This window comes from Lathyrus oleraceus, chromosome 4 (assembly GCF_024323335.1).
Source record: "Lathyrus oleraceus cultivar Zhongwan6 chromosome 4, CAAS_Psat_ZW6_1.0, whole genome shotgun sequence".
In the NCBI taxonomy this organism is placed as follows: domain Eukaryota; kingdom Viridiplantae; phylum Streptophyta; class Magnoliopsida; order Fabales; family Fabaceae; genus Lathyrus; species Lathyrus oleraceus.
The window spans coordinates 155,890,136-155,962,224 of record NC_066582.1 but is presented as its reverse complement, the minus strand read 5'-3'; positions in this window follow the sequence as shown (position 1 = coordinate 155,962,224).

The following is a 72,089-nucleotide window of genomic DNA, read 5'->3' as shown; positions in this document are numbered from 1 at the left end:
AAACAACTAGCAAGTAAAGTAGATGCCTTGGCTACCCATAACAAAATGCTGGAAACACAAATATCACAAGTAGCTCAACAACAAGCGCCTACTGCTGCCCCAACTGGTGCATTTCCTGGACAGCCCCAACCTAACCCAAAAAGCCACGCTCATGCAATCATACTAAGAAGTGGAATGGAAGTGGAAGGACCAGTAGATCCAAGAAATGAAAACCAAAACTCTAAGAAGTCAATTGAGGAAGAAAGTACACCTAAGGAAAAGGAAGAGAGTAATAAGGAAACCGTAGAAAAGAAAGAACCTTATGTACCTCCACCACCTTATAAACCACCTATTCCTTACCCTTAAAGGCTTATTAAAACCAAAGATGCGGGCCAATTTAAAAAATTTGTTGACCTACGGAAACAGTTAAACGTCACAATTCCATTTACAGAAGCTATTACGCAGATGCCCTCATATGCTAAGTTCTTAAAAGAAATTCTTTCTAATAAAAGGAAACTTGAAGATAGCGAAACTGTTACACTCACTGATGAATGTAGCGCTATAATCCAGAATATACCTCATAAACTTAAAGATCCAGGTAGTTTCTCTATACCCCGTCACATAGGAAAATTTGTCATAGATAAAGCCTTATGCGATTTAGGAACCGGTATTAGTGTTATGCCCTTATCCATATGCAAGAAACTTGAAATGGGAGAATTAAGACCAACTAAAATGTCCGTACAACTAGCAGATCGTTCTGTTAGATATCCTGTAGGAATTCCTGAAAACGTTCCCGTGCGCATAGGTCAATTCTACATCCCAACCGATTTTATAATTATGGACATTAGAAGTTACACCCATTATATTGGGAAGACCATTCTTAGCAACTGCCGCTGCGATCATATACGTAAAACGAGGGCGACTCACTTTCGAAGTAGGAGAAGAGAAAATTGAGTTCATTCTTTCCCAATTTTTGAAAGCACCTGCAATAGATGACACATGTTACTTCATGGATATCATTGATGAATGCATAAAAGAAACAGAGTTAGAAAAGGACAAATCGTCCGACTATCTTGTAGAAGACAAACTCAACCAATGTTTAGCAATAACACCGGATCCTATGAAATGCCTTAAGAAACCAACCGTAGACCTGAAAACACTTCCTAAAAATCTGAGATATGAATTCCTAGACTTAGAACTTGAACGACCAGTGATAGTTAATGCAGACCTAGGAAAACTCGAAACCGAAAAACTCCTGCATATCTTAAGAAAATATCCAACCGCACTAGGATACAACATCACCGACCTTAAAGGAATAAGTCCTTCTATTTGTATGCACCGCATCATGCTAGAAGAAGACTGTAAAACTTCTAGGGAACATCAGAGGAGACTGAACCCGATCCTGAGTGAGGTAGTGAAGAAGGAAGTAACCAAGTTATTAGAGGCAGGTATCATATATCCTATATCTGATAGCAAATGGGTTAGTCCTGTACACGTATTACCGAAGAAAGGAGGTATAACAGTTATTGAAAATGAAAAAGGGGAAACTATAACCAAACGAATCGAATCGGGATGGAGAATGTGCATTGACTATAGGAAACTAAACAAAGCAACCCGAAAAGATCATTTCCCTTTACCATTCATTGACCAGATGTTAGAACGATTAGCAAAACATTCTCATTTCTGCTATCTAGACGGTTACTCAGGTTTCTTTCAAATACCAATTCATCCTGATGACCAAGAAAAGACAACATTCACGTGTCCTTTTGGCACTTTCGCATATAGACGAATGTCGTTTGGCTTGTGCAATGCTCCCGCAACCTTCCAAAGGTGCATGATGGAAATATTCGCCGATTTTCTCGAAAATATCATGGAAGTATTTATGAATGACTTTTTCGTATGCGGGCAAAGCTTTGAAGAATGTCTTGAAAACCTAGAAAAAGTTCTGGAACGATGTGTAAAAGTAAACCTAGTACTTAATTGGGAAAAATGTCACTTTATGGTACAAGAAGGAATTGTTTTAGGACATATCATCTCAAATAGAGGAATTGAAGTAGACAAAGCCAAAATAGAGGTAATCGAAAACCTTCAACCTCCGAAAACTGTAAGAGAAGTACGAAGCTTCTTAGGACATGCCGGTTTTTACCGACGATTCATTAAAGACTTCTCTAAAATAACTAAACCTTTGACCGGACTATTGATGAAAGATGCTGAATTCATCTTCGACAACAAATGTTTAGAAGCATTCCAAACGCTTAAACAAGCATTGATCTCCGCGCCCATAATGCAGACACCAGATTGGAATGAACCATTCGAAATAATGTGTGATGCCAGTGATCACGCCGTGGGCGCTGTTTTAGGACAACGAAAGGATAAAAAGCTTCACGTCATATATTACGCAAGTAGAACTCTAGATGAAGCACAAATGAATTATGCCACAACCGAGAAAGAACTATTAGCAGTAGTGTTTGCACTAGATAAATTTCGTTCTTACTTGGTCGGAGCCAAAATAATCATTTACACCGACCACGCTGCTATCAAGTACCTCTTAACAAAAAAGGATGCTAAACCTAGACTCCTAAGGTGGATCCTGTTGCTACAAGAGTTCGATTTGGAAATCAAAGATAAAAAAGGAACTGAAAACGTAGTAGCAGATCACCTCTCTAGACTTGAAAACCTGGAACCGGAAACAACATCGATCAACGATGATTTCTCGTACGATAAACTTATAGCTACTTTGGAAGAAAATAAAGCTGATAAACAGGTAGAAACCACCTTAGCTATATGTGTTACACCATGGTACGCTGATCTCGTCAAAAGAGGCCCCGACGGTATTTTCCGTCGGTGTATACTTGAAGAAGAGGTAGAAAATATAATCCAACACTGTCACTCCGCTCCTTATGGTGGACATGCAAGTACATCCAAGACCTGTTCCAAAATCCTACAAGCCAGTTTTTATTGGCCAAATATATGGAAGGATGTGCATGCGGCTATCAAGAAATGTGATAGATGTCAACGCACAGGAAACATATCTAGACGTGACGAGATGCCACAAAAGGGCATTTTGGAAGTAGATATTTTCGACGTGTGGGGAATAGACTTCATGGGACCTTTTTCGTCTTCTTTCGGTAACAAGTACATACTCGTAGCGGTTGACTACGTATCAAAATGGATTGAAGCTATAGCTTCTCCAACGAACGACACACGAGTAGTAACTAGACTCTTTAAGAATATAATATTTCCAAGATTTGGTGTCCCGAGAATAGTAGTCAGTGATGGTGGATCGCATTTCATATCCAAGGTACTCGAAAAACTACTGTTTAAGTATGGCGTAAGGCATAGAGTAACGACACCTTACCACCCTAAAACCAGTGGGCAAGTGGAAGTGTCTAACAGAGAAATCAAACAAATATTGGAAAAAACAGTCACCACCTCAAGGAAAGGCTGGTCATTGAAATTACCAGAAGCTTTATGGGCGTATCGAAATGCTTACAAAACTCCCATAGGGACAACCCCATTTAAGCTTATTTATGGAAAATCTTGCCACCTCCCGGTAGAATTGGAACATAAGGCCTACTGGGCTATTAAAAATCTAAATTTAAACTATAAAGCCGCCGGTGAAAAGCGAATCCTTGATATAAATGAATTAGAGGAACTCAGACGAGACGCTTACGAGAATGCCAGAATCTACAAAGAAAGAACAAAACAATGGCATGACAAGCGCATATCAAGGAAAATCTTCGAACAAGGCGATACAGTCCTGTTATTCAACTCTAGGCTAAAGTTATTCCCGGGAAAACTACGATCTAGATGGTCAGGTCCTTTTCAAATTACTAATGTTTTCCCCAGTGGAGCGGTGGAAATTAAAGGAAAATCCATTGAACCGTTTATCGTAAACGGGCAGTGTCTAAAACATTATCATCATACAGAAAACATTGAAGATTCACAAGTCTTGCACTTAGACGTAGTGCCCCCAAATTTTATAGATTATATTTGATAGTTTATTGTCGAGCTTGCGACATTAAACAAAGCGCTTAGTGGGAGACAACCCACAAATATTTATATTTTCATTTCTTACTTAATTATTCTTTTAAATTTTATTTAGTATTCATTCTTAATCTATTTTAATTTTTCTTCTTCTATTCTTTCGGCGTTTGGCCAAATCCTGACTAAAACTCTTGTTTTTCCTTTCTCTAGCTAACACTAACCTGATGGGACAAATTGATCGTATGGGTATCAAATTCAGAGGGAAAGCTCAGAAACAAAAGTTTGAGGAACTAGCAGAGAGAGAGATGCTACCTAGTTTGTACGCTGATGACTGGGCAATGACTGCCCTTGGACTAAGAGAGAGTGTCTTGTATTTGCTGAGTCAAATAGGGTGGGAAACCACTCCTACCCGTAGAAAATTCGTCACTTATCGGAGACTGACTATAGAATTCCTTAGTTCTCTGGTCTATCTACCCAGCCATGGAAAAGGAATAAGCAGAGGTTTCATTCAGTTCAGAATGTTCAACATGGAGTATCAATTTAATATTCAAGACTTTACCAACCTTTTAGGTTTCCCTACCTCCCTTGATACATTCACAGTGAGCCAAGAAGAACTTTTTGAATACAGAGAACTTGAACACTTTTGGGGAAGCTTGACTGGAAATGACGATCCCGAGGAACATGAGTTTCTTTCTAGAAACATACATAACCCGACCTTTCGTTATTTCCATAAGATCCTGACCCACACCTTATTTGGGAAGAAGTCAAACAGTACCTTAGTTTCACGTTATGAACTCTTCATCATATTTTGTGCTTCCCAGAACCGTCCAGTAAACGGTGCCACTTTTATGTTGGCAAATTTTGACCGTCTTATCCAAGATGAACGAGCACCAATTCAAATAGGCGGCTTGATAACCATGATTGGTAATGCTATCGGATTACGTCAACCTATGCTTGACTTAAGCCCTTTCTGTGGCATTGCGACTATGAGTATACCCTTCCTCTTCAACACTATGTTTATAGCAAACCTAGGGTCTGAAGAGTTTGAGCTTATAATTACCAACCAAGTTCTTTGCCTATTCACCTTGCCTAGTCCAAGGACTAGTGTTCATAACCGCAATAACTGGCTCTACAATCTGAACGCAACATCCTCTCCTGCTAGATCTACTGAATCCATCCAGGACTATAAGATTTGTGACGACCAGATCTCTTATGCTGAATCTGACCCTCAGACACCATATGGCTATTATGATATTGATCCTCCTCCTCAACCTGTCCCGACCGAAGAATCGGCAATACCCGATCTTAGACATCATGTGCCCGGAGCTAATTATAACACCACCATTCAGGCTTTGATGTCAGAACAGGACGCCCTCAGAGAAGAGTTAGCTAACATGGGACAAGAATTTCTGGGATACATGAACAGTATGACAAATCAGTTCCACGAGTTGCTAAACCATGTTAACTCCTTTGCTCCTCCGGCCAGAGATCATGCAGATGGATAGAAGTTGTTTTTCTTAGTTACTTAGTTTTAGTTTAGGTTATTCATTAATTTTGTTTCAAATTATTTTAGTATTTATTTTTCTTTCGCATGTTTGCTTTTGTCTTCCAATGTTACATTATGATTATTTTATGAAGCTATTGATTTATTTTACTTTATTATGACTTATGCAAATATCTATCAATAATGCTCTCTACTGTTGCCACCTACATGACTTTTTAAAGATATATATATATTATAAAAGTAGAATAGCATGCAAGGCAATTTAAGAGTGTCACAATAGCAAAATAAAATAAACATATGCATAACAAATAATAACAATAATATATAATGATAAAAACAAAGTACGTTACAAGAATGACTGTGTGACGAGCGTCACACAATCCATTACGGTCGTCACACCAAGTGCCTGTGACGCCCGTAACATCCATGTCACGAGCGTGACACCGTCTGACTATGTGAACGTTACTAACCGTTGGGACACGACCGTTACACCATCCCACCTTTTTACCTTCCCCATTTATTCACATTTACCCACATTTATTTACTTTTCAACCACTCCCTTTCCAACTCCCAAATTTTTTCCTATAAATACCCACCATACCTTTCTTCATACACCACAAACCATTCTATAAAATCAATTTCATTTCCCTTCTCTCCTTATTACCTCTTTCAAACTACTTATCGGTATGGCGGGAAACCAAGATTTCGGAAATATCATCTTCCGATCCGAAGACGAAAATTATCAAAGGGAGCAGTTTGAGCGTTTCCAACAGCGAGGCGTCCAATCCACCAGGTATCCCGATTTACATTGTTTACAAGAATTAGGATTACTTCAAGGTATAGAATGGATGCTCCGCCTTGCTGATTTAACCTTTCTTTGCACTCATAATCAACCTACCTACCCCGCTCTCACCTTAGAATTTTTAAGTTCTTATTCGTACAACACTCCTACCGGTGAAGACGAGTACTTAACCGGTACCGCAACCTTCCGCATGTTCAACACCGAGTACTCCCTATCCCAAAACCAATTGAGCACCATGCTACGATTCCCTGTAGAAGGTCAAGTCCACCCTAGAATACCTCCGAACTCCCAGTGGCATATAAACGCCTTCGACCTCTTTAGAAAAATTTCCGGTATGGAAACCAACAACTGGGATGTATTACTTGCTTCACATATACATAACCCAACCATCCGGTACTTCATCCGCATCCTGCAAAACACTATTTTTGGTCGACCGAACAACAGCAAAGTCAACGCCAAGGAATTATTTTTCCTCCACTGCGTCGTTGCAGCAGATACACAGGTAAACACTGCCTCCTTCCTATTTCATCATATCCGCACCCTATGTGCTAGAGGCCGTCAACCTTTTGTAATTGGTGGATTAATCACCACCATAGCACTTGGCTTAAATCTTGGGGATCGACTTCAGAATTTACAATCTCTCCCACCCCTATTGATGGATATAAGCTATTGTCGGTCCAGCCGCCTAATCAAAAATAGGGTAGGCGGAGGGTATTACCTTATGGTGAACAACCAGGAAGTCCCAAGCGTTGCTCTACCCAACATTGCCCTAACAGATGTCACCAATCCCAACCGCCACATCTATGATCTGAATGCTCCCGAAGCTACCGAGCCTACACAAGCAAACCCGTCTTCAGACGAGTTTGCCGAAATGGAGCAGGGTCATTAGGTTCCTGCACAACAATCAGTCCCGCTGAACCCTTCCGATAATGCAGCTGGTCCATCCTCACGACGACGTCGACGAAGAAGGCCAGCAACCAACGACGACATCATGGATGCTATCGATGGTATGCAAGCGCAGAATCTCGAAGTGATGCAGATGATGCGCCAGATGCAACAACAACAGGAGGCGAGGAATGCATTAACCGATCAGCGGTTTGCTGAGTTGCTCAGCAGGTTTGATGATTTAGAAGTACGTCAAAGATCACTAGGTCCAAGAACACGCGGCGGAAGGCAACATTGACTTTAGTTTCTTCTTCTTTTTGTATTTCTTTTGTTCTCTTTGAAACATTGGGGACAATGTTTCATTTAAGTGTGGGGGGGAAAACCTTGTTCTTTAAATCTTCCCTTTTCAAGTATGTTATCTTTCCCTTTTCATTGTTATTTCTTTTTCTTATGAATCTATTGAAAAAAAAAGTAATTATAATATATATTTATTCTAAATTAAGTCCCTAGTGTGAGAAAATTTCTATTATCTATTCCCTCAAATTTTCATGAGCCATAACAAAAATTCAACACACTCAATAAATATAAAGGTTGCTTATTTTATCAAACTTGAGAAAAAATTAAGACAAAAATTATTACCGCCCCAACGCTCTAAACAAACCTCAACATGTTTAGATCAGAAAGGTACCTGTTATACAAGTCCCTAGACTTTTAACTTTATAGTAACCCCGAGTAGTTTATACAAGAAGTCAGCACCATCTTAATAGCAAACTACGTGGAGGGCCGATGAATATAAGTGAATGATTCCCAAAATAAAAAATATATATCAGGAAATGCACTTACTAAGTTAGGTGATCCTTACTAGATCATTTAATCTAAAGGCTGTATATCATATGAAAGCATAATACGAAAGATCCATTATGAGTTGGTTCAGTAGGTATCTGGTGCTGAACTTGGTAGGGCGAACTACGGTCCGATCCCCCGCAATTTGCAATGGACTAAATAACGAAGTTATCCGATTTATGTACCAGAGCTTCAAGCTAAAAAGGGGATCAGAATCAATAACCGGTCACTCCACTATGTGCGCAAAACGATAAAGGGCTTAATGTGATTTCGCTAGAATGAAAATGGGTGAAATAAGAGTAAAAGAACTAGGCTGGTTATAATAGCATGACTCAAACTGGTTTGCATGAGGTAAGGTTATCAGATGTTGTAACGGTAGTTCTTGATGTCAAGATTAGACTCAGGTTATTTCAAAACAAGGTTTACCTGCAACCTAGTACGAATTGATGTGTGTTTTGAAATTTCATCTGGCCAAATTTTTAAAACGATTTCTATACTTTATCTTGCTTGAGGACAAGCAAAGATCTAAGTATGGGGGAGTTTGATAACATGAAATAATATCACATTTTTGGACTCGATTTAATTAAATTATATTATTACTCACTCCAATTTATTTCATTTTATTCGATATTACTTGGTATTTTTCCTTTTATTTGTCTCAGGTAGCTTATTTGAAGCACAAGTGAAAAAGGAAGAAAAGGATGTGCAAAAAGAAATGAAGAGAAGCAAATTTCACCAAACCAAAGCCCAGCCCAAAAGTACCAGCGCTGAGCCTGTGACGAGCGCCACACATGGTGTGACGAGCGTCACACCCTGCTGCCTTGTGTTACGAGCGTAACACATGGTGTGACGGACGTCACACCATTCTCCTATATTTTTGGCTTCAGAAGCGCAACAGAGGCACGTTGAAGCCTATTGTTACGCTTGACCCTTGGAAACGTGAAGACCACTTTTACGGAAGGAGTTTTGGAAACCGTTACAAATTGGGATAATATAAATAGAGCGAAGGAGCAAACCCTGCAGCCAGCCCCTCTTCTTCGTGCTTTTTCTCTTCCAGCCATGCAAGCATACTTTACAGCATATTTTTTTACAGTTTTTACTTTTCTTTGCAATTTCTATTTTCTTTTCCAGTCAATCTGTCAGCACTTAATTAATTTTTCACACAATAGTTTCTACACCGGAAACTATTGTGTATCTTTTACCGGATCTAACCTTACGTTAGACCCTAGGTTTTTTTTCCTTCACTTTTATTTTCCTGTCCGATTGAAGAATTCAAGAACAAATCCAACCGGTCTGTGGTGGAGTGTTCAAGACTGCTATTAATTACTCAGGTTCTTTAATTATTGTTTGATTTTATATATGCCCTACTTTATTGTTTATTTACATTATTTGCCTGAGATGTTTCTATTTAAGCATGATGATTGTTTAGATCTGTTTAGCATGTCTGGCTAATTTATTTAGGTATCGGTATGTAAAGTAAGCGGAATGAAGGAATCAAAACTAAGTTGGTTTAATTACGTTTAAAAATAAAATCACTCTTTTTATGGTCTCAATTTACAGGTTTAATACCAAGGTTTTTGTACGAGAGTAAAGACTAAAGAAGTTAAAATCAATAGAACGAAAGTTTGAGTTTTTAACTGGACAATGTAAATTGGACATTAATTCTAGATCAGGGCGAAAGCAATTTTTAGAGTTAATTAAATTCTAATCTTTTTCAAAAAGTATTTTTAAAACTTAAATGTGAGGACGAGAGTTAAGCATTTGAATTTAATTATATAATCTAAGTCAACAGAGCGAGAGTTTGAGTCGAGGGTGTTTAAACGATTACTATTTCCTTAAAAAGAGTTTCTATAGATTCTATTGTTTTCAAAAGGTGATTTTGGACTTAACTAATAAGTGACAACTACGTTAATACAAAGTCATAGTCTATTCAACAGAGCAAGAGTTTGAGAAAAGGATTTTAATCAATAGTGTCTACTGAAAAGATTTATTTTAAAACCAAGAAACCAACGAAGATTTGATTCCCTAATCACGACGAACTACATACCGATATCCGCTTAATTGATATTTAACTTAGATCTTATTTTAGTTTTAACTTTTCCCCCAAACAATCAAAGTATCATCCGCCTTAGCTTTACGAAGTAACCTTAGAAAACGGTATATCGATTCATAAGTCCCTGTGGGATCGATATCTTTTTAAATTACGCGATAGAACTGTGCACTTGCAGTTAGTACCCCAATTCGACTCATAAAGTCGCGATCAACGACGTGCCAAAACAGGGTTGTAGTTAATCCCACCACATGTACCAAGAAGAGGCACATTGGAGAATTCACCACAAGATTCAATAATCTGCACACCATCATATACACAGTTATACCAAAATATATCATCATTAGAGAGAGACATAAGTTCGTGGACCACCATAGACATTCTTTGTTCTCCTTGAAGGCGAGCGTCTGTGGCAAGTGCGAAATAAACCACTTGTACAATAGAGGCAAACATCACACAATGGTACCACCACCCTTTGCATTCCTCATATGCAAAGAAAAGTAAGTGTCACCCAACAGAGTAGTAACGGGATTAAGAGTAGAGAAAATCCTAATAGCGTTCACATCCACAAAATTGTCGATGTTGGGGAATAACACTAGCCCATAGATGAGAAGTACAAATATGGCCTCAAAGGCGTCCTCACTCATGGCCTTCCCAAACATAGTAGCTTGATCAATGAGGAAATCAGATGGGAGACCTTGAATTCCACCTTTGGTAGTCATATGAGCACCAATAATAGATTCATCTATACGCAACAGATCAGCAATCTCTTGCGAAGAAGGAACTCTCTCCAAGCTACTAAACGGCACCTGGTCTAGGATAGGTATGCCCACAAGATAGGCATACTCCTCAAGCGTAGGCAAAAGCTGAAAATCTGGAAAAATGAAGCAACGGTACAAGGGATCATAGAACTGCACTGACACACTCATTAGACCTTTATCCACTTGAGTAGCCAGAATAGACAGAAGCTTCCCAAGACGAGCCTTGAATTCCAAGGGATCTAATACATAGGATGTCAAACTCCTTAACTCTTTCAAGTCGGGTTGTCTGAAACTGTACTTCTTCGTATTCCTTCTTTGCTTATCCATGTCTGAAAATTTGCAAATATACCTCTTAAGTTCCTTGAAAGTTTTCTCATTGTTGATGATATGGATGTGTATGAATGCATGAATACATGGATGCAACAATCACACTCAAGGATCAAGCAAATCACACCATACAAAGGTCATGGGATGGATCAAGTCATCCTTAATATCAATCATCCATTTTGGTGGATTATGGTTTACACCTTATCAACACCCAAGTTCCATTGATATTAAGGATATACGAGAACGTATGAACCGCGAATCAAGGGTTTGTTGCAAATCATGAGCATGGAGTCTTGGTTAAGAACCACCCAAAGGGAGTGTACTATGGTTAAACCTGACAATCATGTTCTACAAGAGGTTCCCATAGTCATCATCCCATCTTTCGGATATTATCGGATAAACGACTACTCGTATTCCAAAAATATACTCAAGAGAGACTCTTATGAGTGTAGTATCGCGTAACAATCGTATCAAATCTTACACTTGAACGACCTTCGCACTACATCCTCAAATAGGCCAAGATGGGCTAGGTAATCAAAGGTCCTTGGCTTCTAAGGCCTATATTGGGAAGAGTAATGCCTAACCACGACTACTCGTGTGACATTATTGATCCCAACATAATCTCCACCCAGTGAATGGACTTGTTAGTCAACTTGCTAAGGAATAACTCCACACAAGTCAACAAGACTATGCCATTCTCCTATCATAAGTGCACTCGAGTTCGGGTATAGAACTCATCTCACAAGAGACCACCAAGCACACAAGTAATTGATATATCAAGCAATTGATACACTACAAACAATAAAGTTATCTCCAAATTTGCACAAAAATATGTCATAAATAATATAGGCATATAATACAACAAAGGTAAAAAGTAGGCAAAACCCACTAGGCGAATGATCCCCAGCAGAGTCGCCACTTTTCTGTAGTGGGGTATTCGTTACCTTTAGATTTATTGACTAAATCAAAAGTAAATCATACAATTCGAGTCGCCACCTCACTTCTATTTATCTGAAGGAAAGGTTAGAAAGCGAACAAAAATCGAGAAGTTTTATCAAGTCAAAAACTAATAAAAAATGTCAGAGATCTGGGTAAAAAAAAGGGTTGGTTATGCAATGGGAAGGTTTTAAGCACCCAAAACATCCTTAGTACTCTAAGGGAGCCCTTTTTACAAATGTTGTATGGTAGGTTGGTATTTGTGAAAAATATTTGTGCAAACATGATTAGGAAGATGAGAAAAGAATATACAAATTATTTACAATTTTGTGTTTGAATGGATAAACCCATTGCCTACGTACCATCTTAAAAAGAGTAGGATCAAAACCTCGTATTTCGGGGTAAAAATCTCAAAAAGGAGTTGGTGAATTGCTTGGTCAAAAGCCTTAAGGTCTTTTGTTATCAAAGGGAGAAAACTCAACCTAAAACCACATATCCACCATGTGAGGAGAGCTTCAACATACTAGTGAGGGATCCACCCTATAATAAGTATGGAAGACTTATAGTCCATCACTAAGGATACAGGTGAGAATTATATCAACCTCTAGGATAACTCAAACCTAATAGGTAATGTTTATGAAAAGCTTTAACACAAATGGTCATTGGAACCACAAAAAAAATTGAGTGAGTTGTATTTACAAATGAAAAGTATTCACAAAATAAGGTCTAAGTTGACTTAAGATTCAATTCAAAATAAGTGTTATGAAAACAGTTTGAAAAAATCAAAGGCATAATGCCTAGGTTTCTAGTTTTGAAAACAATGTTAATGTTTGCACAAAAGTTTGGCTTGGGTTAGATTGGAGAGAAGAAGAGAAGGGCTAGATTCTAAACATGCAAAGATGAGGGAAGAGAAATAAAACCACTTGGAGTTCCCTTCTTGAGATCATAAAGATGATCCAAGTTGCTCCTTTCCTTTGGATTTAGCAAGCAATAAGCAATTAACTCAAACAATCAAACAAATATTCAATCAAGCTCCTAGGAATCTTCCAATTGGCTTTTGTTTCTCTTGTCTTGGATGCTCATGAAAATGGTTCTTCTAATTGGCTCAAGTTTAGGATCCCTAACACATAAGAACACACAAATCAAAAAGTTCCACAATGCAAAATAAAAGAATGGACAAGAGTGAGTTTAGAATTAGGGTCCTTTCAATTCATCTTCAAGATTAAGCATTCTAAAGGCATGAGGCCTAAATGCTCTTCAACATATATAGCATCCTAAAGGCATGAGGCCTAGTTACTCTTGAAACTCCATTTAGCCTAGGTAAAGTCCTAAATCTAAGTCCTTTCTCCATTTGCATTGGGTTCACACAAACAAAAATAAAACAAACACAAGGCAATAGTATATACACAATAATGTGCTCAAATGAACAAAAGGCAAATTGCATAAATATAAACATGAGCTCAAGTGAGCAAAGGGCAAAGACAAATGAATTAATGAGCAAGAAATTAAATTGCATTAAAGTAAATTGCAAGAATTAAATGCTTGAATTAAAAGTTAGTAATTAGTAGTTAGTGTTAGTGTGCCATAAGGCAATTTAGCGCTATGTTAAGAAATTTTAAGTGGACTAATGTAGTAGTCACACCTATTTGAGGCTGGTCAATAAAACTATAGGCAACAAAAACAAGTTAGAGACCATGACTAGTAAGCCAAGCTCCTACAACTTGCCATGCCAAAAGAAAAGAAGAATGACCTTGTATGGATTTAGGTTTTTTGCTTGACCAAGAAGCAACCTATCTCTAATGCAAAGCAATTCACTTGATCTTTGATCAAGATGAATTTAATTTGGATCAAAGAAGGTTAAGCCCCTCATATGTCAAGGCTAACCACTAATCATTAACTCATTGATCAAAAAGAAAAAGAAGAAGAAGAAGATGGAAATGGAATGTACATAATTGAAATTCAAATAACATAACCAAAACACATTGACCAAATATGAATAGAATCAACATCAATCAATGGTAAACAGAAGTAAGATGAAGTTTAGAAGTCATCAAACAATAAAAATATTTTTGGTATTTTTTGGAATTAAAATAATACTTGAATTAAAATAAACAAATAAAGGTCAAACTTCAAATCCAATTCAAATCAACTTGGAAAAGTCCAATTGGATCATCATAAGTTCAACATGGTCAAACAAGGTTTGACAAAAAATTTCATCATTTTTGAAAACAGAAACTAATTTTAAACAATTAAAAATGAAGAAAAATAACATAATTGAACTAAAATCTCAAATAAATCTCAAATCAATTAAGAAATTGATGAGAATATTTTTCATAGATTCATCATCATTCAAAGATGTTAAGAAAATATTTTTGCCATTTTTGAATATCGAAAAGCATTTTAAATGAATTAAAAACAATCAGAAAGTAAATAATTCACAAAAAAATATTAAATGGAATCACAAAAGAAATTAAAAGTCATTTTTAGAAACTAGAATTTAAAAGGAAATTTTAGCAATTGGTCCCATATATTTATGATTAAAAATAAAGAAGTTATGAATTTTTAAAATAAAATGGAAATAAAGAAATTAAAATGGAAATTCAGAAATTAGAAAAATCATGGAGCGTTTGATCAAGGCTCATTAAATGATGTGTCTGATCAGAAGGTTGTATAGCGCGCGCTCATGGTAGGCTTCAGTCAACAGCATCACATGTGGTATTAAAATAAGTCATAACAATGCATGGCCAAGATTAGATCCCCAGAGCCAGATCTAAGGGCCAAGAACTCATCCACGTGGGGACGGTGGTGGAAATGACCGTCTTCTCCGGTGAGACTCACTGTTCCGGCCAGAGTTGCAGATTTCTCAACCTCCACCATAATGCACGATCCATACATCAATAGAAAGCTAGGGTGATGTACATCATCCCTGTGCCCTTAGTTTCTACTCTAGACTCTCATAGAAGGAGAAATATGAGATAGAAAAATGAGGTGTTCAATCTGAGTTTGCTCAATTCACAAAATTAAATGCACCAATCAATTGCCTCTCACATGAGGACTTCAGAGGTACCAACCAACGCAAAAAATGATCAATATCCAAGGAGATTCGAAGGAAAACAGTTGGAGGGAAAACCTTTGAAGAGCAACTTTTAGTGGCACGATCTGATCCAAATCTTCAGTGCAACTTGTTCTTAAGGTAGCAAGGAAGCAAGGCTAAGGAATTGAAGTTCAAAGATCAACCAATGAAGTTGAAATTTGAACTTGAAAAATTGAGAGAGAAATCAAAATTCCTTTAATGGAGGGTTAGGATTTCACTTGTGCAGAATTTCAGGCGCCTTTTGGTTCCAGTTTTAAGTGTGCAAGGCATTCTACTTATAGGCAAGGATGATGCAATGCATGAAAAAACTCGTGTGCATGTGAAGTCGGGTCCTCCATGCATGGGCCTGTACAGGCGCATGGGAGGCCCAAAATCAATAGCAATTGAATGCTAAACATCAGCCAAATGAAATTGGACGTGCAAATTGTAATGTGTAAGCTTGTGCATGGAGTTTTATCATGTTATGCATAATTAAAACCAAAACTTCTCCTCTTCGAAAATACCATTTGCAAAATTGAAACATAGGCATGTGGGTAATGGTTGGAAAGGTCTTGACATGAGGAAAAAATGTTATGTTGAACAAAAATCCATTTGGAGTTGGGAAAATATTGAAAACCGGCCATGAAGTTCAATGTACAAAACATGTATATGGAAATTTTGCCAAAATGGACCAACTTCAAGCCCTTCTGTTTCAATGATGCAAGCCTAAAATGACAAAACCTTCAACATGAAAGTTGTATATCCTTTCAAGACAATGAATTGGGACTTAAATTTTGTATCATTTGAATTTTTTATGAGAAAGTTATGGGCACTTGAAGTTGGACTTTTTCACATTTCAATGACTTTGGTCCAAAGTGACCTATAATGTTTTGTATTATCACATGTGTCTATTTTAGGATTATGAAATTTTGTCCAACATAACAATTGAATTATACATCTTAAAATTTCCAATTCATTTTGACCCACCTCAAAATCATGAAAAATGAAGGAGTTAGGTCCTTGGGAAGTTGACCCAAAATTAGGGTTTCAGTCAAAATGACCTATAATGTTTTGAAATGAATGATGACCTTACAAGTTTCAAATGAAAACTTGATGAACATGAAATTTGTTCATATGGTTCTTAAGACCATGTTTTCTCTTGGGGTAATCTTCATTTGACAAACACATCAAAAGTTAGGTCTCAGTGGATTTCAAAATAGTCAGATGATTTGACTGATCAACTTCTCAAAGCCAAACTTCCAATATTGATTAATGAATGAGTGAGGATACTCACATAGGATCATATATGCATAAAATTATGAATTAAATAACTTCCCTTGATTTTATTTGATCATAGGTTGAGGTTACTTCATGAGCAAGGCATAGTCAATGCTTAGTTGAATTAGGGTTTCCTTGGGAAACAATCCTCAAGCCCTTTGGTTTATCTTGATAAAGTTGACAAATTGAGATTCTTGGGAGACATATATGATGATTGAGAGCTTTGGGAACCATTGTCATGTTTGCTTTCACTTCATCTGGCCAACTTCAATGGGCATAGGAGCCTCCTAGGAGCCTTGGATCACATGATTGCTCAAGCTTCAAACCAAACAAAGTTAGTGACATATTTTTGTGCTTTTGGTTAGTAAACAAAATAAGAAAAACAATAATATACAATTCAAGCATGCTTGGTGGTCTCAAACCAACTCACACAAGTCCCAACCCAAGGGTAAATGAGCCAAGATGCTATGATCCTTGAGGCAAATGCAATGTGCAATGATATGATGCCATGAGGGATCTTAGGGTCAAAATTAGGGTCTTACACCTCCTTAGTTAGAATGTACTTAAATAGGGGCAGCTGTAAGACCCCAATTTTGACCCTAAGATCCCTCATGCAATCTCATCATATGCATTAGCATTGGGATCATACCTTGGCATTCTCCTTACCCCTCTTTTATTGGGTTTGCTTTTGGGAGAGATCACCAAGCACCATGTGATTGTATCATACTTTTATATTATCATTTTACTAACAAAAATACCAAAACCATGTCTTTGCATTTGCCTAACTCTTTTGCAGGTAGAGCATGATCACCTTTGATCTATCAAGTTCACATCTAGGGTTTAAGACCCTCATTGCTAAGAGAACAACCAAGGAATGATCCACAATGGCTATAAGCATTATATATAAGTCCCAATGATCTCTACATTTTATTTTGTTCAAGCATTATTCAAGAGTTTGGAATTGGTTTGCCTTGGAAACCCTAGTTCATCTAGATATCTTAAGTAACTTCTTCAACAAGGTTCTTCACCAATTGTTCAAATATCTCAAGGGACACTTCAAAATTCATCATCTTATGCATGTATCGTCTACCATGAGCCTAAAAAGTCAAGAGTATTGCAAGTTAGCAAGTTGGTTGATGGTGGTTGGCCAGATGGATTCATCTGATCAAAACTGGGTCTCCCTAGACCCTATCTCCTACAATTTTCATCATATGAAAATTATTCTAAGAGAAAATTTACTCTAAATGACATTCCAAACAACTTTCATGTTGAAGTCTAGATCTAATTTCTCTTGGAAAGTCATTTTCTATGTTGAAACATTATAGGTCATTTTGTCTAAACGCTAATTTGAAAGTCAGCTTCCCAAGGCCATAACTTGCTCAATTTTTATGAGATGAAAGCTTTACAAGTTTCACAATCAAATTCAAGGTGTATACTTCAATTTTATGTTTGGAGGAAGAGATAAATTAACTTTTATGAGCATGTCATATAAGGATACATTATTGGTCATTTTGGACAAATACCATTGAACAAGTGATTTTCCTCAACTTCAAAAATGCATAACTCGCTCATGCTAAATCCAAATGATGACAATTTTGAAGGTTTTTTAAAGAGATACAACTTTTATGAAGACATTTTTCTCATTTGGAGCTCACATAAAAGTTAGGCAAGGTGGAATAATTGAGTATGTGACTTGACACTTAGAAAATATTTTAACATGTTGAAATTTCCAAACTTCCACCTCAAAATCCACCATGATACAAGTTCCAAATGGAAAAGTGTTCAACATAAGAGTTGTTCCTATTGATCTAAGCTTTCCAAAGAGTACTAATTCACTCATTTTGGATAAAGTTTGATGGGTATGTGCATGGCTTAAACAGGCCTGTATCAGTTGGTAAGATTCATGATTCAAATGTTCAAACAACTTTGCCTTGCCATTCAAGCTTCATGCAGACCTCGTTTCAGTTGATTGTGGACCTAATTAGATTGCTTCATGGGCTTGCACACGCCCATGCAAGCATGTAAATTGCATTGCTATTTTTGGAGATTTTTCATGTGTGCAAATAACACTTCTCATTGCTATAAATAGAGGTCCAATTCCTCAGTTCAAAGGACCTTGGGCCCCAATTTTGCCCCCAACCTTCCAAACCCTCACAATTCAAAGGAAAACCTGAGAAATTTCAAATGAAATTTGAGTTTGAATCTCACTGTTTGGAGATTCAAAAACTGCAGGATCCAAAGCTTTGCTTTACTCTAAAGCCACTTCCACAACCTCCATAAGCAAGATCAAGAACAAATTGAAGCAAGAGAGATCCAGTTCAGCACAACATTGCAGTAATTTTTCCATATTTTTCTTCACTTCGATTCTCTCTCAATTCTCATCAAGTCTCTTGGATCCTTGGTTGTCTAAAGTTCTACCAATGTAGGCAAGAAGATTGAGTTTCTTTAAGGTCAAATCGAAGAAACTCAGTTGACATACCTCAAAATTCAACTCCACGTATCTCTCTCTATATTTGGAGTTAGTTAAAATTGAGGTGATATTCGTGATCTACGCTATTTTTTCTTTAAGATCATGTCCTCTTTTTTCATTTATGATGTGGTGATGATTGAACCAGTATGGCCAGGGTCATCGGAGAAGATGACTGGCCTTTGGTACCGGCGATGCGCTAGAGGTGTTCAAAGCCATTAGATGAGTTTAAAATGTTTTAATCAGGAGCGTACATTGTGCTTACCAAACGTGTGATTAGTTGACTCAAGCGCATCATGGAACGCACGCTCTACACCACTCGATTTGCCACCTCAATTAATGAGGGAGATCAAGTGGTCCACATTTTTTTGATTATCTGATTTTTATTTTTATTCCTTTGATTTTCATTAATTCATAATAATTTTAATATTGATAAAAAAAATATGAGAGTTTTACCAAAAAAAATTTAAATAAAATCCTATTTCATTTTCTGAATTAAAAATATTTTTTGGATCATTATTAATATTTTTCATGATTTAATTGATTTTATGATTATTTTTAATTGTTTAAAAATACTTTTAAGTTTCCAAAAATTCTGAAATTTTTTCTCCAAGGTCCATTCACCTTGTTTGACCTATGATAAATCTCATGAGCGTTTCTTTGGTGTTTTGATGAGATTTTAGAGAATTGACCAACCATATTTAATTTAATGCATTATTTTTAATATTTTTAATTTTTTAAATGCCAAATTAATTGTGTTGAGCCATTTTAATTGACTTTGTGAGTTTAACTTGTGTTGTTGGGCCTTGGTCAAGGTTGAATTGACTTTGTTAGGTTAAGATCATTGAATTTAGGGGATTGATGGAATGTACATTCCATCTCCCAAAATGAATGAATGATCTTAACTTGGTAAAAGTCCTCCTTTGTCCAATTTGAGTTTGATCCATTTCCCCTCCCTCTTCATCTCATCCCCCTTCTTTATGCATTCATGTCATGGATCTATAATATCTCTATATTCTAAGGCTAGATGATTGCAAAATCCACATAAGTAGGGATGAAATTAGGTCCCCCACTTTGTATATTCTTTTTGTGTGTGGTATGTTTCATGAGCATAGTTCACGATACTATGTCTCTAACATGCATTAACACCAAAACTCTATTGCCCGACCTCAAATTGTTTTGACTTCTACAGAAGTCCAATTACGATTGCTTAACATAACGCTAAATTTTGACCCAAAAGGCATAGCATTCTAGTTAGTGATATTGTAAGTCTCCCCTCTTTCATGGTATTGTGTGGAAACTTGGCCTTTTTTCCTTCCTTTGGAAGATATCTTGGTTCAAGGATCCATGCTTGTGATAAGTGGATTGAGTGTTCTCCAAAGAATGACTTAAACAAAAGAAAAGCAAAACCAATACTAACTTCTAACTCATTAACAACTAACACTTAATTTCAAGTATTTTACTTTTAGTAAAATTTAATTTTTGAGTTTTATTCATTTTCAATTATTCATGCCATTCTAATTGTTTATGATAATGTCATTTTCACTTGTCCATTTTGACCATATTTTTTTGTGATATATTTTGTTTGTGTATATTGTGTTTGTTTGTGTGGTCTTTGACCATTAATTTACATAATAAGAACAAAAACCCTAAAAATATCTTGTGTGGATTGTTGGTTGATCTGAGACAATTGGACTTAGAATTTAGGTAATATTCCCTATGCAAACGAATTGGTCAATGCTAACTTTCATGTAACCAAGTGCTTGTAATTTGAAACTTCATCTGATACATCATTGAAGATCCATTTGAGTTCATCTGCAACAAGATCATTGTGAAGCTGTTGTTTTGAACCTATGATATATGCATTATGGAATTCATCTGCTACATGGGCAAATTTGAAGAAGATCATGGAGTTGCTGAACTTATATGTGGCTATCTTTATTTGATGTCTTGCTCTTCAAGTTGATATTTTTCTGCATTGTTTGTTGCTTGATTCTAAAAGTCTAAGGGAATTTTGGTTTCTATATGACATTCTTGTCTATTGGATTGCAGCCCATTGGTCAGATCTTTTCAACTCTTAACTTTTAATTTTGTGCTTAGGATTAGTCTCTTCATCTCCTACCCACTTTTTTAATTTCAAAATCTCTCCATCCTTTCAAAAATCTTCTTTGCTTGTGTTTGTTGATTTTTGAACTTTGACCACTATTGCAAATTAGTAACTTTGGCCTTATGCCATTGCCTTTTCAAACTTTTTCTTAATCAAACTTATAAATAAACTTAACTATACTGGACTTAAAATTTCAAAATCCAAAAAGAACTAACTCATTCAAACAATTTTTTAGGCCTTTGTGCCTTTCAAACTTAATTTTTTTTTAAAAGCAATGCACTCACTTTGAAATTGATACCACGAACTACTGGATTTTGATCCCTCATTTTTATGTTGGTACGTAGGCACAAGTCCGAAGGTCTTGTCAAACACAAAAATATAACTAATGAATTCTTTTCTCATCCCCCCATTATATTTGTTTGCAACATATTTTATACCCAAAAACATATGCACACAAGAAAGGGCTCCTAAGAGTACCTAGGACACTTTGGTGCTAACACATTCCCTCTGTGTAACCAACCCCCTAACCTGTAATCTCTGGCATTTTATTAGTTTTTGATTTGAAAACTTCTAATTTTTGGAGTTTTGTTCGTACTTTTCCCATTTCCCTTGGAAACAATTAAAGCGCGGTGGCGACTCTTGTTTATTTGATGTCTAGATTATCCATAGCTTGATGATCATGAATTTACCGCTACAATTGGTTACACAGCGGGAAGGTGTTAGCACCCAAAGTGTCATAGGTACTCTTAGGGATCCCTTTTTTGTGTGCATATGTATTTTTGTATAAAATGATGTTTGCAATAAATAGAGTGGGGGGATGAGAAAAGAATTCATTAATTATGTTTTTGTGTTTGACAAGACCTTCAGACTTGTTTGCAACATAAAATGAGGGATCAAAACCTCGTAGTTCGTGGTAATAATTTCAAAGTGGATGCATTGCTTTTAACAAAAATTTATATTTTAACAAAGGCACAAAAGGCCTAAAAAGTTTTGAATGAGTGTTAGTTCTCTTTGTCTTTTAAAATTTTAAGTCAAGTATAGTTAAGTTCATTTACAAATTTGATTAATAAAATAGTTTAAAAGTTCAATGGCATAAGGCCAAAGTTTCTAATTTGCAATATGGTATAAGTTTAGAAATCACAAACAAAGAAGATTTTTAAAGATGGAGGAGATTTGAAATTAAATAAGTCGGGAAGAGATGAAGATACTAATCCTAAGTAAAAATTTCAAAGTTAGGAGTTGAAATGATCTGACCAATGGGCTGCAATCAAATAGACAAGAATGTCATATAGAAACTCAAATTTCCCTTGGAATTTAGAATCAAGCAATATCAATACACAAATAGCAAGATGAAGAGGAATGCATCAAATAAATATAGCCACATCCAAGCTTAGCAACTCCATGATCTTCTTCATAATCTTCCATGTATCAAATGAATTCAAAGATAGGCACTAGGCACAAGTTCAAAGTAGCAACTTCAATAAGACCATGTAGTAGATGAACTCAGATGGGATCACAATATTTGCTTCAGATGAAGTTTCAAATCACAAGCACTTGGTTTTATGAAAGTTGGCATTGGCCATGTCCTTTTGCATATGGAATGTTGCCTAATCTAAGTCCAAAGTCTCAGAGCAAACCAACAGTCCATACAAAATGTCTTCTAGGGTTTTTTGTTGTTATTTTGTACATTAAGGTCAAAAGACCACAAACACAAATAAGTATATACAATCACAGAATAATCACAAGATATGGCTCAAATGAGGAAAATGAAAATGACATTAAAGTAAACAAGTTAAATGGTATGAATAATGGCAAATGAATAAAGGCTCAAATTTAAAGTGCATAAAAGTAAATGACTTGAAATTAAATGTTATTTGTTAGTTTATTAGAAGTTATTATTGCTTTTGCTTTTGTTTTGTTTAAGTCATTCTTTGGAGAACACTCAAGCCACTATTCATAAGCATGGATCCTTGAACCAAGACATCTTCCATAGGAAGGAAAAAATGCCAAGTTTCCACACAATACCATGAAAGGGGGGAGACTTACAATCTCACTTACTAGAATGTTATGCCTTTTGTATCAACAATTTAGCGCTATATTAAGCCATCGTAATTGGACTTATGTAAAAGTCACAACTATTTGAAGCGGGGCAATAGAAATTTTAGTGTTAATGCATGTTAGAGACATGATATTATGAACCATTCTCCTAAAACATACCACACTTAAAAAGAATATGCAAAAGGGTGGATCTAATCTCATCCACACTCATGTTGATTTTACAGTCAACTAGCCTTAGGATATGGAGATATCATAGGTCCATGAAATGAATGAGAGGAGAATGAGATTGAGATGAAGAGGGAGGGGAAATGGAATCAACACAAATTGGTCAAATGAATACTTTTATCAAATTAAAATTATTCATTCATTTTGGGAGATGAAATATACATTTCATCCATCCCCTAAATCCAATTATTTTAACTCAACAAAGTCAAATCAACCTTGACCAAGGCCCAACAATATAAGTCAAAACTCAACAAGTCAAAATTAGAAGCTCAACACAATTTATTTTACAATTAAACAATTAAAATCAATTAAATAATGCATTAAATCAAATAATGGTTTGTCAAATTCCTAAAACCTCATGGAAACTTAAAAGTATTTTTAAACAATTAAAAATATTCACAAAATCAATTAAATCATGGAAAATATTAATAATGATCCAAAAAATAATTTTAATTCAGAAAATGAAAGAGGAATTTATTTAAATTTTTTTTGTGAAACTCTCATTTTTTTGGATCAATATTAAAATTAATATGAATTAATGAAAATAAACCAAATAAAATGAAAATCAAAAAATAAGAAAAAAACGTGGACCACTTGATCTCCCTCATTAATTTAGGTGGAAGAACAAGTGGCTGCTAGCGTGCATTCCACCATGGGCATTAGTCAGCGTGCACCACAAGTGGTAATTAGTTTCAACGCGCAAGATTAGAACATTTGAAATGGATCATGTAGTTCTGATGAGTGCCAACGCATCACCGGAGTCAAAGCTCTGGTCTCCTTCTCCGGTGAGCTTCACCGAACTGGTTCACTCACAACCATCACCAAAATTAAAAATAAGGACATGAATTTAAAGTAAAAATGCTGAAGAACTCGAATCTGGCCTCAATTTATCCTAACTCCAAGTATATTAAAAGATACAAGGAGTTGAAATTTGAGGTGCACGATCCGAGTTGCTTTGATTTGACCTCAAAGCAACTCAATCTTGTTGCCTACATTGGTAGGACTTTATACAACCAAAGATCCAAGAGAATTATGAAGAAATGAGTGAGAATCGAAGAGATGAAAAATTCTAGAAATCACCTTTAATGCATGTCTGTACTCGATTGATCTTGCTCAAGACACTTGATAAAGTAGAATTTACTAGACAAAAGGCTCAAAATCCTTGGAGATTTGAATATCAAAACAGTGAGATTCAAACTCAATTTTCAATGGAAATTATCAAGATTTTCCTTTGAAATGAGAGGGTTTGGAGGTTTGGAATCAAAGCTGGCACACAGGGTCCTTGTTTCTGAGCATAGAGGGCTCTATTTATAGTAAAACCAATTGATATTTTCACACTAGAAATGGAATCCAAAAATAGCAATGTACATTGCATGGGTGCATGGGCGTGTAACAGGCCCATGTAATCACTTCTTCTGATCCATAAGCATTGATGAGATCATGTTGGAATGTTATAAATTGGTTATGGAATGTTCAAGTTCAATTTGTGCCAAATGATCACTCATGTTCAAGCCATGTGCAATCCATTAAAATCTTGTCCAAAATGGATGAATTTGGACTTTTTGGAAAGGTTAGGTCAACAGGAACAACTCTCATGTTGAACACTTTTTGATTTGAGATGATGAATTTTAAGGTGGAAGTTGGGAAAATCAAACATGTCAAAAAAAATTCTAAAGTCAAGCCACATGTTCACTTATTCCACCTTAGCCAACTTTTTATGTGCGCTTCAAATGAGAAACTTTCCTTCATCCATGTTGTATCTCTTTCCAAGTACTTCAAAATGGTCATAAATTTGACCTAATTTGGATTTAATATGAAAGAGTTATGCATTTTTGAAGTTGAGGAAAATCACTTGTTCAATGACATTGGTCCAAAATGACCTATAATGTATCCTCATATCACATGCACATAAAAGTTGAATTTGTTCTTCCTACAAACATAAAAGTTTAAGTAGACATCTTGAATTTGATTGTATAACTTGGAAATCTTTCATATCATAAAAAATGAGCAAGTTATTGTCTTGGGAAGTTGACCTCCAAAATAGGGTTTAAACAAAATGACCTATAATCTTTCACCATAAAAAATGACTTTCCAAACAAAACTAGCTCTAGACCTCAACATGAAAGTTTGTTTGGAATGTAATTTAGAGTAACTTTTCTCTTGGAATAATTTTCATATGACCCAAATTGTAGGATATAGGGTCTAGGGAACGCTAGTTTTGATCAAATGAGTTCCTCTGGTCAACCACCATCAACCAACTTGCTAACTTGCAATTCTCTTGACTTTTGGGACTCATGGAGGATCATATATGCATAAGATGGTGAAATTTGAATTATCTCTTTAAATATTTAATCAATTGGTGAAGAAGCTTGTTGAGGAATTTACAGAAGATACCCAGATGAATTAGGATTTCCAAGGCAACCCAACTCCAAACTCTTGGGGATTTTTTGATCAAAATAACATGTGAAGACCATAGGGATTTATATATGATGCTTAGAGCCATAGTAAACCAATTTTGATTGAGCTCCTTGCCTTGAGGGTCTTAAACCCAAGATGTGAGCTTGATAGATCAAAGGTGAACACATAACCTACCTACAAAAGAGTTAGTTTATACAAAGACATATTTTTGGTATTTTTTTTAGTAAAGATGATAAAATACAAAGTATGATACAATCAAATGTGCTTGGTGATATCTCCCAATGCTAACCCGATGAATGAAAGGGTAAGGAGGATGCCAAGGTGTGATCCCAATGCTAATGCATATGATGAGAATAGAATGAGGGATCTTAGGGTTAAAATTAGGGTCTTACAGATGCCCCTATTTAAGGAAGTTCTAACTGAGGAGATGAAGGTTAAAATATTCGCATCGACTTAGTACAATGGGCTTAAATAACAACATATAGAAACAAATTTTGGTCCCTAAGAGACCTCATGATGCATATGATATGAAATGTTGAAATAATCTCTGTGGGTAAATGTGGCCACAAAGAAAAAGAATCTGGAGAGAACGAAAATCCACAGGAGTATAATGCATTCCATAAGGAAAACTCAGTGGGGAGACAGAGACTCTGGGGGGAAAAGATTATGCGTAGGCCAGGCTACGGCTTGAAAACTGTTGGGGATACGAGGGATTGCATGCAAATAAATCAATGGAAAGACTCAGCCGGGGAACAAGGAGATCTGTAGGGGAAACGAGTAGATCAGAACAAAGTTGAAATACTTTAGCCAAGCAAGAAACAACGATTTCACCAAGGAATTGCACACTCAAACTCTATTGGGGAAGAAACGATCTTCGCTCCCGAAGTAACAGAAGTATATTGTCCATTACCGGTTACTGGGCAAAGGAAAAACAAATAGTTGGTTCTATGTGTTGGCATCAATTTTGGTAAAACCCAGAGTTATCACAAGTTGTCACGCGTGTTGTCTTGACATGTGATATCATTTTCCTGCAGGATGTTTAAATATGGTTGTGCAGGATTTAGCTAAGATGTCAGACCCGATGTTAAGACATGTGTATACAGAACATTCAGTCTGAATGTTATGTACCTTAAGATTGCCCTTTTCATGCAAATTTGTGTGTGATTATGTGGAGATTGAATGCGCTATTCGAGGAGTAATTTGATTTAAAACCAGAATGATCTATTTTCCAATAAGGGATGATTAGTTGTCGTTAATAAGAAGATACACAAGGAAAATAGATTTAGGGTTTTGTGATGCCCAAGCCCATTCAAAAGCTTCTACTTAAAGGCCATGTAAAACCTGGTTTTAACAGACAAGAAACGAATAGAATAATGAGATAGTTTTAGTGTTTTAGTCTTGTGTGAGCTTGTGTATTGTAAGCCATTCATTCATCTTATTGATGTTTGAATTGGACTGACTTTTGTGTTGTAATTTGTCCACTCTAAGCTTTGAAGCACGAGTGTGTGTTTACTTGGTTGAAACTTTTAAGCAAGATCAAGTATGTGTCCTTGAAGAGTGTCTTCTTTCTTTGTAATATTTGTTTTTATATCACTGCTGTGATTGAGGGGGAGTGAGTAGGGTCTCATATCTAAGAATTCTTAGACAAAAGTCACACGGGTATTGATTAGGTGAAAAGACTGTAACTTGAAGTTGTTTACTGAGAGTCTTTGAACTAATTTTGTTTAGTGGATTTCCTTCCTGGCTTGGTAGTCCCCAGACATAGGTGAGTTTGCACCGAACTGGGTTAACAATTGCTTGTGCCACTTGTTCAATTGTTTCTTTGTTTTCTATCCTGTTTATATTTTAGTTGTTGATCAAATATTAGTGTCGTGACATTACCTTCGACATCTCATATCTGATACCAGAACTTCAATTGGTATCAGAGCAGGCATCCTGCTCTGGTTTTGGGTGAGATCTTGGGACGTTACTTTTTGGTACTATGGATAGAGACGGAGGATATGCACACAAACCACCAATTCTGGATGGATCTAACTATGACTACTGGAAACCTTGAATGGTAGCCTTCTTGAAATATTTGGATAATAAGGCTTGGAAGGCTGTTCTAACAGGCTGGGAACATCCCTTCATTACTTAGGAAGGAGAAGCTATAACTGACAAGAAGGCTTAGGAAGAATGGACCAAGGAGGAGGATGAACTAGCTCTTGGAAACTCTAAAGCATTGAATTCTATATTCAATGGAGTTGACAAGAACATCTTCAGACTGGTGAACAACTGTGAGGTCGCTAAAGATGCTTGGAATATTCTCAAAACCACTCATGAAGGTACCTCTAGAGTGAAGATGTCAAGATTGCAGTTGCTTACTATCGCAACGCGAAAAACAATCGGCGGGGAAAAATATAGAGCCGCCACCGACGCTATTAATCCTATGACGGAAAGGGAGCGCAGGACTAACCTAAGAAAGGGAAAGGAACGGTCTTACGACCAGAGATTACAAGGTACGGGAGTCGGTTACGCAAGGGGAAGGTGTTAGCACCCCTCACGTCCGCCGTACTCGACGGGATCCACGCTCAAAAGATAGCTCAAAGGGAAGGAAAAGGGTTGCTAATAAACTGCTTAAAGAAACTGCACAAACTGGAACAATAAACAGGTGAGGAAGAGAAAGAAAACGGAGGAAGTGGACTCGGCAGGATGTCGCATCCTGGGCCTACGTAGTTTGTTAGAAACAAACATCAGAGTCAACGTAGTTTGGGAAAGGGAGACAGGCTCGCTAAGACATCACGTCTTATGCCTACGTATCTTCTCTATCCAGAGGAGAATCAGAGCACTCGTAGCTCGGCTAACGCACGCTGAAACAAGACACCAAAAAGGGACGCTGAGACGTCAAAAGAAACACCCAAAAGGAAACAGAATGCCAATACATGGACTTACACCCGACTCCTAACAATAACAAAAAGGAAACAGAATGCCAATACATGGACTTACACCCGACTCCTTACAATAACCAAACAAAAGGAAACAAAATGTCAATACATGGACTTACACCCGACTCCTAACAATAACAAAACAAAAGGAAACAGAATGCCAATACATGGACTTACACCCGACTCCTGACAATAACCAAACAAAAGGAAACAGAATGCCAATACATGGACTTACACCCGACTCCTAACAATAACAAACGCTAACCAGCGAACACCAAAGATGAACCCCAATATGATCCCCAAGTGAACCATCATCACAAATGAACCCCAAAGATGAACCCCAAATGAATAACAAGTAACCAAAGTGAACCCCAAAGATGAACCCCAATATGAATAACAATCGTCACAAAATGAACCCCGAGATGAACCCCAATATGAACCCCAAGCAATAACAGGAGAAATCCCTCCAAGGTATGAACATACAACACACACACACACTGAACAAACGGGACCTCACACCAAAGAAAACAAATGCCAGGAACAAAGACCTGAATCGGTAAACACCAGTAGGAAATAAGGGTGAACACACGCAAAAATAAAGAAAAGGGTGAACAAACAGAGACTCAAAGAAAAAAGGTGAACAAACACACAAAAACAAAATAGCAAAAAAAAGAAAAAGGGTGCCCGGAGAGATTGCTCACAACCTCCTGCCTACGTATCTCATCTGGTATGAGAATCAAGGCGACGTAGTTCCCCTTACCAGGGGTAAAACACTCTCCTAACTAGAGACCGGGGAAACAACAAACTAATAGGGAGACTAAGACTCGAGCCTAATAGTTGTCATGCAATCAAATATCCCTAAGCCGAGGTCTCTAACAAGAACTTAACTCACACAGGCAGCGAGTCAACTCAAGTCTAAACTCTACATACGTTCAACTACCTCAGAAGTTAATCGTACGACTCCTACAGAAAAGGAGATGAGAAGAGGAAAGCAAATAAACACACCAACACAAGTGAACAAGCATCACACACTATATCCATACAAGAGTCTCAAACAATGGGTGGGCTTTAGTCAAGACGGGTCATATCAACCTCGACAAACAAGCCAAACGGTAAGGGTAATCAAATGGGCTCTTAACCACTGACATTGAACGTCAAGGTGAGCAGATCAAAATGGTAATGACGATGAGCCTTCATGCTCTTAACCCTGGCCAGGGTGAGCTCATGACACCGAAAGCGTGGGGATCCAGAAAGTCGGATCCTTTTCCACTTGACAGACTCTAGACAAAAGATCTGGGGCACATGTTTAGAAGCATCAGCACGTAGTGCGAGCATAAAGAACGACATACTGAATAACGGGGGATTGGCTACTAATCCCTTTTATCCGTCAATTGCCTCTTCTCTTGGAGGTCTTATCAAGTAACACATGCCTCTTCTTGGAGGTCTTTGAGCACAATTTTAAACAAACACAAACAGAGCCTCTGAAGGAGGACTTGCCAGCAAAATGCCTGCCAAAAAGGTGACAGGACTTCAGACTACATGAAGTAAGAAGCTAACTACCTGAGTGGTGTGTCAACCACAATCCAATGCTCAAGCAAGAGCTAAAGCAAGCAAGCAACTAAGGTACCTGTTCAAAGACTAAACAGTTAGTACTTCAGACATAAAACCAGAAGATAAGCAGTGAAACCCTCTAACAGTTACACAATTCAATGCATAAGTGTCCTAGCACTCAAACAAGCTCATGAGCTCACCACATCAATCAAAACCCTATAAAACAAAAATAGGTCAGAACTCAATGCATTTTGTATCTCACAAGGTGAGAACAAACCCAATCATCAATGATGAGTATCCACCTGAAACAACAAAACAAAGTTAGTTTATGTACAAGACCCAAAACCTAACCAAATGACCAATCCAGGACCCATCCTTTTGCACATCACACCTTCAAACACTCCCTCCAATGTCCTCAAAAGGACCAGCATCAAATCCATAACCAAGTACCTCAACTGGTCTATGTAATGTAATGACCAAAAATATGCACAAAATGAACTTCCAATTTAGAAAATTCATATCAAACCAGAAATGCATGCAATGACTTTGGGATTTTTTGTATAAGTTCCTTATGCCATGAGTGTTCAACATGCAAAAGATCAAGTCCAGCATGATGCAAATGCTATGTGAACAAAAATGCACCAATTCAATGTCAAAAATGTGACACAAATTGTCACACTTTTCTCCATGTGTCAAAAATGATGATAACATGTGAGAAAAAATCCAAACCAGTGACCAATAATTCATGTCATGTATGAAGGTCATGTATGCAAAAGAGTGGATCAAAATGTTCAAAATTTAGGATTCCACAATGCATTGAATGCACTAAGTCAATTTGGAGCCACATTGATTCAAAAATTCCCACATAAAAATCCGGACATCAACAATTATTGAATGCGAAACCATAAAAAAGTAGACACCAATACAAAACTATGAAAAAAAATTGGGACTCATTTGGACCATTTTTGGATTTTTTATGAATTAAACAAAATGAACAAAATAATTGAAATATAAAATGGAAATGGAGGGAAACAAAATTATTGAAATAAATCCAGAAAAATCACACGCCCTTGGATCTGGCGCGCGTATGAGATTAAAGGCTCACATTTGAATTAATGAAACGCAGCGTTTCATTAACCCCAGTCACACGCTCAGTCAGCGGTCCATGCATGCGTGGCTCTGGTCAAAACATCCTCATCCAATCACTTTGCCATGCAGTGAAACACATGGCATCCAACTCAGCCAAAACCCTAACAACACACAGACGCCGGAGCTCTGCTCCGGTCGTCTTCTCCGACGAGTCACCGGTGGCTCCCACGATGGCGCCACCATGATTTTTCCAGAAATTCCTCAAACCACCACCGTTCCACTCGGTTTTTCACGTAGGTTCCAAATATCACATCATTTTTCCCTAATTCCTCCTAGGTTTGGCAAATCGAAGAGAAGAAGTTCTGAGATCCAAACTTCCAGTCATCATAACATCCTTAATCCTCACTCAATCTCAAATCTAAATATATATTTGTGATCTACGCAACACGGTCTACAATCCTATAACCAAAAATCAGCAAAAGGAGAGAGTGGAATTTGAGTCACCTGAACTTGAAGCTTTCAAGAATCACGATCTCGCGTGCTCAGCTGCTCCAGATCATCTCCTATGAGCTTCCTTTAAGCTTTATGCAAAAAGAAACGGTTAAAACCTCTTGAATACACCTCAATTTCCAAATTCGATTGCCATGAGAATGCACTTGGACTGCTCGAATTCTTGAAGAGTTGCACCAGATGATGGATGATTCTTGCTCAGTGAAGCATAAGGATCAAGAATATGCAATGATCTTTGAGGTTTTTATGAAGAAAAATTCAAATCGAAGAGAGAGAATTTTGAGAGAGTTCTTGAATTTTGATCTGAAATTGGTTGTTATGGCAGTTATGATTAGGGTTTCACTATTTATACTTCATGGTAATGACAATGCTAATCATCTTTTCCATCCACTAATCATGATTAGTGAGTTATGAAGCAATTTGCAAAAATGCAAAATAAGCTCCCATGCCCATAATGCACGTGCTCATCCCCATGCTAGGATTGGAATTCACTCAAGAGCAACCAATGGTCATGATTTGAAGGTTATTTTGCATGCATCTCAAGCCAAGAATGAATGGTGAAGACTTGCTCCATTTTGTACATGTGTGAAATAATGAACATTTGACCATGATTCCTTTGCACAATTGAGTCAAATGATGTCATTTTGAGATGCCTTGAACCTGAGAAGCAATTTGCAAAAAGAATGAACCAATTTGAAGCATTATATCAAAAGTTATGCCATCTTGAATTTCCATGCACACCTTGTGATCAAATGACCATAACTCCTCAACCATCCATCATATGGACATGAATTAAGACTTTTTGGAAAGGGGAGACAAAGATATACAACTTTAAGGTTCACCAAAAATCCATTTGAGACTTCCTTGATATTGAAAAGTCAAGTTGAAAGTTGTAGGTGTTTAATTGGCTGCATTATATGGTAAAACACTAGCTGGATTCTAATGTCTTGACTGATGTCATGACATGGTGTGTATGTGTGACTGCATTGTAGGTTAGAATATCCAACTGTACTCAGATGTCTTGACTGATGTCATGACACACTTGAGTAGTTACTGCAGGATTAGCTAATACAAGAGTTATTGAATGTCAAACGGGATATTGTGACATTCAGATACTGAGGAATAGAACAATTGGTGTTCTGTTAGAGCTCAGTATTCATTTGCAGTCTGGTTATCAAGGAAGAACCAGACCTGGCATAAGGCCTACTATATGAATGTCAAACTGGATGTTATGACATTCATCATGGACAGTATATACTGAATAATAGACAGAGTGGTGTTCTGTTACACTTCAGTATGTTTCTTAGTCTGTTCTTCAAGAGGATAACAGAACTGACTTAAGGCCAAATGTGTAAATGTCAAATTGGATACTTTGACATTTATTAATGTAAGCTGTTACTATAGTATGGTCATTTTGGTCATGTACAGGTCAGCAAAATTTTACAGTCTGTTTTCTGGAAAAACAGACTCAGCATATGATCCTTGATGTCAAGCTGAATGTCGTGACATTCATTCCTGACAGCATATGCTATATTGTAGGTTGTTCAGTTTTCTGTTTCAGCTTTTTCTCAGGCTATTCTTCAGGGATTCAACAGCTTAGAGAAAATCCAGGAAATCAACAACCATGCTACATTTAATTAACCTAACAAATCGCCTATTTGTTAGTAACCTAGATGTTGAATTTATGGGAACTCGCGTGACCTTAAATTCAGGAGAATACAAGTGCAAAAGCCCAGGTACTGCAATATAAAAGGAAGTCGTTCCTTCATTCAGTTTTGGGGATTTTGAGGCGTGAAGATTAAGTGTGTCCATCATACTTCACTGCTGTATTTTTGTGAGTCTTGTGTTAGACATATCTTGTAAGCCAAGCCATTATCACGTTGATGATTGCCTTGGTATAGGGTGTTCATTGAGTTGTAAGTGTTGTGTCGCTCAAAGCTTTTAAGCGTGAGTGATGTGTATCTTGATTAAAGCTGTTAAGCACAATCAAGAGTTGTTTGAAGTGTGACTTCAAAGTTGTCTTTAATATTGATTAAAGGTAGTAATCACTAAGGTGATTGAGGGGGAGTGAGTAGGAACTCTGATCTTAGAATAAGATTGAAATTGCATTGGGTAGGGATTAAGTGATAAGTTGTAAACGGGTGAGTTTAGCTTTGAATTAATACTACTGATAGTGGATTTCCTCCCTGGCTTGGTAGCCCTCAGATGTAGGTCATGTTGGACTAAACTGGGTAAACAATTACTTGTGTTATTTACTACACTTACTGTTAAGTTCTGCATAAATCTTGTCTGTGCAGAATTGGATGTCATAACAACCCGTGTGACATCTAAAGTCTGATAACTAGAATTTCAATTGGTATTAGAGCAGGCACCCTGCCTGTGAATTTCTGGGTAAGATCTAGGGAAGTTACTTTCTAGTACCATGAACAAGGATATAGGACACTCAAATAGACCACCCATGTTGGATGGCTCTAATTATGATGACTGGAAGCCTCGTATGATAGCCTTCTTAAGGTCTCTAGATAGCAAAGTCTGGAGAGCTGTCAACAAAGGATGGGAGCATCCAATGAAGACAGGTGAAGATGGAATCAGTGTGCAGATTCCTGAAGAAGAGTGGGACAAGGAGCAAGAGGCATTAGCTCTTGGAAATTCCAAGGCCTTGAATGCATTGTTCAATGGAATCAGTAAGAACATCTTCAGGCTGGTGCACCACTGTGAACTAGCTAAGGAAGTTTGGGATACCCTCAAGGTAACTCATGAAGGTACTTCCAAGGTGAAGATGTCCAAACTTCAGATGCTGACCACCAAGTTTGAAAATCTGAGGATGAAAGAGGATGAGACTATTCATGACTTTCACATGAATATTCTTGAAATTGCAAACACCTCTGGTGGACTAGGTGAGAAAATGGCTGAAGAGAAACTTGTAAGAAAGATTCTCAGGTCCTTGCCTAAGAGATTTGCTATGAAAGTCACAGCCATAGAGGAGGCACAGGACATCTGCAATATGAAGGTGGATGAGCTCATTGGTTCTCTCCAAACCTTTGAAATGGGCTTGTGTGAGAATGCTGAAAAGAAGAACAAAAGCATAGCTTTTGTATCTAATGCTGAAGAGGAGTCAGAAGCAGGATATACTGAAGGTGATGAAAGTATATCAGAAGCCTTAGTCAAGAAGATTGATCAAAGAGGGAGACCTAATGTCAAGAACATCCCGTCTGACATCAGGAAAAGATCAACTTCTGAAGAAAAGTTCAACCAAGGCAAGGGAATCCAATGTCATGGTTGTGAAGGGTATGGACACGTCAGAGCTGAATGTCCTACTTATCTCAAGATGCAAAAGAAGGGGCTAACTATCACATGGTCTGAAGGAGATTCTGAAAGTGAATCTGAAGGAGAATCTGCCAAACATGTCACTGCACTAACCAGTGTTTGTGCCTCTGATGATGACTCAAGTGCAGATGAACTGACCTTTGATGAACTTGCTGCAGCCTATAAGAAGCTGTGTACCACCAGTGCAGAAGTTCGTGCACAAGGAGAAAAGCAGAAGAAACTCATCAAGGAACTGGAAGATGAGAGGCAGAAGCATCTGACAACCATAGAGGGTCTAAATGGTGAGATAGCCTTGCTGACCTCCAAGCTGAATCAGATGACTAAATCTATCAGAATGATGAACAAGGGAACTGGCACCTTGGAAGAGATTCTAAAGGTGGGACAGAAGTCTGGAACCAAATCTGGCCTAGGATTTGGGAAAAGATCCTCAGCTGAACACAAACGCCCAAAGGCTAAAGTTCAGAAGTTCAAGCGGAAGTCAAAGCCAATGTCTCAACATCGGGGAACTAAGATGAATAATCATCAGAAGAGGAAATATCAGGAGTGGAGATGTCACCACTGTGGTAGGCTTGGACATATAAAAGCCTTCTGCTACTGGCTTCATGGTTTCCCTAACCAAACCTCGCATGTCAGGCCTAAGCATAAGACATATAAGCGCTATGTCCCCATCAAGAAGCAACAATGGTATGCTAGGTTAGCGCACACAGCTCTAAGGGCTTCTACCAGAGAAGACTGGTACTTTGACAGTGGATGCTCAAGACATATCACTGGTATGGAAAATCTACTGGTGGATATTCAACCTCACACTACCAGCTATGTGACCTTTGGTGATGGTGCCAAAGGAAAAATAAAAGGTGTGGGTAAGTTGGACTGCTCTGGAGTTCCAAAACTGAATAATATGTTGTTAGTAAGAGGACTGACTACAAATCTCATCAGCATAAGCCAACTGTGTGATCAAGGGTAATATGTTCAATTTACTAAGGAGCTGTGCATTGTGACAAATGGTGACAATCAGGAAGTTATGAGAGGAACCAGGTCCAAAGATAACTGTTATCTGTGGGAACCTAAAGTCTCTAACTTTTCCACAATATGCTCCTCAGCCAAGGAAGAACAGGAGGTGAAGTTGTGGCATAGACGTCTTGGACATCTTCACTTACGGGGAATGAAGAAGATAATATCCAAGGAAGCAGTCAGAGGAATTCCAAAGCTGCTTATTGATGAAGGAAGAGTCTGTGGAGAATGCTAGGTGGGCAAGCAAACCAAGATCTCACATCCGAAGCTGGGACATCCTACAACTTCCAGAGTTCTGGAACTGTTGTACATGGACTTAATGGGACCTATGCAAGTTGAAAGTCTTGGTGGGAAGAGATATGCTTACATGGTGGTTGATGACCATTCTAGATACACGTGGATAAGCTTCATCAGAGAGAAGTCAGATACATTTGATGTCTTCAAAGACCTGTGCATCAGACTTCAAAGGGAAAGGGACAGTTGTGTTGTCCGGATTAGGAGTGATCATGGTACGGAGTTCAAGAATTCCATGTTTGATGAGTTTTGCTCGTCTGAAGGAATAAGTCATGAGTTCTCCTCCCCTATAACTCCCCAGCAGAATGGGATAGTTGAAAGAAAAAATAGAACTATTCAAGAATCTGCCAGAGCAATGATTCATGCAAAGAAGCTCCCCATGCACTTTTGGGCTGAAGCGATGAATACCGCGTGCTATGTTCACAACAGAGTCACCTTGAGAAAAGGAACCTCCTCCACTCTATATGAAATATGGAAAGGCAGAAAACCCACAGTGAAGTACTTTCATATCTTTGGAAGTAAATGCTACATTCTCACAGATCGTGAACAGAGAAGGAAGCTGGATCCCAAAAGTGATGACGGTATATTTCTAGGATACTCCACTAACAGCAGAGCCTACAGAGTGTTCAACTACAGGATCAATGTCCTGATGGAATCCATAAATGTTATTGTGGATGATAAAGAGGAAGGGATTGATGTCATAGAGGATGTTGAAACATTCCTTGACAGTTCAACTGACATTCCAGTCAAGTCTGAAGAAGTACAGGAACCTCCTCCTGAATGTGAAGTAGATGCAACCACCAAAATGCCATCTATCAGAATTCAGAAAGACCACCCTAAGGATCTTATCATAGGGGATCCTAATAGTGGTGTGACTACCAGGTCACGGGGAATAAGCTCAAATTCCTGCTTTGTATCCAAGGTTAAACCAAAGAATGTGAAAGAAGCCCTGACTGACGAATACTGGATAAATGCCATGCAAGAGGAACTTGAGCAGTTCAAAAGGAATGAAGTATGGGAGCTTGTTCCAAGACCTGAAGGGACCAACATCATTGGTACCAAGTGGATCTACAAAAACAAATCTGATGAGAAAGGAGTAATTACTAGGAATAAAGCAAGACTAGTAGCTCAAGGATACACTCAAGTTGAAGGGGTTGATTTTGATGAGACATTTGCTCCTGTGGCTAGGCTTGAGTCCATCAGATTGTTGTTAGGGGTAGCATGCATTCTGAAGTTTAAACTATTCCAAATGGATGTGAAGAGTGCATTCTTGAATGGCTACTTGAATGAAGAAGTTTATGTGGAACAACCTAAAGGGTTCTGTGATCCTAACCAACCTAAGCATGTATACAAGTTGAGAAAAGCCTTGTATGGGTTGAAACAAGCACCTAGAGCATGGTATGAAAGGTTGACCGAATTTCTGACCTCAAATGGATACAGAAAAGGTGGAATAGATAAAACCTTGTTTGTGAAGGATGAAGACGGCAAAATCATGATTGCTCAAATCTATGTGGATGATATAGTCTTTGGTGGTATGTCAGAACAAATGGTAACACATTTTGTTCAACAGATGCAATCTGAGTTTGAAATGAGTCTGGTTGGGGAACTAATCTACTTTCTTGGAATGCAAGTCAACCAAATGGAGGAATCTATGTTTCTCTCCCAAAGCAAGTATGCCAAAAACATAGTCAAGAAGTTTGGTATGGATAATGCTAGGCACAAGAGGACTCCTGTTCCTACTCATCTGAAGTTAACCAAAGATGATGGAGGGCCTAGTGTTGATCAATGCTTGTATAGAAGCATGATAGGCAGTCTACTATACCTAACTGCAAGTAGACCTGACATTTCTTATGCAGTTGGAGTGTGTGCTAGATACCAAGCAGAGCCTAAAGTGAGCCACTTGAATCAAGTCAAAAGGATTCTCAAGTACATCAATGGGACTCGTGACTATGGGATGCTGTACTCACATGGGTCTGAGCCTGCCCTGTCTGGGTACTGTGATGCTGACTGGGCTGGGAGTGCTGATGACAGAAAAAGCACATCAGGAGGATGTTTCTTCTTGGGAGAAAATCTCATATCTTGGTTCAGCAAGAAGCAGAATTGTGTATCTCTGTCCACTGCAGAGGCTGAATACATAGCTACTGGAAGCAGTTGTTCCCAACTGGTTTGGATGAAACAGATGCTCACTGAGTACAATGTCACTCAAAATGTCATGACATTGTTCTGTGATAATCTCAGTGCCATCAATATTTCCAAGAATCCCATCCAACACAGCAGGACCAAGCATATTGACATTAGACATCACTTCATCAGAGATCTGGTGGAAGACAAGGTGATCACCTTGAAACATGTAGCCACTGAACTTCAACTGGCTGACATATTTACAAAGGCTCTGGATGCTACTCAGTTTGAAAACTTAAGGGGCAAACTGGGAATATGTCTCTCTGAGAACTTATAGCAACCACTGATGTTTGGGATGCATTGTTTAATATCTCTGCCTATTAAACAATTGGAACTATGCTCTGATTGGTCAACAGATCATAGCTATGCCACTTGCAACAAGTGTGGCAACAAGAGGGTAAGGAGACACCCTAACGTGAGAAGGCCTATGCACCTGTAGGAATTCAAGGATGTTGTTCATGCAGGAGTGGTTCTGGATGTCAGAAACAAAGTCATGGCATCTGATATGGCTGTACCTACAGTAAAACAAAAGTGGGTGATTACTTGATCAAAGCTGTGAAGCAAGATCAAGTGGGTGCTAACTTGGTTGAAACTGTGAAGTAAAACCAAGTCTGTAAGTCTGTCATTTTTTTCGGTTTATGTTGTTGGCTTTGGCAACATTTCTCATAAAAAGGGGGAGTAACCGTGTGATACCCCAGACAACAGAGTGGCCTGTTAAAAACAGGTTCATGACAGATGTGTGATGATGAAGTTTGTATTTAACTTTTGTTTGTATGCTGTTGTGTGTGTGAAGTTTTTATTTAACTTCCTCCCCTGCAGCTGATGTGTGTTGAAGTTTTGTATTTAACTTCTGCTCCTCTGTATGTGTGCTGCTTTGTGAAGTTTTTATTTAACTTCCATATATGTGAGTGTGCTGCCACTCTGAGTGTATTAGCTAGGTTTATTTCCTGCTAGATGTGTGATTCCGCTGCTATGAACTCTGTTATGGGGATCAAAGTGTTTTAGCCAATAAAATTCCAAAGGGGGAGTTTGTAGGTGTTTAATTGGCTGCATTATATGGTAAAACACTAGCTGGATTCTAATGTCTTGACTGATGTCATGACATGGTGTGTATGTGTGACTGCATTGTAGGTTAGAATATCTAACTGTACTCAGATGTCTTGACTGATGTCATGACACACTTGAGTAGTTACTGCAGGATTAGCTAATACAGGAGTTATTGAATGTCAAACGGGATATTGTGACATTCAGATACTGAGGAATAGAACAGTTGGTGTTCTGTTAGAGCTCAGTATTCATTTGCAGTCTGGTTATCAAGGAAGAACCAGACCTGGCATAAGGCCTACTATATTAATGTCAAACTGGATGTTATGACATTCATCATGGACAGTATATACTGAATAATAGACAGAGTGGTGTTCTGTTACACTTCAGTATGTTTCTTAGTCTGTTCTTCAAGAGGATAACAGAACTGACTTAAGGCCAAATGTGTAAATGTCAAATTGGATACTTTGACATTTATTAATGTAAGTTGTTACTGTAGTATGGTCATTTTGGTCATGTACAGGTCAGCAAAATTGTACAGTCTGTTTTCTGGAAAAACAGACTCAGCATATGATCCTTGATGTCAAGCTGAATGTCGTGACATTCATTCCTGACAGCATATGCTATATTGTAGGTTGTTCAGTTTTCTGTTTCAGCTTTTTCTCAGGCTATTCTTCAGGGATTCAACAGCTTAGAGAAAATCCAGGAAATCAACAACCATGCTACATTTAATGAACCTAACAAATCGCCTATTTGTTAGTAACCTAGATGTTGAATTTATGGGAACTCGCGTGACCTTAAATTCAGGAGAATACAAGTGCAAAAGCCCAGGTACTGCAATATAAAAGGAAGTCGTTCCTTCATTCAGTTTTGGGGATTTTGAGGCGTGAAGATTAAGTGTGTCCATCATACTTCACTGCTGTATTTTTGTGAGTCTTGTGTTAGACATATCTTGTAAGCCAAGCCATTATCACGTTGATGATTGCCTTAGTATAGGGTGTTCATTGAGTTGTAAGTGTTGTGTCGCTCAAAGCTTTTAAGCGTGAGTGTTGTGTATCTTGATTAAAGCTGTTAAGCACAATCAAGAGTTGTTTGAATTGTGACTTCAAAGTTGTCTTTAATATTGATTAAAGGTAGTAATCACTGAGGTGATTGAGGGGGAGTGAGTAGGAACTCTGATCTTAGAATAAGATTGAAATTGCATTGGGTAGGGATTAAGTGATAAGTTGTAAACGGGTGAGTTTAGCTTTGAATTAATACTACTGATAGTGGATTTCCTCCCTGGCTTGGTAGCCCCCAGATGTAGGTCATGTTGGACTGAACTGGGTAAACAATTACTTGTGTTATTTACTGCACTTACTGTTAAGTTCTGCATAAATCTTGTCTGTGCAGAATTGGATGTCATAACAACCCGTGTGACATCTAAAGTCTGATAACTAGAATTTCAAAAGTGGACCAAAAACTTGCCAAATTTGGAAACTTTGAATTATATGTCATTTTCCATTTTTAGTAACTTTTGCCATGACCTTTGAATCTTCAAGATGGATGTTTAGAATGATGAATAGACCCCATTTTAACATGATTGAGGTGTCTCAACTCATTTCCCCCACCTCATAGCCCTCAGTTGACTGCATAGTTGACTTTGGTTCCTCAGATGACCTTGAAATGTCTTGATGATGACTTAAGCCATGATTATGGTGATATCCTTGCAGATGAGATAATGCTCAAAACCTTTGAAGAATTAAGAAACCCTAACTGAAGCCCATGCCCTCAGATGGCTGATGATCAATTCATAGAGACCCTCAGGCTTTAATCACCTAACTTCTCCATCTTTTGAAAAGACCTTGGAGGATGACCTTCTCATTTTCATATGAGATGCAAAAAGCAATGCCTAGTGCCCTAAAACATGAAATGCAATGCCCCAAGCTAGTCTCAAGAAGAGGAGGGCAAATTTTGAGGTGTTACACTTACTGCTAAGTTTGAGAATTTGAGGATGAAAGAAGATGAAAGTATTCATGACTTCCATATGAATATCCTTGAAATTGCTAATGCCTCAGGAGCCCTGGGTAAGAAGATGTCAGATGAAAAACTTGTGAAGAAAATTCTCAGGTTGCTTCCCAAGAGATTTGCGATGAAAGTGACAACCTTAGAAGAATCTCAAGATACCTGCAAGATGAGAGTGGATGAGCTAATTGGATCCCTCCAAACATTCGAGTTGGCAATGAGTGATGGATCTGAAAAGAAAGTCAAAAGCATAGTCTTTATGTCAAACATTGAAGAGAAAGTGGAAGACAGTAGTCAAGATACTAATGAAGATCTGCAAAATGACGTAGCACTACTTGGGAGACAATTCAATAAACTCCTGAAGATGATGGATGTAAGGTCAAAGTCTAATGTCAAGAACAACTCATTTGACATTAGTAGGTCCAATGATGCTAGAAGAAGAACAAAATCTAAGGAAAAATACAAATAGGGCAAAGGAATTCAGTGCCATGAATGTGAAGGGTATGGACACATTAGAGATGAATGTGGGACCTATCTCAAGAAACAGAAGAAGAGTCTTGCTGCTACTTGGTCTGATGAAAGTGAAACAGAAGGAGAGTCTTCCAATCTTGTGACTGGCTTGACTAGAAGATGGGATTCGGATGAAGACTCCAGTGATGATGAAGTAACTTTTGAAGAATTAGCTACTACCTACAAGAAGTTGTGTTTCAGAAGTGAAGAAGTGTGTCAACAAGTGGAGAATCAGAAGAAATTGATAACCCAACTAGAGGATGAGAAGACAGAACACTTAGAAACCATTTCTAAGTTGAAGATCGAAGCAGTGTTCCTGAACTCCAAACTGGATGAGATGACCAAGTATGACAGAATGCTAAATAGTGGATCTGACACCTTAGACAAACTCCTCCAGACTGGAAAGATGGAAGGAGACATGATTGGCCTTAGGTTCAATGAATCCTCTCCTGAGTGTAGTCCCACTAGCAGCAAACCAAAGATGTTACATCAGGTGTCTCAACATCACAAGGAAAGACAACATAAAGGAAAACATCAAAGATGGAAATGTCATTACTGTGTGAAATTTGGCCACTAAAACCATTCTGCTTTAAGTTTTATGGTTATCCTAGTCCTACTCATCATCAACCTAGACCCAAACAACACATCCCTATTAACAGAAAACAGTGGCTTCCTAGGGCTGCTGCTACTAACTTGATAGCTCACACTTCCTTCAGAGTTTCAGCCAAAGAAGACCGGTACTTTGACAGTGGATGCTCCAAACACATGACTGGAAGCAAAAACCTACTAATTGACCTCCAACCTCATGCCACCAACTATGTAACTTTTGGTGATGGAGAAAATGGTGAAATCAAGGGGATTGGAAAGCTAAATTGTCCTGGAGTCCCTAACCTTGATAATGTGCTGCTTGTTAAAGGATTGACTGCAAACCTTATCAGCATCAGTCAACTATGCGACCAAGGTCTAAATGCAAACTTCACCAAAACTGAATGCTTGATTACTAATGAAAAAAATGAGGCGATCATGAAAGGAGTCAGGTCTAAGGACAACTGCTATATGTGGAATTCTCAAGAAACTAGTTATTCATCAATGTGTACTCTAGCTAAAGAAGAAGAAGTGAAACTATGGCATCAAAAACAGGGTCATCTGCATCTTAAAGGAATGAAGAGGATTATATCTGTTGAAGCTGTCAGAGGAATCCCAAAATTAAAGATTGATGAAGGAAGAGTTTGTGGTGAGTGTCAGATTGGAAAGCAGACAAAGATGTCACATCAGAAGATCAAACATGACACCATATCTAGAGTGCTGGAACTTCTCCACATGGACTTGATAGGACCTATGCAGGTGGAAAGTCTTGGTGGGAAAAGGTATGCTTATGTTGTGGCTGACGACTTCCCCAGATATACCTGGGTAAACTTTATAAGGGAAAAATCTGATGTGTTTGATGTGTTCAAAGATCTTTGCCTAAGACTTCAAAGAGAAAGAGAGAGTCATGTTATCAGAATCAGAAGTGATCATGGGAAAGAATTTGGGAACATTAAATTTGCTAAATTCTGTTCATCTGAAGGAATTGGTCATGAGTTCTCCTCTCCCATTACCCCTCAGCAAAATGGTGTGGTAGAAAGGAAAAATAGAACTCTCCAAGAATCTGTTAGAGCTATGATTCATGCTAAGAAGTTGCCTTACCTCTTCAGGGTTGAAGCTATGAACACGACCTGCTCTGTTCACAACAGAGTAACCTTGAAGAAAGGGACCCTAACCACTTTATATGAAGTCTGGAAGGGAAGAAGACCTTCTGTCAAATACTTCCATGTGTTTGGTAGTAAATGTTATATCCTGGCTGATCGTGAACAAAGAAGGAAAATGGACCCCAAGAGTGATGAAGGAATATTTCTGGGCTACTCAACAAACAGAAGAGCGTTTAGAGTTTTTAATTCCAAAACAAAAGTTATGATGGAATCTATCAATGATGTTGTTGATGATCAAGAGACTGATGTCATAGACGATGTTGAAACATCTCTGAATGATGCCCCAGCTGATCTCCTGGACAAAATTAATGAGAATGAGTCCACTCAAGCTGAACCTAAAGCTGATAAAATTAATAAGGGACCCTCTATCAGAATTCAGAAGGATCGTCCAAAAGATCTCATTATAGGAGACCCAAATAAAGGGGTCACCACTAGATCAAGGGAAGTGATCTCACATGCCTGTTTTGTGTCCAAGATTGAGCCCAAGAATGTCAAAGAAGCCTTAACTAAGGAATTCTGGATCAATGCCATGCAGGAAGAGTCAGGCCAATTCAAGAGAAATGAAGTGTGGGAATTGGTTCCAAGACCGGAAGGAATAAATGTTATTGGAACAATGTGGGTTTACAAGAATAAATCTAATGAAAAAGGTGTGGTTACTAAAAATAAAGCAAGATTGGTAGCACAAGGATACACTCAAGTTGAAGGAGTTGACTTTGATGAAACATTTGCTCCTGTAGCTCACCTGGAGTCCATTAGATTACTCCTCGGAGTGGCATTTATTCTGAAGTTTAAACTGTTCCATATGGATATGAAAAGTTCCTTCTTAAATGGCTACTTAAATGAGGAAGTGTAGGTTGAACAACCTAAAGGGTTCACAGACCCAAATCTTCCAAAGCATGTGTATAAGTTGAGGAAAGCCCTTTATGGGTTGAAACAAGTTCCTAGAGCTTGGTATGAGAGACTCACAGTGTTTCTCATTTACAATGGATACAGGAAGGGAAGCATTGGTAAGACTTTATTTGTCAAAAATGAAGGAGGAAAGCTCATGGTGGCTCAGATATATGTGGATGATATTGTGTTTGGTGGGATGTCAAGTAAGATGGTTCAACATTTTGTTGAACAAATGCAGTCTGAATTTGAAATGAGCCTTTTTGGAGAACTAACCTATTTTCTTGGGCTACAAGTCAAGCAGATGGAAGATTCTATCTTTCTTTCTCAAAGTAAATATGCCAAAAATGTTGTCAAGAAGTTTGGCATGGAGAATGCAAGCCACAAAAGGACACCTGCCCCTACTCATATCAAAGTGTCTAAAGATGAAAATGGTGTCAGTGTGGATCAAAGTCTCTAGAGAAGCATGATAGGGAGTCTGCTATATCTCACAGCAAGCAAACCTGACATTGCTTTTGTTGTAGGTGTATGTTCTAGATATCAAGCTCAACCAAAGGTGAGTAACATAAACCAAGTGAAAAGGATCCTAAAATATGTCAATGGCACTAGTGAATATGGGATGTTATACACTCATGGATCTGAATCTAGGTTGTCTGGATATTGTGATGCTAATTGGGCTGGAAGTGCTGATGATAGGAAAAGCACATCGGGAGGATGCTTCCTCTTAGGGAACAATTTAATATCATGGTTTAGTAAGAAACAAAATTGTGTGTCTCTGTCTACTGCTGAAGCTGAATACATAGTAGTTGGAAGTAGTTGTTCTCAACTGGTGTGGATGAAACAAATGCTGACTGAATACAATGTCACGAAAGATCATGACATTATACTATGACAACCTGAGTAGCTATAAACATTTCTAAGAATCCTATTCAGCACAGCAGGAAAAAACATATTGATATTCGTCACCATTTTATTAGAGAACTCGTGGAAGATAAAATTGTAGCTCTAGAGCATGTTGCTACTGAGATGCAGTTAGCTGATATTTTTACAAAGGCCTTGGATGCAAATCAATTTGAATTCCTAAGAGGGAAATTAGGGATTTGCATTTATGAAAATTTGTAGCAATTATTATGGAGTGGAAAAGGTAATCAAATTATTGTCTACTTTCTTAAAATAAAGCGCCCCCTTTATGGTAAATCATCACCTAGTCTTGGAAATACCATCTATTACCTTTTCACACGCAACCTCACTACCTACTCTAAATTTTCCAACTCCCTGCTTCTTCCTCAAACTCCTCTGCTAGGGCAACTGAAATTTTTCCATAGAAACTTCAAGATGTCACAACATAAAACTCCATCTGGTTCAAAAAATACTAAGCCTACTCACAAGGATATCACTCCTTCCATGGACATTCACGATGGTGAGATTTTGGATGTGGTCCCTCTGTCTGTTATTCAAGGCGAAGCCCTTGATTTAAACCATCCCATGGATGCATCAACTTCTGCATGCCCCAATCAAGGTAACAACTCTAGTATCCCTTCTAGCTCAACTCATGCCACTAGTTCTAAGGAAGATATGCACCACACTGATCGTGTCATAAGAAACCTAGTCACTAGAATCTTTAATGAAGGACATTCTGTGAAGGGAGTCTCTACTCCCCTGTCTAAAATGTACCCCTCTCCTGAGGTTGAACATCATAGTGAGAAGGATGACGATTCCTCTAGATCTGAGAAGGACATGGCTGCTGAAGGTTTGTGCTCTCTAGGGAAAACTATGTCTTATAAAGGAAAATCTGTGGCATCTACAACTGTCAATGCTTCCCACTTTGAGAAGCATGATGTTGCAAACAATGTGATTGACCTAGAGGATGATAGGTCTGATGATCAAGAGGATTACTTACTTCATCACTTAAAGCCTAGTGTGGCTAAGCGTATGAAGACTAGAAAAGGAAGATCTGTGGTTGAAATGATGTCATCTAAAACAGCTAAGAAGACTAATGGTGTTGGTCCTTCCAATTCTTGGAGCAAGGTTGATGTGAAGAAGAGGAAGGATAGAGAAGTTCGTGAGTCTGAATAAGATGTTAAGGAAGATGTCCCAGACATCTCCCCGGTAAAGAGGACCACTATGAGGAAGTCCCCTATGAAAGTTGCTACTGTGCATTTGGATAATATCTCTTTCCATCTTGAAGATGGAGCTGCCAAATGGAAATTTATGATTCAAAGAAGGGTGGCTGTAGAGAGGGAGTTAGGAAAGCATGTTGTTGAAGTCAAAGAGGTCATGGACCTAATAAAGAATGTTGGGTTAATGAAGATTGTGGCTGGGTCATCTCAGTGCTACGAGGGATTGGTTGAGGAATTCATTGTCAACATTCTTGAAGATATTGTTGATAAGAACAACAAGGAATTTTGCAAAGTATTTGTGAGAGGTAAGTGTATCACATTCTCTCCCACTGTCATTAAGAATTTTCTGGGAAGAGTAGAGGGTGCAGGTGAATTGGAAGCTACAGACAATGAGGTCTATAGAGAAATTACATCAAGGCAGGTGAAAGGGTGGCCTATTAAAAAGCATTTTCTTGCTGGGAAGCTAACTGTCGAGTATGCTATATTGCATAAAATAGGATCTGTAAATTGGGTGCCTACCAACCACATTTCCATAATTTCTAATACCCTTGGAAGATTTATCTTTGCTATTGGAACCAAACTAAAATTTGACTATGGTAGATTTATGTTTGAAGAAATTGTCAAGCACGCATCTACTAATGCAGTGAAGCTGCCTATAGCCTTTCCCTCTATGATTTGTGGGATTATCCTGAGTCAACACCATGGGATTCTGAGTACTAATGACCTACCAAGTAGAAGAAAACCTGCTCTGTCAGTGCACTATAAAATGTTTGAAGGCGGTCATGTCGAAGACATTGTCATGACATCTGCTATGAAAAAGCCAGCCTCAAAAGTTGGACTTATTGCTGAGCTGAAGGAGACGTGTAAAGAGCTGCGTGAAGGGATAAGGGTAGCAACATCTAGGAAGAAATCGTTGGAAGCCCTGATTGTAAGCTTTGAGCAAGCCGAAGGTGAGAATATTGAACATGTTAAGGAAGTTGAAGTCCACACCTCTAGTGAGAGGTCTGCAACTAATGATGAGACAAGTGGAAATTCTGGTTCTGATGCTGATGAAGCTGCATGCTCAAGCTCCTCTGATTAGCTCCTTTAAATTTGGCCCCCATTGATGTGATGATTTTTGTTGCTGTGTTGATGGATTTTCTGGATTTTGGCAGTCATGTTTTACTGTTTTGATGTTTACTTTGTTGGTTTGCATCTCAGCTTGTTTAAAGCTGTTTATGTACTTGGTTCTGTAACCCTTAACTTTTGACATTCTGGTTTTTGACTGAATAGACATTTATTTTGTCTCTTTGGTCTCTTTTGGATAAAAAGGGGGAGAAGTAGCTATAGCTATAGATGATGCTATAGATGATGTTATAGATGATGTTGGATGTTTGATACAAAGAGGGAGAAAAGGGGGAGGTGGTGTGTTCTGAGCACAAGCGCATGTGTGTTTACTAGTTTCTATTTTTGCTAGTAATGTATGTATGTTTACTTCTGCTGCTGAACTAATATTGTGATTGATTTCTTGTGAAACGTATGATCTGATGTACGTTTTAGCCAAAAAAAATCCAAAGGGGGAGTTTGTTGGTTCTATGTGTTGGCATCAATTTTGGTAAACCCTCGAGTTATCACAAGTTGTCACGTGTGTTGTCTTGACATGTGATATCAGTTTCCTGCAGGAGGTTTAAATATGGTTGTGCAAGATTTAGCTAAGATGTCAGACCCGATGTTAAGACATGTGTATACAGAACATTCGGTCTGAATCTTATGTATCTTAAGATTGCGCTTTTCATGCAAATCTGTGTGTGATTATGTGGAGATTGAATGTGCTATTCGAGGAGTAATTTGATATAAAACCAGAATAATCTATTTTCCAATAAGGGATGATTAGCTATCGTTAATAAGAAGATATGCAAGGAAAATAGATTTAGGGTTTTATGATGCCCAGGCCCATTCAAAAGCTTCTATTTAAAGACCATGTAAAACCTGGTTTTAACAGACAAGAAACGAACGAAATAATGAGATGGTTTTAGGGTTTTAGTCTTGTGTGAGCTTGTGTATTGTGAGCCATTCATTAATCTTATTGATCTTTGAATTGGACTGACTTTTGTGTTGTAATTTGTCCATTCTAAGCTTTTAAGCACGAGTGTGTGTTTACTTGGTTGAAGCTTTTAAGAAAGATCAAGTATGTGTCCTTGAAGAGTGTCTTCTTTCTTTGTAATAGTAATTTTTATACCACTGCTGTGATTGAGGGGGAGTGAGTAGGGTCTCATATCTAAGAGTTCTTAGATAGAAGTCACACGGGTAGAGATTAGGTGGAAAGACTGTAACTTGAAGTTGTTTACTGAGAGTCATTGAACTAATTCTATTTAGTGGATTTCCTTCCTGGCTTGGTAGCCCCCAGACGTAGGTGAGTTTGCACCGAACTGGGTTAACAATTGCTTGTGCCACTTGTTCAATTGTTTTTTTGTTTTCTATCCTGTTTATATTTTAGTTTTTGTTCAGATATTAGTGTCGTGACATTACCTTCGACATCTCATATCTGATGCCAGAAATTCACAAACTCTGATAGGGAGGACATCCATTACCGGGTAGGGTAAACATATTAAGGATGGCTCGCTGAAGGCATCCAAAACGTGTATTCATCACCGGTTACTAGATAAGAATAAACTGCTGGGAAAAGCCAAAAATAGGATTTACAACCTCCAGCTACTGGGCAGAAGATCAAAGGGAGAGAATATCCGTCTCCGATTAAAGTGAACATATCAAGGATAGACTCAAAGGAATGAAGATCCAACATTGGTTAAGATGAACATATCAAGGATAGACTTGCCTGAGGAAATCAAGGAAGATATCCTTCATCGGTTAGGATGAACATATCTAGGATAAACTGCCTGAAAGAGTAGGAATTACATCTATCGAACGCTGGATAGAATACCAGAAAGAGAATATCCGTCACCGGTTAGGATGAACATATCAAGGATAAAATCTGCAAAGGGGAGAAAAGTAGGATTTACAACTACCGGTTACTGGGTAGAAGACCGCAAAGAGAAGGAAACTCGTCACCGGTTAGGATGAACATATCAAGGATTAACTTTCTAAGGAACAAATAGGGATTACAACTACCTTTTTACTAGATAGAATACCAAAAAGAGAATATTCGTCACCGTTTAGGATGAACATGTCAAGGATAAACTCAAAGTAGGGGAAGAAAATATCCGTCATCGATTAGGATGAACATATCAAGGATATACTTCCTGGGGAAACGTGAAAACGAATCAGCTGGGGAGAAAAGGGGTAGTCTTGTCGGGTATTGGGAAAAAAGTGCCACAATGCAAATTAAGAAGAATATTACCAATTACTGGGTAATAGACTCTTAGGGGACCAAAAGCATCTATCTAGGTAAGACCTAGAAAGAAACGGTCAATCAAGACTCAACCCAATGAGGATATAACTCAAGGGGAGTGGTTCCATCCAGATAATTAACTGGGGACGAAACTGAAATAACAATCATCTACGAGGAAATAACTCAGTGGGGAATGGAAAAGGTTAAAGTTTTTCTGCTTAAGGGGTCGACACTCTACAATTGAAGGAGGACAGACACACTGAACCTGCATGGGGATAAAGTACCACCATAACAGAGAGTTAAAATAACAATGAATCACAAGGTGTAATGATGCGATAATGAAATTTCTGAATGTATATGTATATGTATATGATCATGCTGACAAGATGATTGCAAAGGATACAAATATCGCTGGTTTGAATCATCGATACAATTCTCAGCCAATCCGCACAAGAGGGAAACAACTGTTGGAGAAAAGATTAACTATCTTAAAGGCTCAATCCTGGCTGGGAAAGCACAAGGATTTGCTGAGGAGAACTGCTATCCACTCTACAGGGAAATCAGAAATCAGAAACAAAGAAGATTTTGAAAGAGGGGGGAGATTTGAAATTAAAGAAGTGGGGAAGAGATGAAGAGACTAATCTTACCTAGTGATGGTAACGAATACACCCTCCTAGCAATTCTCATTGAGTCATCCTTGATATGTTCATCTTAGCCGATAACGGGTGTCCTCTTTGTCAGATCTTTATTATCTCCTTACCCAGTAACCGATAGTGGATAATAAATTTTTGCTCCTCCTGTGTTGAAGTTCATTTATTCCACAGTTGAGTGGAGTGTGTACTTCCTTAGTGAAATCACTTTTCCTGCATGATTCAAGTACGTCAGTTTTATTCTGATCTACTCGTTTCCCCTGCAGATGTTTTCTTTCCCCGGCTGAGTCATTCCATTTTTTATGGAATTCATATAGTCTCCCAGTAGTTTTTAAGTCGTAGCCTGGCCTACGCATAACCTCTTTTATCCCTTCAGAGTCTCTGTCTCCCCAATGAGTTTTCCACACGGAATGCGTTATGCTCCTATGGACCTTCGGTCTCTCTGATTCCTTTTCCTTTGTGGCAACATTTCCCTATAGAGAATTTGCTTATGTTCATATCATATGCATCATGAAGTCTCTTAGGGACCAAAATTTGTTTCTATATGTTGTTATTTAAGCCCATTTTATTGAGTCGGTATGAAGATTTTAACCTTCCCATCCTCAGTTAGAATTTCCTTAAATAGGGGAAGCTGTAAGACCCCAATTTTGACCCTAAGATCCCTCATGCAATCTCATCATATGCATTAGCATTGGGATCATACCTTGGCATCCTCCTTACCCCTCTTTCACTGGGTTTATTTTGGGAGAGATCACCAAGCACCATGTGATTGTATCATACTTGTATATTATCATTTTACTAACCAAAATACCAAAAATATGTCTTTGTATTTGCATAACTCTTTTGTAGGTAGGGCATGATTACCATTGATCCATCATGTTCACATCTAGGTTTTGAAACCCTAATTTCTAAGAGAACAACCAAGGAGTGATCCACAATGCCCATCAACATCATATATGAGTCCCCATGATCTCTACATGATATTTTGATCAAGCATTCTTCAAGAGTTTGGAGTTGATTTGTCTTGGAAACCCTAGTTTATCTGGGTATCTTGTGTAACTTCTTCAACAAGCTTCTTCACCAATTGATCAAATTTCTCAAGGGACAATTCAAGTTCCATCATCTTATGCATATATGATCTACCATTAGCCTAAAAAGTCAAGAGAATTGCAAGCTAGCAAGTTGGTTGATGGTGGTTGGCCAAATGAATTCATCTGATCAAAACTGGGTCTCCCTAGACCCTATCTCCTATAATTTTCATCATTTCAAAATTACTACAAGGCCAAAGTTACTCTAAATGACATTCCAAACAACTTTCATGTTGAGGTCTAGAGCTAATTTTGCTTTGAAAGTCATTTTCTATGTTGAAAAGTTATAGGTCATTTTGTTTAAACCCTAATTTGAAAGTCAACTTTCCAAGGCCATAACTTGCTCATTTTTTATGAGATGAAAGATTTTAAAGTTTTATAATCAAATTAAAGGTGTTTACTTCAACTTTGATGTTTGGAGGAAGAGATAAATCAACTTTTATGAGCATGTGATATGAGGATATATTATAGGTCATTTTGGACCAATACCATTGAACAAGTGATCTTCCTCAACTTCAGAATGCATAACTCACCCACTCTAAATCCAAATGATGTCAAACTGCTGACAATTTTTAAGGTCTTTGAAAGAGTTACAACTTTGATGAAGACACTTTTCTCATTTAGAGATCACATAAAAAGTTAAGCAAGGTGGAATAATTGAATATGAGATTTGACACTTCAAATTTTTTTCAACATGTTGAAATCCCCAAACTTCCACCTCAAAATTTACCATGATATAAGCTCCAAATGGAAAAGTGTTCAACATAAGAGTTGTTCCTCTTAATCTAAGATTTCCAAAGAGTCCTAATTCATTCATTTTGGACTAAGTTTGATGGGTCTGTGCATGGTGTAAACAATCCTGTATCAGTTAGCAAGATTCAAGCTTCAAATGATCAAATAACTTTGCCTTGCCACTCAAGCTTCATGCAGACCTCATTTCAGTTGATTATGAACTTAATTGGATTGCTTCATGGGTTTGTACACGCCCACGCTAGCATGTGCATTGCATTGCCAGATTTGGACGAATTTTCAAGTGTGCAAATAACACTTCATTTTGCTATAAATAGAGACCCTCTGTGCTCATTTCAAAGGACCCTTGTGCGCCAACTTTTCCTCCATACTTCAAACCCTCACATTTGAAAGGAAAACTTGAGAATTTTCATTTCGAAAATTGAGTTTGAATCTCACTATTTGGAGATTCAAAAACTCCAGGATCCAAAGCTTTGCATTGTTCTTAAGCCACTTCTACAAGCTTCATAAGCAAGATCAAGCACAAACTGAAGCAAGAGAGATCCATTTCTGCACAGCATTGAAGGTTATTTACCATATTTTTCTTCTCTTCGATTCTCTCTTAATACTCATCAATTCTCTTGGATTCTTGGTTGTCTGAAGTCCTACCAATGTAGGCAAGAAGATTGAGTTGCTTTGAGGTCAAATCGAAGCAACTCAATTGACACATCTCAAAATTCAACTCCACACATCTCTATATATATTTGGAGTTAGTTAAAATTGAGGTATATTCGTGATCTACGCCATTTTATCTTTCTGATCATGTCCTCCTTTTTCATTTATGATGTGGTGATGAATGGACCAGTCTGACCAAGGTCGCCTGAGAAGACGACCGGCGCTTTGCTCCTGTAATGATGTGGCATGGTCCAGAGCCATTAGATGGATTCAAAATGTTTTAATCACGAACGTACATATTGATTACCAAGCGTGTGGATGTTTGACTCAGGTGCATCATGGAACGCGCGCGCTCAACCACTTGATCTGCCACCTCAATTAATGAGGGAGATCAAGTGGTCCACGTTTTTTTGATTTTTTGATTTTAATTTTTATTCCATTGATTTTCATTAATTCATATTAATTTTAATATCGATCCAAAAAATATGAGAGTTTCACCAATTTTTTTAAAATAAAATCCTCTTTCATTTTCTGAGTTAAAATTATTTTTTGGATCATTATTAATATTTTTCATGATTTAATTGATTTTGTGAATATTTTTAATTGTTTAAAAAAACATTTAAGTCTCCAAAATTTCTGAAAATTTTTCTCCAAGGTCCTTTGACCTTGTTTGACCTATGATAAATCTCATGGCCATTTCTTTGGTGTTTCGACGAGGTTTTAGGAAATTGACCAACCATATTTATTTTAATGTATTTTTTTTAGTATTTTTTATTGAATAAATACCAAATAAATTGTGTAGAGCCATTTTGATTGACTTTGTAAGTTTGACTTGTGCAGTTGGGCCTTGGTTAAAGTTGATTTGACTTTGTTAGTTTAAGATCATTGGATTTATAGGATTGATGGAATGTACATTCCATCTCCCAAAATGAATGAATGATCTTAATTTGGTAAAAGTTCTCCTTTGTCCTATTTGAGTGTGATCAATTTCCCCTCCCTCTTCATCTCATTCCTCTTCTTTATGCATTTGTGTCATGGACCTAGGATATCTCAATATCCTAAGGCTAGTTGATTGCAAAATCAACATAAGTATGGATGAGATTAGATGCCCCACTTTGCATAATTCTTTTTTTTTGTGCTATGTTTCACGAGCATAGTTCATTATACTATGTCTCTAACATGCATTAATACCAAAATTCTATTGCCCGTCCTCAAATAGTTGTGACTTCTACGTATGTCCAATGACGATTGCTTAACATAACGCTAAATTTTGACATAAAAGGCATAGCATTCTAGTTAGTGAGATTGTAAGTCTCCCCTCTTTCATGGTATTTTGTGGAAACTTGACCTTTTTTCCTTTCTTTGGAAGATATCTTGGTTCAAGCATCCATGCTTGTGATAAGTGGGTTGAGTGTTCTCCAAAGAATGTCTTAAACCAAAAGAAAAAGCAATACTAACTTCTAACTCATTAATAACTAACATTTAATTCCAAGTCATTTACTTTTGATGCACTTTATTTTCAAGCCTTATTCATTTGCCATTATTCATACCATTCTAATTGTTTATGTTAATGTCATTTTCACTTTGTCCACTTGGACCATATTTTGTGATATATTTTGTTTGTGTATATCGTGTTTGTGCGTGTGGTCTTTCACCATTAATGTACATAATAAGAATAAAAACCCGAAAAAATATCTTGTGTGGAATGTTAGTTTGATCTGAGAGATAATCGGACTTCGAATTTAGGCAACACTCCCAAAGCAAAGGACTTGGCCAATGCCAAAATTCATGTAACCAAGTTCTTGTAGCTTGAAACTTCATCTGATACATCATTGAAGATTCATTTGAGTTCATCTGCAACATGATCATTGTGAAGCTGTTATTTTGAACCTGTGACTTATGCATTATGAAATTCATCTGCTAAATGGGAAAATTTGAAGCAGATCATGGAGTTGCTAAGCTTGGATGTGCCTATCTTTAGTTGATGCATTGCTCTTCAATTTGATATTTTGTATATTGTTTGTTGCTTGATTCTAATGTCCAAGGGGATTTGGATTTTTATATGACATTCTTGTCTATTGGATTGTAGCCCATTGGTCAGATCTTTTCAACTCTCAACTTTTAAATTTATGCTTAGGATTAGTCCCTTCATCTCTTCCCCATTTCTTTAATTTCAAAATTTCTCTCTCCTTTTTAAAAACTTCTTTGCTTGTGCTTGTTTTCTAAACTTAGACCATCTTCCAAACTAGAAACTTTGGCCTTATGCCATTGCATTTTCAAACTCATTTTCTTAAATCAAACTTGTAAGTATACTTAACTATACTTGACTTAAAATTTTCAAAAGTCAAAAAGAACTAACTCATTCAAACCATTTTAGGCCTTTGTGCCTTTCAAACTTAATTTTTTGTTAAAAGCAATACATCCACTTTGAAATTGATACCACGAACTATGAGGTTTTGATCCCTCATTTTTATGTTGTCAAATACAAAAATATAATTAGTGAATTCTTTCCTCATCCCCCCATTCTATTTTATTGCAAACATCATTTCTACAAAAACACATATGCATAGAAGAAAGGACTCCCTAGGAGTACCTAATACACTTTGGGTGCTAACACCTTCCCTCTATGTAACCAACCCCCTTACTTGTAATCTCTGGCATTTTATTAGTTTTGATTTGAAAACTTCTTATTTGTGGGTTTTGTTCGTACTTTTCCCTTTTCCCTTGGAAACAATAAAAGCGCGGTGGCGACTCTTGTTATTTGATGTCTAGCATACCCATAGATTGATGATCATGAATTTACCGCTACAGTACATGGAATTGGATAGTGCGAGAATCCACATGTTCAATGATTTGGGTGAAGCATTTGTGAAGCAGTATAAGTACAATGTTGATATGGATCCAGATAGAGACCAATTGAGGTCGTTGTCTCAGAAAGATAAGGACACATTCAAGGAGTATGCGCAACGATGGAGGGAGCTTGCTGCTCAGATTACCCCTCCTTTAGAGGAAAAGGAGATGACTCAGATTTTCCTTATGACCCTGAGCTCATTTTATTATGAGCGGATGATCGCCAGTGCTCCCAGTGATTTTACCGAGATGGTAAACATAGGGATGAGGCTCGAAGAAGGTGTCCGAGAAGGACAATTGTCTAAAGAGGAGGTGTCGTCTAGTAAGAGGTATGGCAACAATTTCAGCAAGAAGAAGGAGAGTGAAGCTAATGCAGTTTCGGTTGGGAGGCAAAGGAGGCCTCAGGTAAGAAGAAATCAACCACCCCGTCAACATCATCATTAAGTATCATCAATCATTTCGGTATTTTCAGCAAACCAGTCAGTACCAATTCAACAACAACAACGTCAACAACAACAACCATAACAATGAAAAACCACCTACAACAACAACAATACCAACAATCATCAACAATAAAATTTTGAGAGGAAGAAGGTCTCTTTCGACCCGATTCCGATGACATATGCAAAACTATATCCGTCTTTGGATCTCAAGAACCTATTACAACCAAGAAATCCTCCGCAAATTCCCGAACAATTTTGTTGGTGGTACAAACCAGAACTCCATTGTGCTCTTCATCAAGGAGCCCCCGGACACGATATTGATAATTGCTACCCCCTCAAGTATGAAGTTCAGAAGCTGGTAAAGAGTGGAATGGTGTCCTTTGAGGATCGTGCACCAAATGTTAAAGCTAACCCATTACATGCCCATGGGAATTCATCTGTTAATATGGTGGACGGTTATCAAGGGGAGTTGAAGGTATTCGATGTACGCTTCATTAGAAGGTCCTTGGTGATGATATGAAGGCTAGAGGTTGTATGGTTGTGAAGAGGGACATCCAGTGCTGGATGGATGAAGGCTTGATTCAGATTGTTCAATCCCATCATATAGATGAAGATGTCAATGTAATAGTACCAGTTTTTAAAACTCCTGAGAGAATAGTTATTCAGTATGATAGCAACAGCAGTAACAACATCAGCAATCGATCGGTAGCACCGTTGGTTATACGGTTAGCATGTCCAGTCCCGTATGCAGCCGATAAAACTGTCCCGTATCTGTACAATGCTACTATGTTGGAGAATGGTCAAGATGTTCTTTTTCCTACGACCAGTTCTATTGTAAGCATAACTGATGTTACTAAGGTGACACGCAGTGATCGTGTGTTTGGGCCAGTGTTCCCAAAGAATATAGAAGATTTGACTGTTAGTAAGAAGATGGATGTGCCTGTGGTAGAATCAGTTAGTGCTCCAAGGCGTCAGTCTGGTGAATCCAGCGGCTTGATGCCTAATGACGATGATGAGGTGCTCAGGCTAATTAAGAAAAGTGAGTTCAACGTGGTGGAGAAGTTTCTCCAAACCCCCTCAAAGATTTCAGTACTGTCTCTGTTGAAGAATTCAGAAGTGCACAAAGAAGCACTATAAAAAGTTGAACAAGCATAGGTGGAACATGATGTTACGGTGGATCAGTTCGATCATATTGTGGCTAACATCACGTCCTGCAATAATCTCAGTTTCTATGATGAAAAACTCCCAGAGGAGGGAAGGAATCATAACTTGGCTCTGCATATCTTGATGAATTGTAAAGATGACGCTCTGTCAAATGTGTTGGTAGACGCCGTATCTTTTTGAATGTATTTCCAAAGTTAACTCTTTCCAAGTTGTCATGCCAAGGAGCTCCTATGAGATATAGTGGCGTGATCGTCAAGGCTTTTGACAGTTCATGCAAGACTGTGTTTGGAGAGGTGGACCTTCCATTGAAGATAGGTCCGAGTGACTTCCAGATTACTGTACAAGTAATGGATATCCACCTGGCCTATAGATTCTTATTAGGAAGGCCATGGATTCATGAGGCAAGAGCCGTTACGTCAACGTTGCACAAGAAGCTCAAGTTTGTAAAGAATGGGAAGCTGTTTATTGTTGGCGGGGAGAAGGCGTTGTTGGTCAGCCATCTGTCATCTTTATCTTATGTTGAAGCTGAGGATGAGGTTGGAACTCCGTTCCAAGCCTTATCTATTGCTGAAGAAAAGAGAGTTGGGCACCCATGTCCTCATTCGAAGATGCATTGAAGATTGTTGAAGAGGGTCAGTCAGATCAGTGGGGACAAATGGTAGAGGTCTTCGATAACAAGAACTGAGCCAGTTTGGGGTTTCAACAAGGATCGTCAGCAGTCAGATCTGAAGATATACAACTCAGTTTTCATAGCGGAGGGTTCATTCATGGCAATGAACAACACTTAGCTGCCTTACAAGAGGATGATGAAGAGGAAGATTTCACTAATTTTGTGATGCATGAAAAGGCTCGCAACAATTGGATTGTTGTTGATATTCCTGTTACTATGCATCAATCTAAGTAATTGCTTTTATTTGTTTTTAAAAATCCTTCTCCTATGCCTACGGGAGAAGTGAACATTGTTGGGCATTTTCAATTTGATCATCAATAAAATATAATTCTATTCATCCACATCTATGATGTTTTCTTTTTACTTTTTGCTTTATTCTGAAAATGGTAATCACAAAAAACATAAATAAATAATATAATTGTCCATCTATATAATATTTGGTCACAAATTCACTTCTTTAAAATAAAAAAATCAAATCATTATGCAGGTTGGTTTCTAACCCCATTGAATACAATGATCCTTCTCCTTCTCCAAATTTTGAATTCCCTGTATGTGAGGCTGAGAAGGAAAGTGATGAAGAAGTGAGTGATGAATTGTCTCGTCTTATTGAGCATGAAGGAAAAGCCATTCAATCGTTCGAGGAGCAAATTGAGCTAGTGAACTTGGGTTCCGAGGATGACGTGAAGGAGGTCAAAATTGGGTCTCGACTGTGTCCTGATGTTAAAAAGGGGTTGGTTGATCTTCTCATAGAGTATTCAGATGTATTTTCTTGGTCCTATCAAGACATGCCTGGGTTGGATTCTGAGCTTGTGGAGCATAAATTTTTGTTGAAGCCCGAATGCCCACCAGTCAAGCAGAAGTTGAGAAAAACTCATCCTGATATGGCAGTGAAGATCAAAGAAGAAGTGCAAAAGAAGATTGATGTTGGTTTCCTAATAACTGTTGAGTATCCGTAGTGGTTGGCTAATATTATGCCTCTGCCGAAGAAGGATGGAAAAGTCTGTATGTGCATTGATTATAGAGATTTGAATAAAGCTAGTCCGAAAGATGATTTCCCTCTTCCACACATTGATATGTTGGTAGATAATACAACTAAATCCAAAGTCTTTTCGTTTATGGATGGATTTTCTGGATATAATCAAATTAAGATGGAACCTAAAGATATGGAGAAGACCACATTCATTACACCTTGGGGAACATTCTGTTATAGAGTGATGCCTTTCGGTTTGAAGAATGCTGGTGCAACTTACTAGAGAGCAATGACTACTCTTTTTCATGATATGATGCATAAAGAGATTGAAGTCTATGTTGACGATATGATTGCTAAATCCATTGATGAAGAGGAACATGTTGAGCATTTGTTGAAGCTATTCCAATGTTTGAGGAAGTATAAACTCCGCTTGAATCCCAATAAGTGTACTTTTGGTGTTCGTTCTGGTAAGTTGTTGGACTTTATTGTCAGCGAGAAAGGTATTGAAGTTGATCCTGCCAAAGTCAAAGCAATACAAGAGATGCCTACGCCCAAAACTGAGAAGCAAGTTAGAGGTTTTCTCGGCCGCTTGAATTATATCTCAAGATTCATTTCACACATGACTGTCACATGTGCTCCTATATTCAAGCTTCTTCGGAAAGATCAATCTTCTGATTGGACCAAGGATTGCCACAAAGCTTTTGACAGTATCAAAGAATATTTGCTTGAACCTCCGATTTTGTCTCCACCTGTTGAAGGAAGACCATTGATCATATATTTTACTGTGCTTGAAGAGAGTATGGGTTGTGTTCTAGGTCAGCAAGATGAGACTGGAAAGAAAGAATTTGCTATCTACTACCTCAGTAAGAAATTCAGCGACTATGAGACTCGTTATTCTATGCTTGAGAAGACTTGTTGCACATTGGCTTGGGCTGCTAAGCATCTGCGTCAGTATATGTCGAATCATACTACTTGGTTGATATCCAAAATGGATCCAATCAAGTATATATTTGAGAAGCCTGCTTTAACTGGGAGGATTACCCATTGTCAGATGTTGTTATCCGAGTATGATATCAAATACCGATCTCAAAAAGCTATCAAACGCAGTGTCTTAGCTGACCACTTGGCTCACCAACCGATTAAAGATTACCAGTCAGTGTAGTTTAACTTGCCTTATGAAGAGATCTTGTACTTGAAAATGAAAGATTGCCATGAACCATTGCTTAAAGAAGGGCCAGAACCTGGTTCTCATTAGGGCATGGTACTTGATGGAGCTGTTAATCAATATGGTAATGGCATTGGGGCAGTGATTATTACTCCTCAAGGAACGCATTTTCTGTTTACGTCCAGATTGACTTTCAAGTGTACAAATAATATGGAAGTATATGAAGCTTGCATTATGGGGCTTGAAGAGGCCAATGATCTCAGAATCAAGTATTTGGATGTCTATAGAGATTCAGCTTTGGTCGTGAATCAAATCAAAGGTGAATGGGTGTCGAATCAACCCGGTTTGATACCATATAGAGATTATGTGAGGAGGATTTCAACCTTCTTTACAAAGGTTGAGTTTCATCATATCCCTCGAGATGAAAACTGGATGGCAGATGCTCTTGTAACGTTGGCTTCAATGATCATGGTAAAATATTGGAATGAGGTTCCCAATTTGACTATGATGCGTCTTGATAAACCAGCTCATCTGTTCGTTGTTGAAGAGATCAAAGATGAGAAGTCGTGGTATTACGATATCAAGTGCTTTCTCCAAAGTCAGATTTACCCGTCTGGGGAATCCTTGAAAGATAAGAAGACTTTGAGAAGATCAACCGACAATTTCTACCTAAATCGTAATGTGTTGTACAAGAGAAACTTCAATATGGTTCTGTTCAGATGCGTGGATAGACACGAAGCAAACCTGTTGATGAATGAAATCCATGAAGGTTCCTTTGGTACTCATTCCAATGGACATGCAATGGCAAAGAAGATGTTGCAAGCAGGTTGCTATTGGCTGACAATGGAATCTAAATGTTGCAAGTTTGTGAAGAAATGCCACAAGTGTCAAATATATGCAGATAAGATTCATGTTCCTCCGACACTGTTGAACGTCATTTCCTCCCCATAACCCTTCTCCACGTGGGGAATCGATATCATTAGCATGATTGAGCCCCAAGCGTCGAACGGACATCGTTTCATTTTGGTGGCTATTGATTACTTCACAAAGTGGGTTGAAGCGGCATCGTATGCGAATGTAACGAACTAAGTTATTGTGAGGTTTATCAAGAACCAGATTATATGTCGTTATGGTGTGCCAAGTAAGATCATTACTGATAATGGATTGAACTTGAATAGTAACATGGTGGAAGCTCTTTACAAAGAGTTCAAGATATCACATCATAATTCTTCTCCCTACAGACCTAAGATGAATGGGGCTGTTGCAGCTGCAAATAAGAACATCAAGAAGATTATTCAGAAGATGGGTGTAACGTATAAAGATTGGCATGAGATGCTCCCATTTGCTTTGCACGGATATCGTACATCTATCCGCACTTCAACAGGGGAACCCCTTTCTCTCTTGTATATGGTATGAAATATGTGCTCCTCGTAGAGGTTGAGATCCCATCATTGCGTGTGCTGTGTGAAGCCAAGTTGACTGAGGCTGAATGGTGTTAGACCAGGTATGATCAACTGAATTTGATTGAAGAGAAGAGATTAATGGCCGTGTGTCATGGTCAGTTATATCAGTAGAGAATGAAGAAAGCATTTGATAAGAAGGTCAGACCTAGTGTTTTCAGAGTAGGTGACCTTGTGCTCAAGAAGATTTTGTCTTTCAAACCAGATTCTAGGGGCAAATGGACTCCTAATTATGAAGGCCCATATGTTGTTAAGAGAGCCTTTTCAGGCGGTGCTTTGATCCTTACAACTATGGATGGTGAAGAGTTCACTCATCTTGTGAACGCAGATGAAATCAAGAAATACTTCGCCTAAAAAAGAAAAGAATAACTCGCTAAGTTGAAAATCCGAAAGGGAGGCTTAGGAAAAAATTAGCGTCTCAGTGGATTGAAAACCTGAAAGGGCGATCCAGGAAAAAGTTAGAGACATAAAACAGAATATTTATCCCGATAAATTGAGTACCCCACCTTGCGGAAATAACTGCATCCTACTGATCATCAGACTTGAAGACGTTATTGAGCACAATGGTCAATTCTGATTCATCTTCCCTAGTAGCAGTCAGGAGTACAGTGGATATCAAGAGTTAGTAGAAGGATTAGTGATCATTGTATTCAATGTAACCCTTTTCCATGTAAATTACCATTTTCAACTTTGTAAAGATCTATGGAGTCTTGTCATTTACAGACTACCATTCCATTAAATAAAGTTGAGCTTTTATCCAATTGTTTCTACTATTATTTAATTCACCCAAATAGTTTTAAATTTTACTATGATCATTTTTGAAAATTAATTTTTTTAACCAAAATCGTGTTTTCTTAAACATATAAAAGCATTAATTTTAAGCAATCGATTTCATTTAAAAGGAGTATCAACAATGGTTTGAAAGTAGTAAGCCCTAAGTGTGGATCATTATTGGTTCTCCCCAAGCAGTAGGCGCGATCTCTCCCAATGCTAACCCAATGACTGAAATGGTAAGGAGGATGCCAAGGTATGATCCCAATGCTAATGCATATGATGAGAATAACATGAGAGATCTTAGGGTAAAAATTGGGGTCTTACACATATCATATGCATCATAAAGTCTCTTAGGGACCAAAATTTATTTCTATATGTTTTTATTTAAGTCCATTCTACTGAGTTGTTAAAAAGATTTTAGCCTTCATATCCTCAGTTAGAATGTTCTTAAATAGGGGCAGTTGTATGTAAGACCTCAATTATGACCATATGATCCCTCATGCTATCTCATCATATGCATTGGGATCACACTTTGGCATCCTCCTTACCCCTCATTCATTGGGTTTGCATTAGGAGAGGTCACCAAGAACTTTAGATTGTATCATACTTTGTTTTTTCTTTATTTACTAACCAAAATACCAAAAATCTGTTAATGTATAGTTTGTTGCTTTTGTAGATAGTGTGTATGCTCACCTATGCTCTATCAAGCTCATACCTAGGGTTTAAGACCCTTAATGCAAGGAGCTCAATCAATAAATGGTTCACATTGGCTCAAAGTGTCTTATATGGATCCCCATGATCTTCACATGTCATTTTGATCATGAAATCATCAAGAGTTTGGAGTTTGTTTGCCTTGGAAACCCTAGTTCATCTGGGTATCTTATGTGACTTCTTCAGCAAGTTTCTTCACAAATTAATCAAGTATTTCAAGGGATACTTCACATTACATAATCTTGTGCATATATGATCCTCCATGAGTTCCAAAATTTAATAGAATGCCAAGCTAGCAAGCTGGTTCATGGTGGTTGACCAGAGAGAGTCAACTAGTTAAAATTGGGGTTCCCTAGAACCTATCTCCTACAATGTTTGTCATATGAAAATGATTCCAAGAGAAATGTTACCCTAAATGACATTACAAACAACTTTCATGTTGAGGTCTGGAGATAGTTTTGCTTGGAAAGTGATTGTTTATGATGAAAGATTATAGGTCATTTTGCCTAAACCCTAATTTGGAGGTCAACTTCCCAAGGCCATAACATCCTAATGTTTTTTAAGATGAAAGCCATTCAAATTCCATCATCAATTTCAAGATGTATACTTCAACTTTTATGTTTAGAGGAAGTGCAAATTCAGCTTGCAAATGCATGTGCCAAGAGGAAACATTATAGGTAATTTTGGGCCAATACCATTGAACAAGTGATTTTCCTTAACTTCTAAAATGCATAACACCTTCATGCTAAATCCAAATGATGTCAAATTTGTGACCAAATTTAATATGTTTGAAAGAGATACAACTTTGATGAAGGAACATTTCTCATTTGAAGTCCATATAAAAAGTTATTCAAGGTGGAAGAAGTGAACATTTGACTTGGGACTTAGAAAACTTTCAAATATGTTTGATTTCCCAAACTTCCACCTCAAAATTCATCATGATCCAAGCTTAAAATGAAAAAGTGCTCAATATGAAAGTTGTTCCCCTTGATATCAGATTTCCAAAACATACAAGATCATCTCATTTGGATTAAAATTAAGGGACTTGCGCATGGGTGTAAGTTAAGATATCAATTAGATAATTTCAAGTTCCACTTTTCATATACATTTGCATGAGCTTCTAACATGATTTCATCATGAAGTACATTGGATTATGAACCAGAATACATCATTTCATGGGCCTAATGCACGCCCATGCAACCATGCAAGGGAGAATTTGAAAATTTGCCAAATTTGGAATTGTGCAAATATCATTTACATTGGCTATAAATAGAACCCTTGATGATTAGAATTGGGATCCCTCTTGCCCAAGCTTTTACCCTCTCCTCCCCAAACCCCATTGAAAGGATAATCTTGAAGGTTTCTTGAGAAACCGAGTTTCAATTCTCCTTCTATTTTAGGATTGAAACTCCAAGATTCCAAGCCTTTAAACCATTCAAATCATCTTCTGCAAGCTTCTAGAGTCAAGCCAAGCCAAATTGGAAGCCATATCAAGCAATTCTGAAGCTCCTCAAAGGTGAGATTTCAACAACTTCTTCTCTTTGATTCTCTCTCAATTCTCCACTATTCTTATTGATTTTTGGTTTGCTAAAGTCCTACCAATGTAGGCAACAAGATTGAGGTTCTTTGAGGTCAAATCGAAGCAACTCAGTTCATGATCCCCAAAATTCAACTCCCTGTATCTTTTCATATACTTGGAAATTGGACAAAATTGAGGCCAGATTCGAGTTCCTGAGCATTTTGTGTGTGGTATGTTTTAGAAGTATGGTTCATTATTGTCGCAACCAGAAAAAGGAGATGCGAAAAAACAACCGGCGAGAAAGAAATGACAGAAGAGTCGCCACCGTGCGTTATTTATCCCAAAGGAGGGAAAGGAAACGCTCGAAGTAAACCTGGAAAAAGGAAAGGAAAAGACAAGGTCTTGCAACCAAATCTTGGGTTCGTGAGTCGATTATGCGAAGGGAAGGTATTAACACCCCTACGCATCCGTAGTACTCTATGGGATCCACTCTTGTTGTTCTTGTCTAAAGGGTGTGGGTTTATCTAATGTACTATTTGCTAAAAGAGGGGGTCAAAAGAAAATGACTTGCACGGATATCGCATCCACTGCATACGTATATCATCTGGATATGAGAATCAGAGTCTTTGTAGCTCGGCTACCTATGGGTTAAAGAGGAGTGTGCTCACTAAGACATCGCGTCCTATGCCTACGTATCTCATCTGGAATGAGAATCAGAGCAAATCGTAGTTCGGCTAACTACGGGTTAAGGGTTGTGTTTTTTAGATGAACGACGTTACTACGCAATCTACCGGATACTCGACCTTTGGAGACTTACTCGCCTGTAGTAGAAGGAGTTAACGTGTTCTTAGGAGAAGAAAAATCAAGGAGTTTGTTTGGGTTTTAGGAATGCTCATGCAAAAAAGGAAGTCCTAGACGAAGGAACAGTGCTACCTTAATTGACATGCAAACGAGAGACTATACGAAGCCTAGCAATCCTATGGGGAGACGATTACACCATACAAAACAAACATGCATAAAGTAAAATGCCACCAAGGGGGCTCAAACCTACATGGGTAGGGCTTTAGTCAAGAGGGGTCATATCAACCTCGACAAACAAGCCATGGAATAGGTAATCAAATGGGCTCTTAACCACTGACATTGAACGTCAGGGAGAGCAGATCAAAAGGGTAATGAGGATAAGACCTCATAGCTCTTAACCCTGGATAGGGTGAGCTCATGACAAAAAGTGGGGATTCAGAAAGGTGGAACCCTCTCCACTGACTGACCGGACAAAAGATCTTGGGCTTTTGTTCTGAAGCATCGACACGTAGTGTGATCTTAAAGAACGACGCACTGAATAACGGGGGATTGACTACTAATCCCTTTTATCCGTCAATTGCCCCTCCGTGGAGGTCTCTAGCATTGGTGCCTCTTCTTGGAGGTCTTTGGGCACAAAAGTAAACACACAAAAACATTGCCTCCTATCGAGGTCTTCCAGCTAAGAAAGCGGTAAAATACGGGAACGATGTAAAAGGGATCAAGAGATCTACCACACGGATAAAGATCCGAAGTAACAGCAACTAAAGAAATAAGAAACCCAGAGATCTCTCAGGCTAGCACCATCAAAGAAAACAAGTCAGCAAAGCAATCATAATAAATCTCCAAATGGTATCCCACAAATAAAGGGGAATACCAAGCAAGCTATCTCTTCAAGAGTCATGTGAGCCCTCACAAAAAAATTCAACAAACAGGTTAGAGAAACAAGATGGAGTGCAATCAAGAGTTGCACCAAACAGAGAATCACATGAATCATGCCATTAAAGTTCACAAAAAGCTCACAAAAAGAAACCAAGGGTAGGAGGCCTAAACCCCTTGTCAAACAAATGCATCAAAAGGGTATTAAACCTCAAAGTCAGGGGGCAAGGATCCACACATCAAGGCATGACATACATACTAAAACATGTGCCCACATGCAAAACCTAACGATACCCACTCTTCCAAATTCACCCATAATACCTCATACATTCAGAAATTTCAAGTTGAAAGTATAAAGTACTGGAAATAGGGCATACCTGATTGGGGATGATCGATTGAAATTGAATTGCACCGTTGGCTTTGCAGAACAATCTTAGGGTTTATATGAGAGGGAATTGGTTCTTTGCAGATGAGTTCCCTTCAGTCTCTGGAGGTTGCTCTGAATTAGTTAGAATCTCTCTAGGGTTTTTTTCACTGAATTTTTTATAGAATTTATAACCTGATTTTCGTGGCTTTGTGGGCTCAAATGAGAGAGGTCCAAGTCCAAGATTTTTCGGTTATATTTTATTTATTTATTTATTTATTTATTTAATTTTTTTTTTTCGTTTCATTTTTTTTCCGTTTCGTTTTTTTTTCTCGTTTTTTTTATTTTTTATTTTATTTAACTTTATTTAATTTAATTTATTTATTTCGTTACGCGTGGGCTTCGCCTAGCGAGCATGACAGTTCAAGAAATTCCTTTAAGCATAGGTGATTCTGGTGGCTTTTCTTGGGACTCGCTAGGCGACCCATTTGCTCGCCTAGCGACCATGACAACTCATGAACAAACTTTTGCTCCTTCAAGATTAACGTTTTGACTGATGAATATACCCTATTTGAACATGTTGGAAGTATCTCAAGCCATTCCCTTGTGTTGACTGATCACCCAGATAGGACCCATAAAGTGTCTTGGATGATATTCAAGCTTCTTGGTTCTAATTCCGATTGACATGATGTAATGCAATATGAAATGTTAAATGACCTAAAAATGAATGCATGAATGAGGGGGGCAAATTTTGAGGTATTACAATTATACCATATCTCTAACATGCATTAACGCCAAAAAATTTATTTCCCGGCCTCATATAGTTGTGACTTCTACATAAGTCCAATTACGATTGCTTAACATAACGCTAAATTTTGACCCAAAAGGCATAGCATTCTAGTAAGTGAGATTGTAAGTCTCCCCCCTTTCATGGTATTGTGTCGAAACTTGGCCTTTTTACCTTCCTTTGGAAGATGTCTCTGTTCAAGGATCCATGCTTGTGAACAGAGGGTTGAGTGTTCTCCAAAGAATGACTTAAACAATTTAAAAGTAAAACTCTACTAACATCTAATCAACTAACATTTGACTAACTCTTATTATTAATTGCTTTTAGTTTCAAGTCATTTACTTTATGCCATTTAAATTCAAGCCATTTATCATTTGCGATTATACATATCAGTTAACTTGTTTATTTTAATGTCATCTTCCCTTTGCTCACTTGAGCTATATATTGTGATTGTATATATTTGTTTGTATATTTTTTTTGTGTGGACTGTTGGATTTGATCTGAGCTTTAGACTTAGAATTAGGCAACATTCCCTATGCAAAAGGACTTGGCCAATGCCAACATTTCTGAAACCAAGCTCTTGTGATTTGAATTTTTATCTGATGCAAGTATTGAGATCCACTTTAGTTCATCTGCTACATGGTCTTGATGCAAATGTTACTTGGAACCTGTCTCTAATGCCTTACTCTGAGCCATTCAAGGAGTATGCCATCTGATACATGGGGAAGATTATGAAGAAGACTATGAAGTTGCTAGCTTGGATGTGGCTATCTTTATTGGATGCCTTGGTCTTCATTGTGCTACTTGCTTATTGATATTGCTTGATTTAAAGTCTAAAGGAAAAGTGGATTTCTATATGACATTCTTGTCTATTGGATTGCATCCCATTTGTAAGATCTTTTCAACCCTCAACTTTTAAATTTTTGCTTAGGATTAGTCTCTTCATCTCCTCCCACTTCTTAAATTTCAAATCTCTCCCCCATTTTCAAAACCTTCTTTGCTTGTGATTTCAAACTTAGACCTTACTACAAATTAGAAACTTTGGCCTTATTCCATTGCATTTTTCAAACTCTTTTTCTTAATCATACTTCTAAATGAATCTAACCATATTAGACTTAAAATTTCAAAAGACAAAAAGAATTAACACTCATTCAAACTCTTTTAGGCCTTTTGTGCCTCTTTTAAACTTAAATTTTTGTTAAAAGCAATTCACTAACTTTGAAGTTGATACCACGAACTACGAGGTTTTGATCCCTCATTTTATGTTGGTACGTAAGCAGAAGTCCGGAGGTCTTGTCAAACACAAAAATATAATTAATGAATTCTTTTCTCATCCCCACACTCTATTTATTGCAAATATCTTTTATACCAAAACACATACACACATAAAAAAGGGCTCCCTAGGAGTACCTAGGAAACTTTGGGTGCTAATACCTTCCCCCTGTGTAACCAACCCCCTTACCTTTAATCTCTGGCATTTTATTAGTTTTGATTTGAATACTTCTTATCTTTGGGTTTTGTTCGTACTTTTCCCCTTTCCTTTGGAAGCAATAAATGCATGGTGGAGACTCTAGTTTTATCGATGTTATGTTTATCCATAACTTAATGGTCATGAATTTACCGCTACACTGTAAGACCCCAATTTGACCCTAAGATCCCTCATGATATCTCATCATATGCATTGACTTTAAGATCACACCTTGGCATCCTCCTTACCACTCATTCATTGGGTTTGCATTGGGAAAGGTAACCAAGCACATTTGATTGTATCATAATTTATTTTTTATTTATTTACTAACCAAAATACCAAAAATATGTCTATGTATAACTTTGTGTCTTTTATAGGTAGTGTGTGTGTTCACCTATGCTTCATCAAGCTTATATCATGGATTTGAGACCCTCAGTGCAAGGATACTAATCAAGAGATGGTTCATATTGGCTATAGACATCATATATTGGTACCCATGATCTTCACATATCATTTTGATCAAGAATTCATCAAGAGTTTGAAGATTGGTTGCCTTGGAAGCCCTAATTCATTTGGGTATCTCGTGTGACTTCCGCAGCAAGTTTCTTCATCATTTAACAAAATATATCAAGGGATACTTCATATTACTTTATATTATACATATATGATCCTCCATGAGTCCAAGAGATCAATAGAATTTCAGGTTTGCAAGATGGTTCATGGTGGTTGACCAGAGAAAGTCAACTAGTCAAAATTGGGGTTCCCTAGACGCTATCTGCTACAATTTTTGTCATATGAAAATGATTCCAAGAGAAACGTTACTCCTTATGACATTCCAAACAACTCTCATGTTGAAGTAAAAATCTAGTTCTTCTTGGAAAGTCATTTTTTTAGGTGAAATATTATAGGTTATTTTGTCTGAACCCTAGGTACGAGGTCAACTTCCAAGGACCATAACTTGATCTAGTTTTATGAGATGAATTCCATTCAAGTTTCATGATCAATTTCAATATTTCCTATCCAACTTTTATTTTTGTAATAAATTCAAATTCAACTTGCAAGTGCATGTGCCAAGAGGAAACATTATAGGTCATTTTGGGTCATTACCATTGAACAAGGGATTTTCCTCAAATTTTAAAATACATAACTCCTTCATGCCAAATCCAAATGAGGTCAAATTTATGACCAAATTCAATAGTTTTGAAAGAGATACAACGTTTATGAAGGAACCTTCTCCATTTTAATCCCATAGAAAAAGTTATTCAAGGTGGAAGAAGTGAACATTTGACTTGGTACTTAGAAAATTTTCAAATATGTTTGATTTCCCAAACTTCAACCTCAAAATTTATCATGATCCAAGATTCAAATGGAAATGTGTTCAACATGAAAGATGTTCCCCTTGATCTCACCTTTCCATAAAGCCCAACATCATCTCATTTGGCCAATAATTGGAAGACTTAAGCATGTGTTCTTCACAAGGGTTCATTTGGATGGATTTCATGTTCACTTTCCAATTACCATTGCATGATCACATGACACACTTTCAGCATTGCACATGACAAAATTTGGACCTGATTACAACATTTCATGGGCCTATCACACGCCCATTCACGCATGCAAGTGTGAATTGTTATTTTTGGACTTTTGAATGAATGTGTGGAAAGCAATTGCATTGCCTATAAATTAGACCCTTCATGCTCAGAATTTAGGACACCTGACCCAAGCTTTCAACCTGCAATCCTAACCCTCACCATTAGAGGACAATCTTGAAGGTTTTCATTTGAAAATTGAGTTTCAAATCTCCTTCTGGTTTGAGATTGAAACTCCAAGAATCCAAGACTTTCCTTGATCCACTTCAACTTCTGCAAGCTTCTGAAGTGAAGCCAAGGACAAATAGAAGCAAGATCAAGCAAGTTTCAAGCTCTCTCGAAGGTGATTTTCCAAAATTTTCATCTCTTTGATTCTCTCTCAATTCTTCACCATTCTCTTTGATTTTTGGTTGGCTGAAGTCCTACCAATGTAGGCAATAATATTGAGTTGCTTTAAGGTCAAATCGAAGCAACTCAGTTCATGATCCTCAAAATTCAAATCCCTGTATCTTTTTATATACGTGGAATTGTAGAAAATTGAGACCAAATTTGTGATCCTGAGCATTTTCTCCTCGAAATGGTGTCCGTGTTTTTCATTTTCCATTTATATGAAGTCGGACCAGTCCGGTGGAGGTCACTAGAGAAGATGACCAGAGCCCTAGCTCCGGTGGTGTGTTGTCACACTCCTGGCCATCTGATCATGTTTGAATGTTCTAATCCGGACCTTTGGTTTGAACTACCACGCGTACAACACGTTGACTAAAGTCCACTACGGAACACCCCCGCGTTGGCCGCCAGATTTTCCACCTCAATTATTGAGGGATATCTGATGGCCCTTATTTTTTCTTATTTTATTTTAATTTCTGATTTTATGTTTAATCCTTTTATTTTATTTTATTCATATTAATTTCATTTTTAATCCCAAAAAAATGGGACTTTCACCAAAAATCTTTAAATATTTTTCTCTTTCATATTATGAATTAAAATTTTTTTTGGATTAATTTTGATATTTTTTATGAATTAAATGTTTTTGTGCATATTTTTAATTGTTTAAAAATACTTCTGACTTTTCAAAAATCATGAATCTTTTTGTCTAAGGTCCTTTGA